We start from the raw sequence: 72,089 nt of genomic DNA, 5'->3' as shown, positions 1-72,089 counted from the left end.
AGCAGCTTGCTTGAAATCAATAGTCCTAAAGACAAGCGATAATTTGAGGCGTAGCTGCAGGAAGGAGTTATAAGAGTTAAGGAGTCCATGAAAACAAGCTCATCGCAGATAACGAGTACATACCAAAACTTTCCTTTTCGGATCGTAAAGAAATGCTCGCGAAAAGTAATTGAGAGGTTATGATGTAAACTTCAGGTCCTGCGAACTTCTCCTGTGATAGGAGCGTCAGTGTTATTGTAGCCGTAGTATTTTTTTCTTTCAGTTAATGATGGAAACACTAAAAGTACATACTTTCGTCCATTTTAAGCAATTGTGCCAATCGTTACGAGCCAGCTTAAATTAATTGTGCGAATTCGTGTTGTCTCCTCAGTAACCACACTTTACGCCATACTTTACGTTTCTTCCTCGTTTATTTTGTATTGCTGTCAAATTTCAAGAATAATGAAATGTCTCGATGCTAGACGGTCTAAATTCATTCGGAAGTGTGCAGCGCGTTTAGTTCAGTAAGCCGCTTATCTACCAGAGGTTGCACTAATTGCACACCACAGTCTTGTTCTCAAGTGATGCAGAGGCTCTGATGCAACTGATAAGGATTATCTGAATTATAACGTCGATTGTTCTGCTAGTTCGTGTACCAAGATAAACACAGCGAAGTTAACCGATAAATGAAGCAGTGATTTTCTCGAGCTTCTTCCCAAGGCCGCCCCTAACAAGTGTAGTTCAGCAGGATGCCGATACACCACCTACCGAAGTCGGAGCTACAGACCGGAATGTACGCGCGATCGGGGCCTGGCTCCCCGGTGTTGGTTCCCGCGCAAAACCAGACAAGGTGACTAAGTCGAACGTGAAGCACTCTGCATTTTCTGGATGATTATTTTACTACTCTGGATCAAGTAAAACTACTTTTTATTTTTCTTCCAATACTAAGCAGTTTTGTCTGTAAAGCCGCTTTCAAACATATGCATCAGTACAACCAGTCAGAATTGTTACATACTTCTAGCATGCTTGATGATATGAGGCAGTAACTCTTACTGATTAAGATGCAAAAACACAACCAGAGTTGCGAATAAAATTGACGTTTAGTTAATAGGTGATCGGTTTCGTATTAATAACCGTTTTCGAATCGACCAAGGCTTCCGAAGTTAAATATACCTCCGAAATAAAATTGAATAATGTCGGTACATACATGTACAGTCCCAAATGAACATTACTGAAGTTAGTTAACGATCATTAACTCTGCAAGCCTTGGTGTCTTCGAAAATGAGTATTAACACGAAACAGGTCTCATACTGGTTAAACGTGTTTTATCCGCAACTCTGGTTGTCTTTTAGCATAAGAATTTTTATACTTGGCTCACAGTCCAAGAACTCATCCATTCACGCCCACTGTTTTCGTAGTAGATGCGCCAAAACCCGGGGAGATAGTCGTTCTGTTATTTTATACATTAAATGTATTCGTGTATTCGCAATCGCAATTGAGAATACGGACAATCATGAGTTGTAAAATGGAATGTCTACAAGGAAAACTGTGCCCAACTGGAATTTGAACCCGGATTTCCCGCTTATCACGAGCGGTCGCCTTACCACTGAGTTATCCATGCACATCTCACGGCCAGATCCAAACTTCTACACGTCGTCAACCCTGTGCCTGGAACCAGTACTCGTGCATCCAGTATGTACGAGGGTGAGTCAAATGAAAACCTTAAATATTTTTTTAAATATTATTTATTGTGCAGAAGTGGTACAAAGCTGTATCACTTTTCAACATAATCTCCCCCACGCTCAATGCAAGTCTTCCAGCGCTTACAAAGTGCATAAATTCCTTTAGCAAAAACTCTTTTGGTAGTCCGCACAACCACTCATGCACCGTATGGTGGATGAGGAAGACACTCAAAATGCAGGCCTGTGATTGTTGCAACTGTTGTATGGGCAGTGTGGTGCCTTGCGTTGCAAAAGGACATCTGCTGACAGCAATCCACGTCGCTTTGATTTGATTGCAGGCCGCGGATGATTCTTTAGGAGATCTGTGTATGATGCACTGGTGACAGTGGTCCCTCTAGGCATGTAATGCTCCAAAATGACGCCTTTTTCGTCCCAAAAGAGAGTCAGCATAACCTTCCCTTCTAATGGTTCTGTTCGAAACTTCTTTGGTTTTGGTGATGAGGAATGGCGCCATTCCCTGCTCGCTCTCCTCGTTTGCGGTTGGAGGAAGTGAACCTAGGTTTCGTCCCCAGTAACGATTCTTGCAAGGAAGCCATCACCTTCTCGTTCAAAGCGTCGAAGAAGTTCTTCACAAGCGTCAACACGTCGTTCTCTCATTTCAGGAGTCAGCTGCCGTGGCACCCATCTCGCAGACACTTTGTGAAACTGGAGCACATCATGTACAATGTGGTCTGCTGACCCATGACTAATCTGTAAACATGCTGTAAAGTCATTCAGTGTCACTCAGCGGGTTTCCTTCACTATGGCTTCAACTGCTGCAATGTTCTGTGCAGTCACATCTCGTTGTGCCTGACCTGGACGAGGAGCATCTTCCAGTGAAGTCACACCATTTGCGAACTTCCTACTCGATTCGTAGACTTGCTGCTGTGACAAGCATGTGTAAACCTACTGAACCTACATTCGTCGATGAATTTCAATAGGTTTCACACATTCACTACGCCAAACCCGGATAACAGAACGCTGTTCTTCCCTAGTGCAAGTCGCAAGTGGGGCGGCCATCTTTATACTGATACTGCGACGGTATGTGTGCATCTGCATTCTGCTGCCACCTACAGGCAATTCTGCACACTGTTTGTAGCACGCTTACCAACTTACAGAATAACGGCGCGAAATTTTGATTTGTTATTACAAATTTAGGGTTTTCATTTGACTCACCCTCGTATATTCCCATCCAGGTGAGACATTTTACGTGCAAGTCGCGTGCCCGACTTCGGTGGATCAATACGATATTGCACTGCAATATCGCATTCTATTATTTTCATTGCAACAAGGGCTAAAGTCACCACGAAATATATGAATGATTAGTTTTTATCACAAAGGATGTCAGTGCGGCAACATCTGGGAATTTCTAGTTGGTGTGATGCATAGCAGCCTGCTCTAAACTTTAAGTTAATGCTGATGAATGGGAAGAGGAATTCTGTAACATCTGAATTCAGCATTAGTAGTGTGCAGTCCGACACAGTCACATCTGTTAAATACCTAGGAGTAACGTTGCAAACCTGTATGAAATGGTGCGAGCACGTCAGGTAGGTACTGGTGGTAGGGAAAGCGAGTTGTCGACTTCCTTTTGTTAGCGAATTTCGGAAAAGCGTAGTACATCTGTAAAGGAGACGGCGTGTGGAATACTAGTGCGACCCATTCTTGGGTACTGCACGAATGCTTGGGATCCCCGCCGACTAAATGAACACATCGAAGCAATTCAGAGGCGCGCTGCTAGATTTGTTACCAGGAGGTTCGGTCAGTACGTGAGTATTACAGAGATGTTTCTTGAACTCAAATGGGAATCCCTGGTGGGAATACGGCGTTCTTTTCACGAGGCACTATTGAGGAAATTTAGAGAAAAGGCGTTTGAGCCTGACTGCAGAACGATTTTATTGCCGCTAACGTGCAATTCGCGTAAGGACCACGAACATAATGTGAGAGATATTACGGCTCGTACGGAGGTTTTGGAGAGTCGTTTTTCCTTCGCTCCATATGCTAGTGCAACAGGAAAGGCGATGACCAGTACTGGTACCTGGTACCCTTCGCCATATACTTGGCTTGTGGAGTATGTATGTAGTTGTAGATCTTGTCGTTCTGACAATCTGTGGTGACTGTTAATCCATTTTAATTGACAAACCCACCTCGAAGATACAGGATCACCTAAAACTGGCAAAGGATGCTCGCAAACCACTGGAAAAAGCAGGAATTTATAGGACTCCGTATACTTGTGGGGTGGTGTATGTGGGTACCACAAAAAGGGCCAAAAATCGACTTGAAGAGCACAAGGGCAAATGTAGAAGGGAAGAGACTGACAGATCAGCTGTTGTGGAACATGATTTGCAACCACATTCATTTTTACAAGACTCGGGTATTGGTAGCCACAAGTGGATACCACGAAATGCTATACAGAGAGGCCATAGAGAGAACATCCGAGGAATTTCGATAGGAAGTAGGAGAGCACTGGACCCCAGTGATGAAGAAGACGTGTACTAGTGTACCAGTCTTCCATCACTGGATGATAGCAACAGCGGACGACAACAGCCGACAACGTCAATTGCACCCAGAGATTCAAGGCATGTGACGTCACGCCATTGCTGCGAACACACATAAACGAAATTTCTCTGCAGTTAGTAGGGAATCAGGGCGTGACACTCAAAGAATCTAGGATCCCCCTTGAAAATGTCCTCCGCAGATGTTGACGAAACATTGTGTTTTAATGTGAAATTCATCCGACCACGGCATAATAGCCCGGAATATTTTATTAATTGTGACACTTCGGGTCATGAAAGTTTCCTTTTTACTATCCGAATTTTGTTGTCTTATACAGATTTTGCACGTTTCTTATCATATGCATCCGAATTTTCTCCGTTTACATACAAGCAACATTAGTATACTTAACCGACTGACAAACAGATTTTTCGGAGATTTTCTTGATCTCTTGTGTTCAAGGCCTAGCTGTCTCTACAGAACAAAGTTTTTGAGGCTTTTGTGTCCATTCGTTGAAGCGTTTTCTGTTGGCTTTTGTGACGGGGTCTACAGCCGATGTTTGTTTAACGATTTTTCTGACATTTCATCAGCACAAGTAACAAGCATTGTCACAGGTTAGTCCTCCATTGCTGTGACAGACTGGAGTCTAGACGACGGCCAGACATTGTGCTGTTATAAAAAGTGTCACATCCCTACAGGAGGTACTGTTGGTCAAAACTGTACGAAAAATTCCTATAATGACATGTCCAAAAAGATTACTTGTTGAAAATGGGCCATTGAAGATCCAGAGTTCAGAACTTGCATTTTATACACAAATGGGGTAGTACTTACAAGAGATAGCAAAAGTAAATTATCAAAATAAGCACTTTTGGGCAGATGCAAAGCCTCGAGAAAGCCTGGAGCATCGCACTGATATCAGTGTACGGGCAGGACTTGTCGGCAACAGGCTCATAGCGCACCAAAGAGGTTAACAGGTAGTGTGTACCGTCGGTTACAGCACGATGAACTACCAGCGCTACTGGTGAACGTTACTCTTGCAGAAACAACGACTGGCACATGTACTAAAGCCACCAACCGATTTTCTACGGATCGTGCACCATACCATACCGTAACGTTTCAAGAGCGATGGACAGGTCGAGAGGGTTCGCTAACGTGAACTCTCCGTTCACTGGATCTGAATCCGGTGGATTTCTGGTTATGGGGACGTTTGAAGGTACTGGTGTTTGCTCAGCCCATCGACAATGGAGAGCGTGTGCCCAGTGCTTGCGACGCAGTCTGAATGGAACCAAGTGTGTCTGAAACAGTGCGTGATTCACTTCGAAGAAGAGCCGAAGGATTTGTCAGAATGCGAGGTAGGCATGTGCAGCACTGTCTGTTGTGTGTACTTTTACGCAAGTGACAGATGGGAATGAGTGGACAAATTGGCACATATATCAATAGGTATTGTTTTCGGACTTATCGTTATAGGCACTTTTCTTCTAGTTTTGGCCAATATTAGCCCCTACAGGATTATGTGACTCTTTGTTTTGTAAACATCCTGTATATACCAGTCGCGACACGCCTGAGGGCATTTTACTGGTCATCATAGCCGTGGTTCTGCCCTTCTTGATCTGGAATGCTCGTTTTATGTTACACCGGAATCCTGGATCCGTTTACGTTCAGATTATCTTTTTTTCTTTTTGTGAATTCCTATGACTTCTCTGAACAATCAGGCGTGTTGGAGAATTTTATTATGGGATCGGTCTCATATAGTGCGTGCTCCGCCTGTTTGTTTGCGGTAAAGGAGGAAAGGAAGTTCTGTTCATCTCGAATTCGATTGGGGAAGATTGTGGGGTTAAATTATTCTTGGCCTTCTTTAAAGAACCCCTTCCCATTTCCTGAAAGCATAAGGTTTTCCCATATCTGTTTACAATTTACCTGTCATATATCTATTGATTTCTCGCATGATTAGGTCATTTCTCAACAATTCCTACCCCTTGAGATATCTGTGTGCATAAAAATCAGTAGCATGACGCAGGATATATTTTTGCTATTTACTACTTTTCTGACTCCCCCGACACTAACTGTTTCACAATTCCATAATTTTTAATTGCTTTTCGTAGTTTCCCAGAGAACTCAATTCAGATCCATCTGAATGCTGTCAGACACAGCAGTGGTGTTCCTACGCCTACATTTACACCCATGATCTGTGAACCACTCTGTTTCTACGTCTCGATTACATCTACATCTGGGCTCTGCAAACCACTATGAAATATTGACAGATGGTACTTTGCACTGTACCACATACTACGATTTCTTTCTGATCCATTCGTGTGTGCAGCGCGGCAAGAATGAGTGTTCGATTGCATCTACGCATGCTCTAAATAGTCCAATCTTTTTTTTGCTGCTCCTGTGCACTGAAGTGATAAAAGTCGTAGGGTAGATCGGTGTGCATACACAGATGGCGGTGGTATCGCGTACACAAGGTATAAATGGGGGCTCCACTGGCAGAGCAGTCATTTGTAGTCAGGTGATTCATGTGAAAAGGTATTCGATGTAATTATAGCCGCACGACGGGAATTAACAAGCTTTGAACACGGAACGGTAGTTGGAGCCAGACGAATGGGATATTTCATTTTCGGAAATCGTTAGGGGATTCAATATTCCGAGATTCACAGTTCCAAGAGAGTGCCGACAATACCAAAATTCAGACATTATCTCTTACGTTGGGCAACGCAGTGATAAACGGCCTTTACTTAACGTCCGAGAGCGTTTCCTTAGAGTAGTCACTGCTAACAGACGATCAACAATGTGTGGAAGAAGCGCAGAAATCAATGTAGGACGTACGACGATCGTATCTATTAGGACAGTGCCACGAAATTTTGCGTTAATTGGCTATGGCAGCAGACTAACGACACGAATGCCTTTGCTAACAGCAAGATATCGCCAGCAGCGCCTATCCTGGGCTCGTGACCATATCGGCTGGAGCCTAGACGACTGGAAGACCTTGGCCTGGTCACATGTGCCCCGATTTCAGTTGGTAAGAGCCGATGGTGGGGTTCGAGTGTGGTGCAGACCCCAAGAAGCCATGGACCCAGCTTGTCAACATTGCACTTCGAAAGCTGGTGGTGGCTCCATAATGACGTGGTCTGTGTTACCATGGAATGGACTGGGACAGTGACTGTAAATGGTAATGTTCGGTCTACTTGGAGAGCATTATCAGTCACTCATGGACTTCATGTTCCCAAACAGCGGTGGAACGCTTATGAATGAAACGCTTATGGACGACAATGGCCGGCCGGTGTAGCCGAGCAGTTCTAGGCGCTTCAGTCTGGAACCGCTTGACTACTACGGTCGCAGGTTCGAATCCTGCCTCGGGCATGGATGTGTGTGATGTTCTTAGGTTAGTTAGGTTTAATTAGTTCTAAGTTCTAGGGGACTGATGAACTCAGATGTTAAGTCCCATAGTGCTCAGAGCCATTTGAACCTTTTTTGATGACAATGCCATGTCACTGGGCCAAAATTTTTCGCTATTCAAATGGTTCAAATGGCTCTGAGCACTATGGGACTCAACTTCTGAGGTCATCAGTCCCGTAGAACTTAGAACTACTTAAACCTAACTAACCTAAGGACACCACACACGTCCATGCCCGAGGCAGGATTCGAACCTGCGACCGTAGCGGTCTCGCGGTTCCTGACTGTAGCGACCAGAACCGCACGGCCACTCCGGCCGGCCTTTCGCTATTCATTCGCAGAACATTTTGGGCAATTCGAGCGAATGAATTGGTCACCCACATAATAAACATATGTGGGTTCATACACAAAATCCTGCACCACCAAAACTTTCACAATTATCCATGACTATATGGGCAGCAAGGCTCAGTATTTCTGCAGAAGACTTGCAACAACTTGTTAAGTCCATGCCACATGGAACTGCTGTACTTCTCCAGGCAAAAGGAGGTCTGACAAGGCATGTATCCCATGGCTTTTTCATTTCAGTGTATGAGCGATAGATAGGGATACCCCTATATTCCTAAAGTGAAGCTTGTAGTAAAAACTTTGTAAACGGATATTCACGGGATACTTGACGTATTCCTTCTTATGCTTTTCAGTATTTCCAATATATTGTCCTGCGGACCAAACAAATTTTTGGCCATTCCTGTTGTCCTTCTTTGTATAATTTAAACATCACCCGTTAGTTCTGTCTGGTTTGGTTTCCCACACACCTGGACAGTATTCAAGGATTGGTTTCACGAGTGTTTAGCAAGAATTCGCTTCATGGACTGCAGTATCCTACACATGATCCTAAGTTGGCCACCAGCTGTACCAACGACTGAGCCTATTGGTCATTTCAGTGTTTTTTTGAGTTTGTCGTCTCCAGTTGCGACTTGTTTGTTTCATGTATCGTTTACCCTTGGTGCTACGTTTACTTCCAGTTACGTATGTAATGTCTCGCCGAGTGCAGGCTAAACCTTAACATCCAGTTGCTTCCAGATGTGTGCGGCGATGATGCTGCTGGCGGTGGCCGCCATGTGCGAGAGGGCACAGGCTGGAGGGTACGCCCACTCCTACGCCCACCAGACTGGGCCCGTGGTGGGTCCCGCCCACGCCGTCACCGTCGGAGGGTACGGCGGACACAGCAGCTACGGCGGTCACGGCCACGGGCACAGCGTGGACTATGTCGTAAGTCTCTAAGACAAGCACACAGAGATGGTGCAGTATCTCATCAGCGGTTCTGTTCATGTCTGGAAAATAAAAAACAGGGCATTATGCTCCAGATTCAGCGCACAGGGACCGACTCTGAATCTGACATCGTGACAAATAAAAACACCTACAGCCGTCCTTATGATTTTATTTTATTTTGTCGCTCCCAGTTTCAACGCTTCAGTGCGTCATCTTCAGCCTGTTTTTGATGCGTTACAGGTTGATATGATCCCCATGCATAACACACCAGTTGCCAGCATTACTGGATACGCAGATAATGTGTTAGCACTCCAACCATCAACTGCCAACTGACTCGAGAACCATTCAAATACGATATCCAAAGATATGTCTCAGCGAATACTGAATATGAAAGGTGGTATAAGGCGACGGGTGCCACATGGTACTGCGATTAGCCTACTGACTTTCTTGAAATATATAGGGTGTGGAGATATTTTTATTGGGAACTGAGGACAGTGTACTGAATAACATTATATTATTGTTTACTTCATTTGCAGACCAGTTCTTCTGGCTATTGGGAGCAGTATGTGTTTAGGTTGGCTAGTACTTCCAGGTACACGTGTCAATGCTTGTTTTCCCCTAGGCAGCAGGTCAGATGTTGAAGTATGGATGCGGGGACCAAAAGGGTTAGTCTATTCTGACAGGTTTAATCCACTTAGTGGGGCAGTTACGACGGTTCAGAGAACATCAAGTAGTAACTTGTATGACGTGTTTGCAGGAAGGCTGTTAGAGGCAGACAAAATTCAACTAACACAGTGAAATCGGTCCATATTATTTACCCCTATGGCCATTCTTTCGCAGGGATTATTGAAAGTCAGATTGCGTTGTGCTAAAAATATTGTGTGTCAGTTTAAGCACAGTCTTGTATAATTGTTCAAAGGGGACGTTTCACACTCAATTTTCTCGTGTTTTCATTTATGGTCAAATTTTAGTTATTATGTAACACGCCTTTCAGCGCTTCTGTTTACTGCATTTGTTCTGTTGAATTAAGTGCTAATGCATCTAATTTTATGTTCCTGATCCTTGAGCGTGATAACTTTAACACAAGCGTCTCGAATTTTCCAGTATAACTGCACGAGAACGTGTAATCCAACTTTTTATCGATTTTCCGTGTCACTACAGGCGTACCCGAAGTACGAGTTCGAGTACGGGGTGTCTGACGGGCACACAGGGGACCACCACTCCCAGAAGGAGCACCGCGACGGAGACGTCGTGACTGGCGAGTACTCGCTCAAGGAGGCGGACGGCAGCGTGCGCACCGTCAAGTACCACGCCGACAAGTCCGGCTTCCACCCCGTCGTGCACCACTCGCACCACGGTGAGTGCTCCTCGTGTTGTGACTATGAAGTTGAAGTGTTTGAAGAAGTGTCCCAAAAATAATGATCTAACGGCCATAGTGCCGTGCACGTCTTCTCAAGCAACCACACGGACAACAGCAACAGAGCAGCAGGAATTTTGTTATGTAAAATGCGAAGTGATGTTTCTTGTCCTTGGAAATGCTGGAATGGAACGTCTACGTTTGGTGCTCCTCCAGAAAATTTTGAAATTAAGAGCATCACATCTCGTATACACAAACACACACAGTCACGTATACGCTGCCCCACACCCCACTACACAAACACGCACGCACGCACGCACGCACGCACGCACGCAATACTGTTCCTGGCTTCGATGATGTGGTATATAGTTATTGTTTGGACACTGTGGCTTTGAGACTTAAAAAAAGAGTGTGTTTCAATAGGTTTCATTCCGTTTCACAAGGTTATATCTTCCACATGAACGAAGATAGTAACTTGCGGTAAATTTTAAATTACGCAAAGGACTACAAAGTTCCTGTTTTTTTAAAGACCCCTTCGATTTTATAAGGGAATATGTTATAGATGGAAGCCATACAACCTTTGGGTAGTTTTTAACGGTCCCTTCAACTAGCCGACTGGTGCATTGGAATGGTAATAATAAATGGACAAGATAACAAATGTCAGTGTACTATAACAGACAGAAAGCAACAGAATTAAAAACAGCATTTAGACCGTTAAACACAAATGAAATCTGACCACTTAAAGCACTGGAGATGCCTACTTGATTGAAACTTTAAAACATTTAAAATTACAGCACAAAAGAAACAAGATAATTACAGCCGAGTCCGGTTAATTGTATTCTGCTTTGACACTCCCGAAATCAATCTTAACAACAACGAACAACAGTTATTTCGAAATCACTCCTCAGCTGAGGTAATAATGATCAAAATTCGGAAACACAATATTCAACTGTTATCATGCGACTCAGAGAAGTATTAGTACGTGCAATCACTTAGAACAAATGACACGGAAAAACACAAACACAAGATGTCTGCAATGGTTCAAATGGCTCTGAGCGCTATGGGACTTAACATCTGAGGTCATCAGTCCCCTAGCACTTAGAACTACTTAAACCTAACTATCGTAAGGACATCACACACATACGTGCCCATGACAGGATTCGAACCTGCGACCGTAGCGGTCGCGCGGTTCCAAACTGAAGCGCCTAGAACCGCTCGGCCACACCGGCCGGCTATCTGCAATGGCTGACAGTAGTAAGTTAAAGTCCAATGCCAATCTCTGGTATGGTCCGAAGCGATGATGTTTAATATAAGGTTCTCACGTGACCGTCCCGGAATAAAGGTTTCATAGCCGCCGGTGTCGTGTGCCAGTGTTGGTGCACGATGGCTCACTTCTTTCTTAGGGCACTTCTCCAATTAACTGCCTGGCCTGGGCTGTAAGAAACGCACCAGGAACAAAGGCTGCAAGTAGAAGCCTCCAGCTCGGCCACAATAGGGAGGTATGAGAGACCAAGTATCATATCTAACTCTTGAGCGGAGACACTGTCCCCCACACTTGCCGCCTCGTTGAGCACGACTGCATCGCTGAAGTCGGCATACCCCTCCTCCCTCCTGCCCCCATACGACTCCCCCTGTCCAAGGAAGGTAAATACATACTGACTAGCCTAGCAAAAGTACAGTCACACACACATTATCGATCCCGTGCATTTGCAGTGGTCACTCTTACTTCTGCCTCTGTAACTGAGCGGTCAGCTTGTATGACTGTCATACGGAGAAACCGAGTTTAATCCCGATTACTACCAGGAGCTTTTCCTGGGTCTGGCAAGCCAACCACCGCTAGGAGAGCGGTATGCTAGTCCATGCCCTTCCATCTGACACCTGAATGACGCAATATCGCTTAGGATGACACGGCGATCGGGTGACATCTAGTGGTTCACATGGCCTGATCGCGGAGTTATTTGTTTGCCTGCCTGAAAATGAGAATCGAGATATGTGTAGTGTTCATTATGGATTTACATTTAATTATTACTATTTGAGGGGACCTTTCAGCGATGTGGAAACGTGTCAAGTGAAGCGATAAACTGTTTATCAGTTCTTAGATAATACTTATTGCATTGCACAACTGAATGGAACGAGGTCTTTCACGGAAAGTGTGCTGCTGTTTTCTCTCCTGGAGGTGCATCTGAATTAGAATTTTGTTAGTAGACTGAAGTGGAAGAGTGATACCCTGCTTGCTCTAATTGGTAGTATCGTTAGCTAGTGAACTGGAGGTGTCAGGTCTGTTCTCTGTGACCACATCGAACTTGTCCGAGAAGAGAAGGTACGGAATGGTGTCTACTCATCCACACTTTTATTGAGCGAATGAGTAACTCCCGAAAGGTCGTCGAGCAGGAAGACATATTACAGGTCGTAAGCCTCACATTTATTTGTTTACTTTAACTCCAGAGTGATAAAAATTGTTGTAACTGAACACTTCTTCTCGCCCTTTTTTAGTATCTAACAAACGTCATGGGATAGTAGATACGAATATGAATTCATTAGCTATTCAACATGTTTGTTTGCTCTAAATAATATGCAACTGGAGTCTTTTGGTCCATTTGACCCAGTTTCCTCTCGATTAAGGGGATACGGAATCACCTATCCCCGCAATGTTAATATATGCCTACTATAGGGAACATTTTCTCACAAACTACTGGAGACAGAGAGGTAAAAATTTTACTGTATGTGCATTCATATGTTACAACAATACTGAAACAACAGTTTATTGTCAAAGTATTTTCTTACAGAGATATTGTACATTTATTTTTAAGTAAATTTTTTCCATCGCTTTTTACTAGACTATCACCCCTAAGTCTTTTGTAAATCAAGTATTTAAAAAATCGTTGTTTCAGTATGTAATAGGGACCTATGTCACTACGTCATAAAAATTTCAGACTTCTAGGTTGACCAGTACCTGAGATAATGTTCCTAGATGAAGTAAAAAGTAAACTTACGGGAAACGGAGAAAGAAGATTAAAACATTCCTGATCCGTAGCTAATACCCCCTTCACAGTCTTCATAATCATCTTCAAGTCTTCTTTTGGCACCCCTCTGCACCTGTCTTGCTTTTTTTCACTAATGTCTTGATTATATTATCAGCATGCCTTAGTCTGTGCTGATCTAAAAAGAACATAGCACGTACCGTACGGGAACCAACACACATACCCAACTTTTGAAGGACCTGGCATTTAGTTATATTTCCAAGATTGAAGGTTGCCACAGCATCATACACACCAAAATGTAGTGTATTAATTCCGACAAACACTGTTTTTGGGAGACGATGCCATATCACACTATTCAAGCACTCGTTGGGGTTCTGCGTTTTTCCGTGAAGACATTTCATCAGAAGACTTCTGTCAGCCAGATCTCTGAAAATGGGCTTTATTTCTGCCATGATGGCTGATGGTAGACTGTGGTGGTGAATGTATTTCTCTCCTGTTGTTAGTCCCCTATTGTATTTACACCAGCTGTTTTCACCTTTGGGGCACAAACCATGTTGTGGATGCTCATCCGTGGATGCGGTGTGGAAATATAAAGCCCATATAGCTCTCCTCATTTATTCAAGATTGCCTGTATTTTGCCTGATTGCAAGGCCATAGCGGTTCTGAATGTGGTCTATTATGGAATCAGTCAATCTTCCTCTGCCATCCAAGGTTTTCCCATCATCTAGTTTTTTCCCTTTCATAACTGATTTTAACCTTCTCAGCCTGGCACCCATTCTCTTCTACACATGTCCTATACATTCAAGTTTGCTTATATTTACACTGTTCCCATATGGTTTGCTTTCCAAAACTTCTTTGAATGCTTTAGAGTCACCATCTCCCAGATATTTGACATAGCGAACATTATACCACTGTGAAGAGCGATGAAAAATTTTCTTCACCCCAGCAACCTCCATGCCACCACTACTACCATAATAATTAGCAATACAGTCATCACTGTGTTCATTTTTCAGCCTGCCTGTGCACCTACAGTATTTAGACATTATTGCAACATCAATAACCTTGCCAGTATCAACACTAGTTGCTGTTACAACACCATTGTTGGAGGTGTGGCCCCTTTTCTGCCACGTGCCATCAAACGCCACTGTGAGGTCACGACTGCCGTCATTTTCTTCCACTGCTTCTTCCACAGCAACCTGCATTGACTTCTGTGCTACATCTTCAACTGCAGATCCTAGTACATAATTGTAAGCTTCAAACTTTGAAGGTGCACTTGGAAGATTTAGAACACCACATAGCATATCACCAGCTGCTTTGCCCTTACCAATTGCTCGCAATCCATAAACTAACCTAATATTTACACTATAAAGTTCAGTTTTCTTGTATCCATTATTTACAGTTACTGAAACCGAACTTGGAAACTTACAGCTGTATTTACAAACACTGCATATTAAATTAAACTGGGCAGCCAGGCCAACATGGGATTCTACTTTCAGAGAAACGTTTCCATGACATTTTTTGCAGCACAAACTGTTTTCAAGAGCTTCACACAATATATTCGTATCAATGAGTTCAAAAACTTCATTCCCTCTATCAAGTAAATTATATTTCTCTTCCAAATCTCTTAGTTTTTTATGAGAAGCACTGTTTTCATTTGGTGTAAGTTCGTTCGGCAAATCAGTAATAAGTGGATTCACATTTTCCAACAGTGATGATGATGAACAGCTTTGCTTTCCTAATGAATCATTATTTCTTTTCTTTTGCCAGTTCACACGCTTTTTAAATACTTTTGCTTTAGCTCTAGGCATTTTCACTGCGAAAAATGAAGCACTAAATACGAAATAACTCAACAACAACTACTTTCTTATATCACACTGTTTACAAAACAGTCCCGCCACAAAGTCAAAGAGTAACTTGAGGAAACCAGAGAGAAACATTTTCGGGCAACTAGTGTATAAATAGTCGCTGGAAACCGGGATATTTGAATTCATGTCACTTTAAAGGTACTGCCAAAAAGTTCATGGTCAGCCACGAGAGACGTGTATAACTAAAGCGCAATACCCGATCTCACAAATATATAAAAATAAAATAGTTATAATTGTAGTAGAGCTATGTATGATACGTCATTTTAAAGAGGAAACATGGCAGAATATAATACGCCAATAAAAAAAAAATTCGATTTTTTAACCCAAAATCCGATTGCGTATCCCCTTAAGAGCAGAAATTTGTGTGTAGATTCTTAAAATAGATACAGTGTTCATTCATATATGCAGTTGCAGCAAGCCTAAAGCGTTCCAAACACTAAGACTAAAATCAAGTTAAAAAATATAATTTTGTTTTTTCGTGCGTTCACAGCCTCCAAAAATTTTGTTGAGGGGAAACATGGCCTGTAGTAGGCTGTTATATTCTGTATTAATTGTACGATTGGCCGATTTCGACGTTTATGTTATTTTCAAGCACATGTGGATAACCGTAATGTGATTTACAATATTTGACGTGGCTTACAACGTATCTAAAACAGAATATCTGAAAGTGCAAGAAAATGCTGTTAACGACTTACAACTCGGTGCTGATACTTTTGAAGGGTGTCATAATTTTAAGCACCTGGGAGTGACACTGTCGTCCAATGGTAGAAGTTTTGATGATATAAACAATAAAATTGGCCAGGGCAAGGAAGCCATACAACAACTAAATTGGATTTTTTCGAACAAAAACATAACGCGCAGCAGAGTTGTGGGAACTAACCCAGAGGCTGAAAATCGCCTGCTGGCTGTCGAGATGGATTTCTGGAGATGGAGTTGAGAATTTTCCAGGTTTGATAATATTAGAAATGATAGGATCAGAGAGGTTATGAATGTCGAAAGCACAATCCTAGACTACATAGAAAGGAAGCGCCTAATCTGGTATGGTCACTGGCAGCGTATGCCAGACTCAAGATGGCCAATACGTGTATGGCAATGGACTCCACATCAAAGAAGAAAGCGCGGTAGGCCTGCGAGATGCTGGAAAGACGACGTCAACGAAGCAATGGCGGCGAGAGGTCTTTATGAAGGAGACTGGAATGACCGTGAACGATGGAGAAATGACATAAATGTCGAAATCGGCCAACGGCACAATTAATAAAGAATATTACAGCCTAGAGGGCCATGTATTGCTTTAGAAAATAAGTTAATAGTGTAAATAAACTGTTTAAAATATCGTGTAGTTATTGACTATTATCATAGATCCGTACTACAGTTAAGGGTCACACGTCCAGATAGCTACTTATGCAAATGTTAACTATGCTATATCACACAGTTTTAAATGGTAACTTAGAACATTTATGTGTGTCTTCAGGATATGGTGGCGGAGCTGGCGCTGGGGACGGAGGCTATGGTCATGGTCATGATCATGGTCACGGTTGGTATTACTGAAAACTCATGACCTGATCCAGGCACAAACGTCAATCTGGCCAATAGAAAACCTGCGCTTTTTCCGGCTGACTTATTCTTGCCCGTTATGTATTCATATGGATGTTGGATAAGCTGCTGCCTTCGTTAGTTTACTTGGGCACTTCCACATATCTACTCGCGCAAGTCTGTGTCCAATGCTGGCCGCACAATGCATATTCTGAAACTTTTCTCTCTTTCGTTTCCAGCCAGAATATTGCTCTTCAGAGATTTCAGTTTCACGGTTAAGTACAAATGCATTAGCTACTCTAAATACACATGATATTATTCTTATCAAAACAGTGCGACATCTGTTTTGTATCTACTGCCTGGTACAGCAAAATATGAAGTGTGTGGTCTCTTACATTTTGTGATTGTATATATACTAAGTTATTAATTTTGTAATATTTATATTGTTTTATATTGTATTTAAGATACACAAAGGCATAATTAATAAAAAGCTGTCACAGAAGAGAAGACAACTGTTTACAAAAAGATTTTACACACAATCACATATCCCATACAAAACACAGTGTGTATAACGATCCATAAAAGTACTGATTATGAAAGAAATTAGTATAACCAGAATTTGAACAACAAGGGATGGAGTTCAACAAGGATGATATCAAGGTCTAAATTACAGAAGGGCACTTTCTGCCGCTGTTGTTAGTCTATCTATTCAGCTCATAAGCCACCCCGATGCTGTTCACGGTCATTTGGCATCACGCTCGCCGTCACCATTTATTTAGTTGTCTTCAACAAAAAGACAGCACTGCACAATCACCCATCATCCACCCATCATCTTTATCACTGTCATCAATAGCACAAAAATGTAGTTATTCTTAAAGGATTAAAAGACTTCATGGTTCCACTGAGACTTTCTTATTAAATAATGTGGATTAATTAATTTCATGATACATGGATCATTTGCACGATAAATCGTAATGAGTCATTTTATCCACATCACAAATTTTTTGTTTATATGGCTACGTGTTTTTTTAATGTATAGATATGAGTTAATATACCTTTTTCCATGGAATAGAAGGAGTTGCAAAAGAGAAATTTTTTCGGTTTGGTTTCAAATTTTACTTTGCTGTCTGTGAGAAATTTTATACCACTGGATAAAACCAAACTAAACTCCGTCCGAACAGCTCTTGGAAGACTCTAACGGTACTCGAAAACACACGTTGTTGCTCACGGGAATGTCTCAACAGTCGACAACGGAATCCAAACGACACAATATGAACAGTTTTGACTTGCTAGTAGATTAAGTCAAAACTCATCTTTCGTGCCCGGATCGGTGAACAACAGACTCATAGCAGTGGGAACAGCAGCACACACTCCGACGGCGCGTGGACGCCGCCAGCGGCCTCGGCCAAACTACGCGCCGGGTAGATTTCCTTGCTGCTCCACGCCAACCGACTAACTGCTCGCACACAGCACAGCTGGAAACTATAAGCGCCAGGCCAAGAACAGTACAAGGTGCGAATGTCGATACACACCGCTGCTGACACTCGCGGAGAGAAAGAATAACAGCATAATCGCGGTAACCACGGGAGACTAGACACAGAATAGCAATCGAGGTTTCATCCAACGCCTAACATGAGCCAGCCATGGCTCAGTCATCGCTTTTAACGCAAGAACATTCTGTCTCGAAAATAAAGAGCACGTGGGCACGTGTTTTGGCTTTTTACTAGACACTCCTTAGTTTTTGAAAAAAAATCTACTCAAAGTTGAGAGAAGATCATTTAAAAACAAATGAATAATTTTAATTTTAATTTTAGAATGAATTAATGAATTATTATTCACAAAATATGGGGTCCAAAGTTAATACTGTTAGAGTTATTAACGTTTTTGTTTTTTCCTGCTTTGGCCAGGGTATCCATCATTCTGTGTGTTCAGCGGACGGGGGTCGGTGGTCGAACGGATGCCGGCTCGGTAGCTCAGCGTCTTCGGTCAGAGGGTTTACTGCCCTCTGTAATAAAAAAATCTGAGTGAATGGATCAAGGACGAACTGAAACGGGTGTCTTGCGACGTCCGCCATGAGCACACACAACGAACTAAAACAAACAAAATGAGATTACACACACACAAAAAAACACGGTCGAGGCTCTATCAGACTGCTGGTCCGTGTTCAATTCTTGGTTATGATTGAGTGAAAATTTTTTCACTGTATCTGATTATATTCTGATAATGGGAATACATTTCTTTGCCTTTTTTAAAGTAAAACATAGGGAGGTGTGACTAATAATGAAATAAGTACATATAACGTATGTACAATTATTTTTATCGTGAGTGGCCGAGGGGTTCTAGGCGCTACAGTCTGGAACCGCGAAGGTTCGAATCCTGCCTCGGGCATGGATGTGTGTGATGTCCTTAGGTTAGTTAGGTTTAAATAGTTCTAAGTTCTAGGGGACAGATGACCACAGCAGTTAAGTTCCATAGTGCTCAGAGCCATTTTTTTTGCACCATGAAAGTGATACCATCGAAATGTACCTCTATTTATCAAACGTGTGACGTTTACTTTTTCCGATAGGTGCAGAATTTCATCGAATGCCTTTAAAATCGTGCGACATCATAACAGAGAATTACGAGGTAGGGCGGATGCTATCAAACCTCATGCGTTGGTCCGTAACCAGTAGTTTGCGCCTGGTATCTGATAGACCTGGTTCTAGCAATGTGAGTCAGATATGTTATCTACTAAGAATGTACCGGAAGACATGTTAATGCGGTGAGATTTCGGTCGTGTGTTGCGCATGGTGCGAGAAATATTTATATTTGATCCGCTCGAACAGTCCACGGGTATACTGCCGGTTCATAGTGTCCAATTTGATCCGTTTCTATAGTAACTTTCAACCCACTGTTTGCAAGAACGCTCACGAGTAGACGATCAGTTAGATTTACACAATAATATATTTTAGGTCAATTTTTGAAAAAGAATGAAAATGGTTTCTGTATGGGTTAGGTCTATTTTCGTGCTACGTATCTCGATGAAAATAACTATCAAGACATTATATATACTTATTTCAAATTAATTACACATCTCGATGTGTGTTGCAAAGAAAAGTATTCGGATTATTAGAATATTGTCTGATACACTGAAAAAAATTTCGAGTGAATAAAAGGTACTACCAAAAATCGAACACAGACCTGCAGTTTGGTAGTCTAATTCCTTGACTGCTCGACCGGCGATCTTGATCTGCTATACGCCTAGAATGAGGGTAACCTAGCTACAGCATGAAAACACAAAAACATTAATAACTCCCACTTTATTAACTTTGGACCCCATATTATGTTAATAAAATGTTTGTTTGTAGACGATCTTTCGATGCGGAGCACTGAAAATACGATTTTCCGTCGTTAACTTTGACCTCGATTTTTTCAAAAACTAGGGAGTGTCTAGTAAAAATCCGAAACAGTGTCTCTTTACTTTCAGTGTAGATTGTTCTTGCAAAACTTGATCAAAATGGGCAACCCACATGTGAGACCCTCCCTTTGGACGACCCTCATATCAGACCCTCTCTTTGTGAGCGTGAACTCAGACGCATTGGCGTCAAGTCAACATGGTATAGAGCCCGTGCCCCTGGTGGAGCACTAAGGAGGTGATTGCTTAGCTACATAGGCACAGACATTACCTCACACTTTCAATATTATATCGGAGCACCATACGCATCAAGTCTACTCCACTAAAAGACAAATCCTCGAGGGGCAGGGAGGTTAATCGGCCAAAACGCATCCCCCGTCCACTTTTTATTAAGCTTTGCTGGCCTTACAATCTATAAAAGGAACACTAGTCTTCACCTAAGATGAACCCCATGGAGTTTATTGGTTGCTAACTTTTGAACTAGGAATCTATCCAAGATGGATATCTTAAGAAGCAATGTCCAACAAAATGCGTCAATAGCTTGGCAAAAAATTCGACTGCTCCCTTGTTCTGGGCCCAAAAATTCTTTAAAAAAATATGATCCTCCATCCAGTTAGGCTGCCTTTGCTTGCCTCACCCTGTGTGCAAAAAGAATGTTATTAACCGTTTTATTGCAATTGCTTTTAATGGAGTCAGAATCAGTTTCCTCAGTGGCCACTGTTGGGCGAAATGCTGGATATTGGAGAAATAATTTGGCATTCAAGCATTAATTCTGCAGGTGTGGTCTCATGTGCCGCATGCACAGTAGAATTGAAAGCAAAATTAAGCCAGTTGATGCATTTGTTCCAGTTATTCAGAGAATGGTCATGACAGATAATCAGTGCTGATTTAAGGTTTGCATTAACAAGTTCAGTGAACGACGGCTGAGGTTTTCCTAAATTCTCTAGATATGTAGGTAGACAATTTATTACTGGGATGTGAAAGTGTTTTATCAAGATGCTGAATTTCAAACCAATAATCATCTATTTGGGGAAAGTCATACGAACTAGGTGAAAGCATCCACAACAATGCAAATAATATCTGGTGTTGGGCTTGGTAGCGTGACAATTCTGAAATTCCTGTACTAACTTCCTGACGTCTGAATTAAGGGACGACCAAGTACGGTATTCGTTCATCTTCATTATGGTCTTAAAAGTACCAACTGCCCCAAATCAGGAATATAGAGGTATTTAAGTACAGCCAAGATTAGCTCTTTGGGGAGACAAATCCTTAACTTCTCGTCTTAGCGGGTGCAATAACAGGCGAGCTCTGTTTGGATGATACCCAGTTACTTACTTTCCAATAAGGAACTGATCCTTAATACTCTTGAGCACAAGAACTTGATCCTACTGTTACTTTAAATTCTCGGTTACTACAGCTACCCTACTTGAAGTTCATTATCCGATCCCGTGATTTCAGTGAGCGTCTGACCCTCACTAAACATGCGACTCAGCATATCAGTGAGCTATTTCACAGAACCTTTTATGTGCTTTACGACAAACTGAAAGCTGAAATTTCGAACAGTCAGGTATGCTACCCTGTCTGCTTTACAGGAGTAGCCAGTATCCAGCTTAGCACTCGAAAGTCTGTTTCTAATAAGAAAAATCTATGCTCCAAATAGAACTTAAATATCTGCAGTCAAAATAAAACTGCCTCAGATTTCAACAGAGAACCCTTGAAGCATAAGTAACCATCTAACGATCTCTATCAGATTCTCATAACAGGACGGCTTGTGACACCCTTAGTCGAGTTATTAATCTGGAGAATAAATAGACGTTGATAATCTGAAAAGGCTGAGGCGATACAAAGAACCTGCTTCAGTGTATAAAAAGCTGACTGCTGGGTATCTGACCACTGAAATAGCTCTCCCTTACGGCGAATTTGGTTTAAGGGGACAGCTAGTTGGGTGACGTTCAGGATGAACTTCCTGAAGTAGTTAATCGTTCTGATAAAGTTTGCAACTATCTTTTTATTCTGAGAGTCCGGAAACTTGTAAATGGCCTTGGTGCGCTCGTTGTGAATTCTAACCCCATTAGCTGAAACTAAATGACACAGAAAAGAAATCTTAGTATGAGCTACATTAACCTTAGTGCATTTGACTGTTAACCCCACTTTCTTAAAAGATGACAACCTCTGCCTAAGATGTTGGAGGTGCTTCCCAAAGGTCTGGCTGTAAACAACCTCATGATCGAGGTAATTATTAATATAACAGGAATGCTGCACCAGTTGACGACCCAAATGAACCATGTTGAATTCAGACAAGTTCGAATCCGAGTATAAATCTGAAATGGTAGGGAGGTAGGATCTGGCAGTGATAAGTTGGTGTACTTACAGGAAATAATCGTTTTATGGTATTTATTTGCCACATATGCCAAATTTAACAAAAAAATGAGCACTACTTATTTTACACTGGGGCCAAGTTTAACATAAACAATTAAGAACTATCAAGCTCACAAGGAAACCCCAAATAAAAACAAATTAAGTTACCGTTTCTACGACAGTACAGAGAATCTCCGTTTCGTAAGTAGAACCAAAAAAGTCCTCTGAACTATATAAACATTAGGAAATCTGCCCAAAGTCACTTAGTGGCTCTGGAAGTTGTTTTAAACACTTGTAAATCAGTACTACTAATACCACAGTATACACATACTTTGTTGTTCTTGTCTTCAGTCCTGAGACTGGAGTGATGCAGCTGTCCATGCTACTCTATCGTGTACAAGCTTCTTCATCTCCCAGTACTTACTGCAACCTACACCCTTCTGAATCTGCTTAGTGTATTCATCTCTTGGTCTCCCTCTACGATTTTTACCCTCCACGCTGCCCTCCAATACTAAATTGGTGATCCCTTGATGCCTCGGAACATGTCCTACCAACCGATCCCTTCTTCTAGTCAAGTTGTGCCACAAATTTCTCTTCTCCCCAATCCTATTCAATACCTCCTTATTAGTTATATGATCTACCCATCTAATCTTCAGCATTCTTCTGTAGCACCACATTTCAAAAGCTTCTGTTCTCTTCTTGTCAAAACTATTTATCATCCACGTTTCACTTCCACACAAGGCTACACTCCATACAAATACTTTTAGAAATGACTTCCTGACTCTTAAATCTATACTCGATGTTAACAAATTTCTCTTCTTCAGAAACGCATTCCTTGCTATTGCCAGTGTACATTTTATATCCTCTCTACTTTGACCATCATAAGTTATTTTGCTCCCCAAATAGCAAATCTCCTTTACTACTTTAAGCGTCTCTTTTCCTAATCTAATTCCCACAGCATCACCCGACTTAATTCGACTACATTCCATTATCCTCGTTTTGCTTTTGTTGATGTTAATCTTATATCCTCCTTTCAAGACACTGTCTGTTCCGTTCAACTGCTCTTCCAAGTCCTTTGCTGTCTCTGACAGAATTACAATGTCATCGGCGAACCTCAACATTTTTATTTCTTCTCCATGGAATTTAATACCTAAACCGAATTTTTCATTTGTTTCCTTTACTGCTTGCTCAATATACAGATTAAATAACATCGGGGACAGGCTACAACCTTGTCTCACTCCCTTCCCAACCGCAGCTTCCCTTTCATGCCCCTCGACTCTTATAACTGCCATCTGGTTTCTGTAAAAATTTGTAAATAGCCTTTGGCTCCCCGTATTTTACCCCTGCCACCTTTAGAATTTGAAAGAGAGTATTCCAGTCAACATTGTCAAAAGCTCTCTCTAAGTCTACAAATGCTAGAAATGTAGGTGCGCCTTTCCTTAATCTTTCTTCTAAGATAAGTCGTAGGGTCAGTATTGACTCACGTGTTACAAGATTTCTGCGGAATCGAAACTGATTTCCGCCGAGGTCGGCTTCTACCAGTTTTTCCATTCGTCTGTAAAGAATTCGCGTTAGTAATTTGCAACCGTGACTTATTAAACTGATAGCTCGGTAATTTTCACATCTGTCAACACCTCCTTTCTTTGGGATTGGAATTATTATATTCTTCTTGAAGTCTGAGGGTATTTCGCCTGTGTCATACATCTTGCTCACCAGATGGTAGAGTTTTGTCAGGACTGGCTCTCCCAAGTAGTTCTAATGGAATGTTGTCTAATCCCGGGGCCTTGTTTCGACTCAGGTCTTTCAGTGCTCTGTCAAACTCTTCACGCAGTATCGTATCTCCCATTTGATCTTCATCTACAGCCTCTTTCCATAATATTGTCCTCAACTACATCGCCCTTGTATAGACCCTCTATATACTCCTTCCACCTTTCTGCTTTCCCTTCTTTGCTTAGAAGTGGGTCTCCATCTGAGCTCTTGATATTCATGCAAGTGGTTCTCTTTTCTCCAAAGGTCTCTTTAATTTTCCTGTAGGCAGTATCTATCTTACCCCTAGTGAGATAAGTCTCTACATCCTTACATTTGTCCTCTAGCCATCCCTGCTTAGCCATTTTGCACTTCCTGTCGATCTCATTTTTGAGACATTTGTATTCCTTCTTCCCTGCTGCGTTTGCTGCGTTTTTATATTTTCTCCTTTCATCAATTAAATTCAATATTTCTTCTGTTACCCAAGGATTTCTACTAGCATTCGTCTTTTTACCTACTTTATCCTCTGCTGCCTGCACTACTTCATCCCTCAGAGCTACCCATTCTTCTTCTACTGTATTTCTTTCCCCCATTCCTGTCAATTGTTCCCTTATGCTCTCCCTGAAATCTCTACAACCTCTGGTTTAGTCAGTTTATCCAGGTCCAATCTCCTTAAATTCCCACCTTTTTGCAGTTTCTTCAGTTTTAATCTACAGTTCATAAGCAATAGATTGTGGTCGGAGTCCACATCTGCCCCTGGAAATGTCTTACAATTTAAACCCTGGTTCCTAAATCTCTGTCTTACCATTATATAATCTATCTGATACCTTCTAGTATCTCCAGGATTCTTCCATGTATACAACCTTCTTTTATGATTCTTGAACCAAGTGTTAGCTATGATTAAGTTATGCTCTGTGTAAAATTCTACCAGACGGCTTCCTCTTTCATTTCTCTCCCCCAATCCATATTCACCCACTATGTTTCCTTCTCTCCCTTTTCCTACTCTCGAATTCCAGTCACCCATGACTATTAAATTTTGGTCTCCCTTCAGTACATGAATAATTTCTTTTATCTCGTCATACATTTCATCAATTTCTTCATCATCTGCAGAGCTAGTTGGCATATAAACTTGTACTACTGTAGTAGGCATGGGCTTCGTGTCTATCTTGGCCACAACAATGCGTTCACTATGTTGTTGGTGGTAGCTTACCCGCACTTCTATTTTTTTATTCATTATTAAACCTACTCCTGCATTACCCCTATTTGATTTTGTATTTATAACTCTGTATTCACCTGACCAAAAGTTTTGTTCCTCCTGCCACCGAACTTCACTAATTCCCGCTATATCTAACTTCAACCTATCCATTTCCGTTTTTAAATTTTCTAACCTACCTGCCCGATTAAGGGATCTGACATTCCACGCTCCAATTCGTAGAACTCCAGTTTTCTTTCTCCTGATAACGACGTCCTCCTGAGCAGTCCCCGCCCGGAGATCGGAATGAGGGACTATTTTACCTCCGGAATATTTTACCCAAGAGGTCGCCATCATCATTTAACCATACAGTAAAGCTGCATGCCCTCGGGAAAAATTACGGCTGTAGTTTCCCCTTGCTTTCAGCCGTACACATACTTTAATCATTAAAAAACTTCCAATAACTTCTACACGGGCTCTACAAGCATTAGAAAATCGTCCCAGAGCCACTTAGAGGGTCTAACAATAGTTTTAAATACTTGGAAATCAGTGTTACAAATACCACAACATGTATTCACTTTAATCAACTTCTACACAGGATTTAAATAAGAACGTGAGCATTAGCAAGTCAACAAGGATAAGCTGTTATTCACCTGAGCAACCAAGGACAAATCCGAACCAAATAAAGGGGCTAAATCGTATGGATTAACCAATGTACAGTATCCAGCTTCAGCTTAGGCTACACCCCAAACAGTTGATCGAGTCAGTACAGATTGTTAAACACATACAAAGAAAAAACATAAAATTTATAAAATACGTAAATGGCAAAAAAGCACACAGACCTCACACCATAGTGGGTACGGCCTTCATTGATGGAATAACCCAGCACTTGCTGACTGTCTCTAAGCCGTTGTTTGACGTCCCTTAATTGAGCATCCTTATCTTGTTTCTCTTTGAAGTTATTTAACTGCATAGGAATCTCTCCCAGAAAAGCAGAGAAACGTATGGATTCCTTGCTGATTTGTGGGGTGTCAAGAACTTCCGAATCACATTGGAATGCGCGACTGAGAGCATCAGCCACTTAGTTCTGTGAACTTCGGATTTCCTTCACTTAATAACGGAAGGCAGAGACTGTAACCACCTAGTGCGCAGTTCTTCATGTTTTATAGAGCCTAACCAATACTCAGGTTAAACCCTGGTGTTCCATTTCCAGCTGGAATTATTTATGAAGAATGTAGAGCTCACATTTCTCGATCCGAACGATACAATCAAGGCTTCCCGCTCCATACAAACTTCAGCAGAGAACAGGCACCTCGACGCATGGGCGACCGGCTTCCGCTCCCCCTCACAGTCTCGGAGTAACGCAACTGCTAACCCAGAATTTGAGCAATGAGCTTGCAACATGAATCAGAAACAGCTAAGACAGGCATGGTAGCCAAGGCCATTTACAAAGCATCGAACGTGTATTGCTGGGTGTCGGTCCACTGAAATTTTTCGTCTTTCTGGCACAACTGATTCAGGAGTGGGGCGAATTGGGCAAAATTATAGATAAATTTTCGAAGAAAACATCAGCATTCCTATAAATCTAGTCACGCCCTTCTTGTCTATCCGGAGGGAACTGGTAGACAGCCTTGGTAAGATATCGATCCACACTGATTCCATTAGCCCACACAGTGCGTCTCAAAGTGGAAATCTCCCAGGAGCCTTGGAAGGTTTCACACTCAGCCCGCCTTCGTACAAATGGCACAAGACCTGGCGTAAATGATCAAAATGTTCAACGAAGATCTTACTACACAACGAAACCTTCATCGCCTAAATAACTGTAAACACATTCAGATTTGAGCTCCCCTAACACTGTGTCCAGAAAATGCGATAACACTGCCGTCACGATGGCTAACTTAAAAGAGACAATTACAAGGGCGTGTTGAAATGTAATGCCTCCGAATTTTCTGTGTGAAAAATCTTTAGTTTTTTAAATGAAAAGTCGCCATTAATCTTGTACAGCCTTATTCTTCATGTCTACGTATTTATTTCTCAAGATAGCATGTTTGACTTTGTTTACATATCCACAACATCAGTTCTGCTTGCAATGCTTCTTCTTTATTAAAATGAAGTCCTCGAGGATGTTCTTTAAGTGTGGATGGTTGCAGATGTCGCAGCTCTTGTGTGTGGCCTGGTATTGGAGTTCTGACAAGTGGAGTGTGTGGACGAACTCTTCGAGTTCGAAACTCGATTTCAGCACGCTGTTTCTCACACGCTGACATAGTTACGTTACACACACCATGTTACACACTACAACTCGGAGCCCTCTAGCAGCAGGGGGTTGCAAATATATAGACACGAAGAACAAAGACGCAGAATTTTAGCAACATTTGTTTTACTTAAAAAGCTTTAAGACTTTCCACATAAAAAATTTGGAGTCCTTACTTTTTAGCACGCCCTCGCATATTCAGACAGACGCCAGTCGGTGTAACATGCAGCGTGGGGTTATAACTCTTTGACCAATGGCTCCTGATGATTGGTCTGATTAAAACCAGGTAAAACAGTTGTAGAGGTCCAGTAATGGCACAAATTCTAATACTACGTTTTGATTAAGGGACCGGAAATTAACCATTGACTGGTGATGCACACCTCTGAGCTTAGGAATCAGAAAAATAGGTTACGTCTACGGAAACATTGACGACTTAATCACACCATCCGCCAAAGTCTGATCGATAATTTTACGTATTTCTTTTATTTTAAGAGACAATCGGTAAAGGGGTTGGCTTACAGGTATTTGATCGGTGAGTTGAATTTCGTACTCATTCTTATCACTGACCCCTAATTTATCAGTCAGCACATCGAGAAACTGCCTAGGTGTTTCTAGAAATTGTTGAGCTTCAATTTCGGGCAGATAAGCAACACTAAAAGCGGCAATTTCTCTTAGATATTGAACAGCCCTTGAATATAATTATGGTTACCAAGCAAACACCGTTTATTAGGCTGAAACTGAAAAAGGATCTGTACTTGCGTGTACTAGAATACGTCATGTCTTCTTTAAAAAATCAGAACCAAGTAATACATCAGTTCATGGGCCCTTGTCAACAATAAATTTTATCGGCCATGCCAGTCAGCGATTCCCTAAATTAACACCGTTTTCGCCAAACACTGTATAATTCGCCAGTGATCGTGTGACAGTGGTTGATTATCTTTTATCAAGGAAGAAGTTTATAAATATGAAGTTGCTTGCTATACTACAGATACATCTACATCTACATCATCTACATAAATACTCCGCAATCCACCATACGTGGCGGAGGGTACCTCGTACCACAACTAGCGTCTTCTCTCCCAGTTCCACGAGGGAAAAATGACTGCCTATATGCTTCTGTACGAGCCCTAATCTCTCTCATCTTATCTTTGTGGTCTTTCCGCGAAATATAAGTTGGAGGCAGTAAAATTGTACTGCAGTCAGCCTCAAATGCTGATCGAGCAAAGAGATGTTACTACCAGAATCAAGTTGAGTGCATACTGGATTTTGACTTAAAGTGGTGCAGGCAAATGGTAAAATTGAGCTGCGAACCGCCTTCGCCCTAATAAAGACCCTCAGTGGCTCCTGGCACTTCTTACCATGAGGTACCACCCAATGGTGTGAGCTCTGTCTCCAGGCACTGAACAGTCCCCCACTAAATTACCTGACTGGCTGTACTGAAAACATGTTCTGCTCTCAGATGACACCTATTTCTATTTGTTATCGGGGAGTATGCTGTTACCTGTAAAGGGTTGCAAACTGCATTTACGGATGCCGCGTCCTTCTTCGCCAAAATGGGTGTTCATATACTCGCCAATAATTTATCTAACTCGGTAAAAGTCTCAGTTTTATTACTGAAAAGCATACGGGACCTATCTTCTTGACGCTTGGCACCTAGAATATCGTTTATTGCTACCAGTTCCGTAACACTAAGGCAAAGAGCCGATATGCGGCTATCCTAACATACTCAATGTACCGGACAAGTCGCTCACTATGATTTTGCAATGACAGAGTGTTTTCTGGTCAATTCATTTTTAATTATACTTGACAAATTTTCCTGTAGCAAGTTTCTACAGAAGCCGACCAATGACTCGCCCATATCAAGGACCTCAAATAAAATTCTACTCAGTACACCATGGGTATACGGGTATATAATTTGAAGCATGACTGACTGGACAATTTGTAGAACTCTAGCCCGATTTTGCAAATGAACGATTAACCGTTGCAGTCCTACCAGTCCTATCTATTGATAACTTATCAATGCTTTGTACTATTGGCTAAAGCTGAGTAGCTAATTTATCAAACAGTTTCCACCTTACGTCACGGTTCCTACCTGAAGTTCCAAATCCCTCACCACGAGAAGTTGGGTCGGGAAGAGAACCATTTCGTTTATCCCACCCAGAACTGTCTTTCCAATTCAGCAAACTGTCATCAAGCTGTACTGAATAATTTTACCGCTCTTCAGTAATCGGGTTTATTTCAGATCGCTATTTATCATACTTAACTCTTGAACTTTATTACACAAATGGTTCAAATGAGGCTGAATCCTGAAGACCTGTGAATATATGGCACTCTCTCTTCCATTAACTCTATTCATCTGCACCTGCACACCAGACAGCAAACTGCATCACACAGCTCAGAAGTCCCCCCCTGCCATGAAGTTGACATGGCAATCCGGTGCACCACCCAGGTGTTGACTAACTCCGGTACGCTGCCTTCTGCAGGTAAACTACGTATACCAGATTCATATTGGAGCTGGTACTTAGTCTGGTAAGATATCCCCAACACCGTTCTCGGGCCCATGGCCGATTCCACCCCTACAGTCACCTGAAATCAACAAAACAAGCAGTAGACCTTTGAAGTTTCTTCCCTATCAGTGCACATGATTAGAACCATGCCACTCTGCTACCGTTAAAATGGTACTATAGTTGATCCGGGGCTTGCTTCGCTGGGTACATTGTCAGGAGGCTGGACAGCCAAGGGGTGAGACAATATGGCAGCCCAATGAAGCCCAGGAAGAAGCGGCTCTCAGAATTAACACTTATTTGCAACTTATACTGTAGTTGTTGTGCGTGGTGGATAGTCGTTCACACACGAGGGGGCCAGTAGTATGTCAGTTGGCAGCTACTGTCAGTCCAGCTGGCTGCAACATGTGCTGGCGTCCTGCATTGCTCATGGCTGTTCTTGTCACTGGATCTGCGGCAATGTGGCATGAGCATGAGCACCGTCAGGGGTGCGGACTGAAATCTTACATAGCCTATCTCAATAAGTGTTACCAACTGCGATGTCAGAAGGTGGCTGCTGTGCCCAGGGTGCCATCCACTACCTCCTTGCAGGTGTCTGGCGGCTACTGGCGTGAAGAAATAGTCCCACTGCTCTGTCGTACCAACTCTGGTGTGTGAAATTAGCACAGCACACAGGTAGCCTGGTGAGGACTTGATACTGTGGCTGTGGCTGGTAGCTCTATGTCTCCTCATCTGGCATGGCCCCTGCATCCTGGTGATACTGCTGGAGTGCAAGTAAGCGACACATCAGTACAACGAGTGCACTGCTATCTGGTATAAATAACCGTTGATTCTGTAGCAGTACAGAATCAACGGTTATTTATACCAGATAGCAGTGCACTCGTTGTACTAATGTGTGACTCCTGGCCCTGTAGTCGGCAACATCACCGAAACTCCAATGGTAGAGACATCGCCTAGGCTGTGTCGTGCATTACTGGGGGTGTGCGGGAAAGACACTGAGCGAGGCTCGCCCGTCTTGCAATAATTTTACATGCTTGTTGTCTTAACCCAAAAGTCAACACATCGCACCCACTGGTCACTGATAGCTAATGCAAGGTTCCACCGCATAAATTTTACTCTTCACCTCATAGCAGCGCTACATTATGCCCTCCATAAAGAAGACCCAGCTACTTGGGCTTTTCCTAGGACTGGTTCACCACCATGTGTCATATATATGAGTTTCTTTTACAAAACATCTGGCAGTACAATTTTCAAAGTTCAACATTTACATGCCAAATTCCACCTTATGCTATTCATCTGCCTACGTCTACCCCACTCTTGCAGAACTTCCATCACTATGTGCTCCTACGTTTCTCACATTCTGTTAAAACAATTCCTTCAATAATTTGCAGACATTGCCTGCTTACTTCATGGCCTTATATTCTTTCAAATTCTAACAGATAATTTTTTTTGTTTTACAACATCACGTTTCCTTTCACAATCTAGGGATCAAATCTGCTGGGATTTGTATCATCAGTGGACTGGTCTGACGTACAGCCCTCCACCTCAAATAGATGAAGGCCGTGTAGAGAAGAGTTAAAGCCACTACAGTGCTAGGTTTCACGACACTTGAGGTCATGGTTACTCATTGTTGATCTTCCCAGTGCTGTTTGACATGCTGCGTTAACCGCTCTGTAGAGGTTCACAGCTCTTGTGTGGCTTTTAATTGGTTCAGGGAACTAATCAGTTCTGATTTCCATCTACAGTTCAGGAAAGTTAGGTTCTGCTTTGGAAGTATCTCCAGTAGCTCGTCCAAAAAGCGCAGGGGTGGCTGTTTTATGTTCAAGTGAGTAAATCTGGCAATGTGGCTGGAAGACTGAAAGTTAGCACTGTTATGTCACATGCCATCCAATTAACAAACAACCCACTATCTTTCAGAGCCAATTTTCTCACTCTTGCGAGCCATCCTTGCTAGTAGCAACTCACTCCTGTTACCACACTGTCATATTTGGAATAAATCCAAAGCAGGTCTGGTTGCTGGATATACGGTCTAGGATCCACAATACCCATTGGACAATGCTGATCCCCTGCTCTACCCATGGATAACTCCACTGTACATGTGTTCTTGCTCATCTGAATCAGACATACACCATGGCTGCCCCTCACATGCAGTGACACATCAGTCTTCTCGCACCCCGTTGCTAATCTCACCACTGAATGGAGACCTGTAGGCGACTCTGTGCACACTCTCCTCGACATACCCGATGGTAAATCCTCTAGGCGAGCTTTGATCACCCTTTACCCGGCCACCTACAGCAAAATTTTATTTCCTTGATCAGTCTGATTTGGTTCATTCTGTTAGATGGCAGCTTTTCCCCCAAACTGTCGTGCAACATATTTCATGATATTACGTACCTATTCCCTTGGTCAATGTAGTCGGTCTCTTACGCTGCATCGTAACTGCAGACAGTACTCACTACTACCAGTGATGCCCAGCTAGTTGCTTCTTCTCATCTACTGTTTTGCTATAGTGAGGGCTTTGTCATTTTTCTGCTGACCTGAAAGCTTCCAAGCTGGTTGGAGAGACACAGTAGTAGGTGCCAGGAGAGGCCATAAAGTCTTCAGTGCTGAGGGCTGGCTTTCAGCACTGGTAGTCGAAAGCGGAATTTGCTTTACCCACCCCCACACCCTGCGCAGTCCAGCTGTCTGCCAAAAGACTGTATCGTTCGCGACGATGAGAAGAATCCTTAGGAATGATAAAAATCAAAGCCAGGTGCTACCCTTCAGAGATAGTGTGGCGTGAGAACTGTCGTTTGCCTCAGAAACCTCGCCATGAAAGAACGTTTCTTTATAAAGCCTTGCAACAGGCTTTATGATTGGTTCATAATGTTTATTTCTATAGAGCTTGGATTTTCTTGTGTGTGTCTGTGCGCAAGCCGTTCAGTTCGTCGACTACAGAATCGTGGGAGAGGTTTGCTGGCTTCCTCCTCAGACGTCGGCATCTATGGTTAATAATAACAAAATTCGGGTGAATTTGTTTAATTTATTTACAAAGTTACTACTGAAGTAATAAGTAAAGTAAATAAGTAAGTTAATAAGTAAACTAGGAGAAAATGCTGTTAACGACTTACAACTCGGTGCTGATACTGTTAAAGGGTGTCATAATTTTAAGTATCTGGGAGTGACACTGTCGTCCAATGGTAGAAGTATGGATGATATAAACAGTAAACTTGGCCAAAGCAAGCGAGCCATGAAACAACTAAATGGTATTCTCTGGAACAAAAACATAACGCACAGAACAGAACATACCATTTACCACGCAATTATTGAAAGTATCACAACGTATGGTGCAGAGTTGTGGGAACTAGCTTAGAGGCAGAAAGATCGCCTGCTGGCTGTCTACATGGATTTCTGGAGACGGAGTTGTGGATATTCCTAGCTTGATTATAATATAAATGATAGGATCAGAGACGTTATGAATGTCGAAAGCACAAAAGTGTATGGTAATAGACTCCACATCAAAGAAGAAAGCGCAGTAGACCTGCGATATGCCGAAAAGAAGACGTCAACTAAGCAATGGCGACGAGAGGTCGTAATGAAGGAGACTGGAATGACCCTGAACGATGGAGATTGGGATATATATAACTCGCTATATCTGCTGCTGTTGGACACTCTCTCAGAAACAGGTAAGTTTCAGAGTGTTAAGATCAAGATCACTTTACACAGAGCGACTGAAAAGTGAACACCCCTGCAGTCTGGTGATCAAAGATCAAGGACTCAGTCCCAGACGAGACTTGCTGTCATATAGATGGAAGTTTCCACTTTAGTCACTCTCTGGATGAGAGCCTTGTTTTAATTACCGATTGAGTAGCGGCGCTACGTTAGTTCACTTCCATTAGGGGCTAATCGCACAGTTTTAGCTTTTTCAGGCAGCTAGTTGGTACCATAAAGCAGTTGACCATGTTAATGATGTTTGTACTTGTCTTTGTGGGTCCTTTCTTTAATACATTAACCATTATTGCAGTCATTGGCCGCATCCGTGATTTATTACCATAATTATTCTTTTATCATGCTCACCAGCCTGTGCCAAGGTTAGATTTCACTATTGTAGTCCCTTCTCCAGTTATTAAATGTTCATTTAGTTTGTTTGAATGTACAAACGTATATATATCTAATTTTTAGAATAACCGCGGAAGATGCTTTATAAATAAAAGCGAAACGCGCTTGGTGCAATTCTCTTTACGTAAACTGCAGACGGATAACCAATAGTAACTGATAAATCTGACTGTTACAGTGACCACATGTTTCAGTTACAGATAGTTGACCCTTCCTCTTATTAAAATATCCATGTGTGGTGTGGCATGCATATTTTCATGCTTAACTGGGCCACCGTATTAACTATCATTCAATAAGATGTTTCCATCTGTGTGACACTGTCATTTTCCTTGAAATTTGCATGATCTTATGCGGAGCTTCCCCTCTCTGTAGATCATCAGGAATCAGACTACAGCATCTTCAAGAGACTCTAAGCGGCTCCGCCGTCACCTCACAATACATTCATACATTCGCTTTTTTTATTTGTTTGGCAACAACTTCCACAGTTTCCCTAAAATCTTTGTAATGGCGCTCAACTCCTTCCACAAGGATCTCACGCTGTTCTCGACGCTTCTCAGATCCTCCATGGCCGACGTCATATCCTCAGACGACCTTCGAAAAATGGGACTGGCAGCTGGATCTACTCCTTGTGGGCATATACTCTGATGACACTTCTGACAATACTTTATACCCGACCCGAGCGAGGAGGAGCGGGGTGGCGTGAGGCGGTTACATTGTCAGGAGGACAGGTGATAGGTGGCGTGTGGGAGTGGATGGTAGGCCAATGAGGCCGAAAAAGAAGCAGCTGCCAAAATTAGCATTTTATTTCCAAATTACACATTGGTTCTGCGGCGTGGTAGGGAGGCACTCACGTCGCTCCTCCACAGGAGCGCACCGGTAGTTGGTCAGCTGGCGACTAGCGTCCATCCAGCTGGCTGCAAGGCTCCAACACATGCAGACACCCTGTTTTGTTGATATTTTCCCTCAGTGCTGGGCCTGTGGCTATTTTGCAAGAGACACAGCGCGGACATTAGCAGTGAGTACCGGATTTTAGCGGAGGTAGCCTGTCTCAGGCGGGCAAAGCGAGTGGCAAGAGAAGCGCACACTTCAACGTCGGTACGAACTGCTGCATCCAGGCAGGAGTCTGGTTGCTACTGGAGGGTGCGACAGGTCCGCTGTGGTGTGGCACCAAGTCTGGTAGATGAACTTAATGCAGGAAGCATATACCCCGGTGGCGTCATTGAACCCTTAGCTCAATGTCGTTTCTACGTCTGGCATAGCCCCTGTGTCCTCGTTGTACTGCCGAGTCTGTTTCAGAATCGACGACTGTTTATACAAGATAGCTGCGCACTTGTTGTGTAATGGCCATTCCTGGTCATGTTTTCGGTAACACCACCAGAACCCCGATGATAGAGACATTGTCTTGCCTTCGCTGTACATTCCTGCTGTGCTGGCAAGTTATGGCGAGTGAGGGTAGTCCGTTTTGCAATAATTTCAAATTCTTATTGTCTTAAAACAAATGTCGACATGTCCCGCCCACTGGCCACCTTCGGCTAATGCATTATTCCACCACACTTTCTCAAAAATTTTACTAACCTGGTAGTGGTGCTACAAAAGGGAGCTGGGGTTGGGAGTGGTAAGGCGCTGAGAATAAAGAAAATAATCCATATAAGATACTTATTTATCACACAGGCTGAACTTAACACTAGCAAAGATGAGCGATACTTATTTGCCACAGAGGCAAAGTTTAACATAAAAAATTACGAATCATTAAACTCACAGGAACACCCCACATAAAAAATAAATCACAGTTTCTATACTAGAACAGTGAATTCCCTTTTTTGTAAATAAAACCAAACAAACCCTTTGCACTCTATAAACATTAGAAAACTGCCCCAGAGTCACTTATTGGGTCTAACAATAGTTTTGCCTACTTGGAAATCAATATTACAAAGACAACAACATGCATACACTTCACTCATTAAAAAAAGCTTCCGTAATAACAGAATATGCAACTTCTACACCTATTTTAAATACGAAATTGAGCATTAGCAAATCAGGAAGCATTAGCAGTTCTTCGCAAGACCAACCAACGACAAATCCAAAGTAAATAATGAGGCTGAATGTATGGATTAACCAACGCATGGTAACCAGCCTAAGCTTATCCCACACAGCAAACAGCTGCTCGATTCAGTACATATTCTAAAACATACAACTAGAAAATAGATTAAGTTTTGTTAATATATTAAGGGCCAGTAACACATGGACGTCTAACCATGACAGAGAATAAGAAAGGAAGAAAACTGAGTCCGTCTGATCTGCAAGTAGGTAGGATTAAAAAAGTAGAATTTACATAAGCAAATAAATTACAACATGCACACAGATCTTTTAATATTAACTGACAATGAAAAATATTATATATGTCTAAACCTGAAAAACACACGCACCAGAAGTATGAGTAAAAGTAAGTGCTTCTAGAGCAGGTATTGACAAATAGAAAAAAGTAAAATGGAAGCCCTCTTACAGGCGAATGAATGTTAACTCGGTCACGTCCTTATTACTGAGATGCTGATCCACTTCAAGGGCTTTGGCTGAAACAATGGGCGGCAGTTAAGCTACATCACTCTTCGGTGAGATCATCAAACGAAATTCTGTAGCAAAGGCACAGAGTTTTTCACAGACCGCAGCGGACACTTTACCGTACACAAGAAATGGTGTTTTTATGGATATATCCAACAATCACGGAAGCAAGAAACAGGCCTTGTCAATGTCCAGAGCACAGACAGAGGGAAGCGGCGACTCTCCAGTAGGCGTGGGAAAGCTCTTCAAATTAAACATTCGGCATATAACTGCGGAGAGCGGATCCCCACAGCTAGCAACCTCTTCCTAGATTCCTGACCCCCAGCAGACAGATCCCCAGTGTGAGGTGAGTGTGTTCTTAAATCCTGCTCGAGGCACTGCAAGGGCACCACTAACCGGGACACCAAACTATAACTTTGTAACGAAACCAAAAGACGTTCTACAAATAAAAGTATTGATGTGATTGCTCGCACGACTCAAGAGCAGTCAAGACTTTGATTCTTCTGGTAGGCTTAAATCACATCAAAAACCGCTAGACAGCGCTCTCCAGCCAAGCCAAGAAACACGTGTGAAGTTCAGGCAAGGACAACGACTCAAAACCTATCTTCTGGCGAAGTGCTCGGTAGTCTACAACGGGCCTATTATCTTCACCTTTGTCTTGGGGAACCATAAATACTTGTGGGGCACACGGCGAGTAAGAAGGCCTAATGACCTACTATGGGAGTTGTTTATCCATAATATTCCTTAACTCATGAATACTGGGCCTCAAAAATCAGTAAGGAGAGTAATACACCAAACATGGGGGTTTAGCTGGATCTCATAGTTAAATTAGTTGGTTACACCCAACTGGTCAGTCAAAGTATCTGGAAATTCATTCGGACGCAGGGTCGAATCTTGCCTCGGGCATGGATGTGTGTGATGTGTAATGTTGAACTTCACACTCGAATTACACTGCATTGCAATTTAAGATAACATAAGATATTTTAGATGTAAACCTGAAATAAAGGTTATTAAATTTTCAGTTAGGCTGAACTTATTCATTGTCCTATGGACTTAACGGAGATGCACTTAGACGAAGATCTTACCACTTCGGACGCTCGCTGCAGACTGACTGCCATGGGCCCCTACCGAGGGTGCTTCACAGATACAAACGGAAGTGACCAGAGAGGTAGCTTCCTATACCAACATGACAAGGGACGGACAGGACCATACTAAGAATAGAAACCTCGTTGAAACTTCCTGGCAGATTAAAACTGTGTGCCCGACCGAGACTTGAACTCGGGACCTTTGCCTTTCGCGGGCAAGTGCTCTACCAACTGAGCTACCGAAGCACGACTCACGTCCGGTACTCACAGCTTTACTTCTGCCAGTACCTCGTCTCATATCAGCGCACACTCCGCTGCAGAGTGAATATCTCATTCTGGAAACATCCCCCAGGCTGTGGCTAAGCCATGTCTCCGCAATATCCTGTCTTTCAGGAGTGCTAGTTCTGCTGGGTTCGCAGGAGAGCTTCTGTAAAGTTTGGAAGGTAGGAGACGAGGTACTGGCAGAAGTAAAGCTGTGAGTACCGGACGTGAGTCGTGCTTCGGTAGCTCAGTTGGTAGAGCACTTGCCCGCGAAAGGCAAAGGTCCCGAGTTCGAGTCTCGGTCGGGCACACAGTTTTAATCTGCCAGGAAGTTTCATATCAGCGCACACTCCGCTGCAGAGTGAATATCTCATTCTAGAAACCTTGTTGCTTTTAGAATGCGTAGCTACCTGTTCCGACGTTGGTCCTGCAGTTCTCTAGCAGACCAGTTTGTCTGTTACCATGGATCATGCAACTAGAAATACATTTGCTCATTCATCCTTTCACACAGAAGTGTAGGGGGATGAGAGTATCTTACCATATACAGTATATAAAAGAAAGCGGATGTAGGTTCCGTATGAGATTGTGTGACATGAATTACATATAAACTGTGTTTTAAAGTGTAGTAGTGTGACAGATCGTTCTTGATTATGTGTAAAAGTAACACGTTCCACTGCTCAGTCTCCTCCCAGATAGAGTCAAAAACACCACAGTAAATTTAGAAGTGGAATGTATGCCGTAAATGACAAGAGATTTAAGAAATTAACATGAAAGGAATCCAATGGAGACCTTTCCTAACCCCAATGCTCCGGGAAAAGACTGTGCAGGGAATTTTCTGGCCATGCTAGGATATTCCCAAGCAGGCATCTCACACCCAACTTAAACCAAACAATGTAAAGAAAAACAAAAGGTCACCAGCTATTTGCTAAAACACAATAATTTCAACACATCTTTAGAATCTGCCAATTTCAAAGAGAAAGAAAAAAACAATCTTAACACATCTTTAGAATCTACCAATTTCAAAGAGAAAAAAAATCTGTGACACCTATTTAAAAGATAGTGTAGACCTAATTCGGTCAGCAAGTAAAAACAATGGTCCCTGTGTCATTAATATGAAAACAATTTCTGGTTGTTACCCTTATGGAGTTCACCAGTATTTGCTCATTGCAAGAGCCAACTGATCACAGGAAAATTTATGACTATTTCTTAACAAGTAAAATTTATGAAAATATCAAAGGTGCCACAGCAAAAAAAAAAAAAAAAACAAAACATGAAAATAACATTAGTATTATAAAGCAGAACATTACAATGCACAATCCGCAAATATATATATATATATATATATATATATATATATATATATATATATATATATATATATATCACTCTACTATGTTCCAGTTAGTTAGCAAACAATGAACACTGTGTCGTTATACTAAAACTACAATGAATTATGTGATTGTTACCCTTATGGGGTTCCTCACTATAAATATCCCCCATGCAAAGGCTAATCGATCACAGTCCAATGAGAATGAATAGCTCTCTGACTGATAAACGAAGCAATGCCACAGGAATGAATTTACGAAACAAAATATCACAAATCTAATACATCACACAAAATCAAACATTGATAAATGAAATAACTCTGAAAGTACAGTAGTCCACGTCTAAAAAGAACACCAATAAATAAAACACGTGCAAAATACAAGAGTAAAAAAAAAATAGAACACCTACAAAATACAAGAGTCAGTTTAATAAAAAAACACCATTAAATCGAACCTCTGCAAAATACACAAGTCAAAGTTTCTCTGAAAGAAACACACATATATGCATTGGACTAAGATCCATATAATCACTGTGCACCGGCACACAAAAGATCCGAATCCTCCTGTAGTTTAAATGACAAATGTTTTGCTTTATACTTATTACATTAAACCAAGCTTTCCTTCGGTCCCATAATCAAAATTATTTAATCTTCCTCTACCTTCAAGAGGGAAATTTCTTGAGTTCAACTCATATAGGCTGCAGTGCATCCCGCACCAGCGAAAACAGTAAGCTGTAATGTTCACAGCATCAGCAAAACACATAAACCTCACTTTTCTAGGACAATTATTAACGCAGAATAATTTTTCAGGCTCTGGCTCAACATCAATCAAGACTACAAAAAGGATCCATATTTCTGTTACATTCTCCATTTGCTGGAAAACTGCTCGTCATTTGACTACCACAATAATATTTAGGGCCCACGTAAATTACACAAACCACAATTCTTCTTTCACCTTGATGGGAATCAATCTACTTACGAAATCCACAAACAGCACTTTACGTACTCAGCTATAAAGAACAAAAAAGACATATATCATCAATATTAACATATCATCACATATTGGGAAGCCATTGGTTAAACAATCGTATTATTGCATCCTGTTTTCAAGATTCTAAACTTACTCATTCCTTTATCAGAGTTCTCCTATCTTAAAATATTCATACAGCACGCATACTATTTTTGTGGCGGCGTTCGTAGCGACAAGCAATTCGCTGTAGAAACGGCTTACGAAGTCACCGCCACACTTTTAATAGCGGGCCGACCGGTCCGCTGGAACAGTGAACAGAAAGATGAAAACCCAAACACTCTGATTAAATAAAAGTCGGTACTTATCTTTATTAACGAAGATACAGAAACACAGTAGTGAACTCCGTGTCTACAGAGATCTGTCTAGTTCGGGTCGGAGCGGCTAGGTCAGCGTCGGCTGACGACAAACAACAACTCTGCTGCGATGAACACACAACTGACTAGCAAGTACACAATTCGGTGGCGAGTATACAACTGAGCGGCGAATACAGAACTGTCCTAGCGCTCGCGACTCCAGCGCTTAAGAAACCAGCGGTGGCGAGCGCAGACTTGCGGCGATTTCCTGTCTCGCTGGCGCTGCTTATGCGGACGGCGTCCGGACTTTGATGCTGCCAACCTTTTGGCAGCGGGCTCGGGTGGCATTACTGGCTAGGATATAACACTCCTCCCCCTCAAATCGCCGCACCGTCGTTGAATAATGACGTGGCGAGCGTCGACGGCGGGGGAGGGGTCTGGCCGCAGGCGTAGCGGACAAGACCGGGGCGGAGACTGTTGTCGGTGGCAGTCCCCGGTCCGCACCCCAGCATTGGCTGCGCGGGGCCTCGGGAAACACCGACTGAAAACCGAGGTCAGGGTGCACGCCTGTGACCACGGGCGCAGCTTCTGGTACTGGACGCGACGGGGCGACGGGACCCACGAAGAGAGGCAGCGTCTCTTGACGCTGCGTCGACGGCTGCTGAGTGGGCGCCGGACAAGGCGCTGCGGTGTCAGACTCCTTGGGGGTGCCCAAGGAAAGCGGCTGCAGGACAGGCTGCACAGCCACCGCTTGGGAAGGCGGCCCGGCTGAGGGGTCGACGTCCATCAGCTCCGAAGGCGGTGGTGACTGAAGAGGGACCGCAGGCGCCGGAGCGACCACCTGGGGCGCTCCCGGATGAAGCTGCGCGGGAGGCATCAACGGGACGGGCTGTCGGCGTGGTAGCGGCGACGGCTGCTGCTGCTGCCCTGGGGGCGGCAGCGAAGTCGGAAGGCGCGGCTGGAATCCGCCGCGGACCAAATCTGTGGACAAAGAACGAGCGGCAGAATCCGGGCGGCCAGCGCAGCGCAACTGGTTCTGATGCCTCCTGTGCACCCCAGTAGCACCTTGAACAGTATAAAAACCGCGACCCTGGACACTTATCACGGTACCACGTTCCCAACGACGGCGACCGTGATAAACTCTGAAAAAAACGGCGTCGTTGCGCTGAAAACGCGTGCGATGCTCAGAAGCGGCGGGTCGATCCGGGGGGTGCAACAACCGTAGCAGGGTGCGATGACGACGGCCGTGGAGAAGCTCCGCAGGCGAAGGGCCGTCGCGTGGCGTGGTCCGGTACGACGACAGGAACGTGATGAGGGCCTGCTGACGAGAGTGCGTAGCACGAAGGCGGTCCATATGATCCTTGAATGTGCGTACAAAACGTTCCGCCGCACCATTCGATTGAGGGTGGAACGGCGGAGTAAGAACATGGCGAATGCCATTGGCAGAACAAAAACTTTCAAATTCAGCAGACGTAAATTGTGGACCATTGTCAGACACTAAAACTTCTGGAAGACCCTCAACACAAAAAATTGAAGTCAACGCCTGTATAGTTTGTGCAGACGTAGTAGACTGCATGGGCACAACAAACGGAAAATTACTAAATGCATCTATCACGATGAGCCAACGAGAATTCCAATATGGACCAGCGAAATCAATATGTACTCGCTGCCAGGGACCGGCAGGGCGTGCCCACTCAAAAGAGCGTTGAGGCGGAGCAGCTTGGTGTTCGGCACACGTCGAACAATCTGTAGACATCTGCGTAATCTGCTTATCAATGCCGATCCATGTACAATGACGGCGGGCAAGCTGCTTGGTGCGGACCACTCTCCAATGACCTTGATGCAACAAGTCGAGGACCTTGGATTGGAGCACTTGGGGAACCACTACACGAAGCTGGTCATTCTCGGTGCGTAACAGCAAAACTCCGTGCGAAACAGACAACAGATGACGTTGCGGATAATAGCGACGAACCACAGGATCCGATATGTCCTTTGCCTTGGACGGCCAACCACGTTGAACAAAACGTAATAGTAAACTCAGATGAGGATCCGTAGCTGTCTCACGTGCCACCTGACGATAATCAATCGGAAAATCCCGGAGGGATTGATGCTCATCGGCGTCAATCTGATGGCAAGAGTCGTCAGAGGAATCGAAGACATCATCCGCAGCAATCGGCAATCTAGAAAGCGCGTCAGCGTTTGCATGCTGAGCTGTAGGGCGATACAGTATCTCATACTGGTATTGTGATAACAAAAGAGCCCAACGTTGTAGTCTCTGAGCTGTCCGCTGAGGAACTGGTTTAGACGGATGAAACAGTGACGTCAGGGGCTTGTGATCTGTTACTAAATAGAATGGTCTACCATAGAGGTAGTGATGGAATTTTTTGACACCGAACACAATAGCCAACGCTTCCTTGTCCAATTGGCTATAATTACACTGAGCTTTGTTTAGCAATTTAGATGAGAACGCAATAGGACGTTCGGTGTTACCGACTCGGTGAGACAACACAGCACCGAGGCCGAAAGAAGAGGCATCACAAGCTAACACCAGAGGCTTGTTAGGGTCGTAATGGACCAGACAACGATCATTCAATAAAGCATCTTTAAGCTGCTGAAAGGTTGATTGGCAATCAGCTGACCACACAAACGGAACATTCTTACGGCGGAGACGATGCAACGGTGCAGCAATCTGTGATGCATTAGGTATAAACCTAATATAATATGTCAATTTGCCAAGAACTGCTTGCAATTCCTGCAGATTGCGAGGGGCAGGCAAATCACGAATAGCTGCTAAATGTGACTGGGAGGGATGAATGCCTTGAGCATTAATAACATATTCCAGATACTCCATCTCCGTAAGGAAAAATGAACATTTATCGATGTTGCAACGTAGGCCTGCCTGAGACAACACTGTAAACAAACACTCCAAATTACGGAAATGTTCAGCAGGCGTCCGACCGGACACAACAATATCGTCTAAATAGTTGCAACACGATGGCACATTAGCCAGAAGTTGTGACAAAAAACGCTGAAAAACAGCTGGAGCTGACGCACAACCAAAAGGCAAACGCAGAAAACGGAACAACCCCAACGACGTGTTTATGACAAAATACTGTTGTGATTGCTCGTCGAGGGGCAATTGCAAATATGCTTCACGGAGATCAATTTTGGAAAAGAAACGAGCTTCCCCCAACTTATCCATCAGCTCGTCCGGTCTAGGCAAAGGAAAAGAATCAATGACAGTCTGAGGATTAACTGTCGACTTAAAATCAGCACACAAACGTAACTTGCCAGACGGTTTCTTTATAATAACTAAGGGAGAAGCCCACTGGCTCGCTGAAATGGGTTGAATAACACCGTTGTTTTGCCAACGACGAAGTTCATCTGCTACAGGTGCCCGGAGGGCGTGAGGCACTGGACGAGCACGAAAAAATCGAGGCTGAGCATTATCTTTTAACGTAATATGAGCGGCAAAGTTCGCAGCACAACCTAGTTCGTCTTTAAATATGTCACTGTATCGTTTACACAAATCGGTTATGCTGTCTTGAGGAACAACAACAGAATTAATTTGCAACACATTGTCTTGGATAGACAGGCCAAACAAGCCAAAACAGTCTAATCCGAAAATGTTTACACTGTCTGTAGCGCGGAGCACTGTGAATGAAACTGTTTTTGTATTGCCACGGAATGTGGCCGGCACGCTACATACACCTAACACAGGAATTTGTTCTCCACTATAAGTAGCCAAAGAATGTTTTGCCGCTGAAAGTTTACGGCGGCCGATAGCCGCATACGTAGCACTATTTATGAGAGTCACAGACGCACCAGTGTCTAATTGAAAATTGAAGGTCTTATCCTGGATGCGTAGCTTCACAAATAGTTTATTACACTGTCTCTGGATCGGTGCAGTGGAGGCGGAAGAGACAAAATCAGCGCGTTTAGCGCGTGTTCGCTGCTTACGACAACTCGTGGGTTGGGCGGGTGGAACAACAACTCCCGCTTCACTTGCAGTCTGTACATTACGTTTTACAGCGTTTGAATTACGCTTGGGTCGCATAGCAGAGGGCTGGGTGGGTGGCTTATTGCGAACAAGTTTATTACCCACACGAACCGTGGAAGAGTCTTTAAACGCGACCTTCTGGGCGGGCTGGCTTTGAAGAACATGAATATCCATGGGCTGGGCAGCATTAGAATTGTTCTTGCGTTTACGCAAACAAACAGTCTGGATGTGTCCGTTCCTTTGACAAAAGTGACAAACCGCGTTTCGTAACGGGCAACGTTCACGAGGATGAGCAAGAACACACTTAGGGCAAGACTTAACTCTATCATTTTGCACACGCGGCTGACGAATGTGTTTAACATGACGCGGCCAGCTAGTGTTTACAGTCTGACTCTGCCGGTGGGGCCGCGGGCGTGACATAACTTGCTTAGCACAGCCATTTTTAGAAATACATGGCTGATCTAACTCACACTCAGCATAGTCAAAAGTATCTTGGGCTTCAATGATGTTCATCACAGTCTCTAATGACGGGTCAGGCAACTTTAAGATAGCAGCACGAATACGAGAATCGGCAATGTTTTGAGTAATAGCGTCTCGTAACATGACATCACTGTAGGAAGCTCCACACACACAATTAAATCGGCACTGACGGGTGAGGCCCCGTAAATCTGTTAACCACTGTTTATTAGATTGATGTGGCAGTTTCTTTAATCTGAAGAACTTGAATCTGGCTGCTGCCACATGAACTCGCGACTCGAAATACTCAGCAAGCTTGTTAACAACAACGTCATAGTCTAAAGCTTCTGGCTTGGATTCCGGGAACAACTTACAAAGTAGTCGATAGACTTCCACGCCTGCAGTGGAAATTAAATAAAGCTGCCGCTCAGTACCCGTGATTTTGTAGACTGTCATGTGCGCCTGCAACTGCGCGAAATATTCTCGCCATTCTTCCCTTGATGCATCAAAAGCACGGAAAGGTGGTGCTGCCTGTGCATGTTCCTTTTGTGTTGGAGGATTAGCCGCTTGTTTGGCGATTGCTTCCACCAGACTTTGTATTTGCTGACTCTGTAACAAGATCAACTGATGTAATTCGGCAGACATAGTGAACACAAATTAAACCAGCCCCCAAAATTTTATCGCTATAATTAGTATAACCAGAAACAAGTTGAACCAGCCCTGCACACGAGTTCGGAAGCCCTCGTCGCCAGTTTTGTGGCGGCGTTCGTAGCGACAAGCAATTCGCTGTAGAAACGGCTTACGAAGTCACCGCCACACTTTTAATAGCGGGCCGACCGGTCCGCTGGAACAGTGAACAGAAAGATGAAAACCCAAACACTCTGATTAAATAAAAGTCGGTACTTATCTTTATTAACGAAGATACAGAAACACAGTAGTGAACTCCGTGTCTACAGAGATCTGTCTAGTTCGAGTCGGAGCGGCTAGGTCAGCGTCGGCTGACGACAAACAACAACTCTGCTGCGATGAACACACAACTGACTAGCAAGTACACAATTCGGTGGCGAGTATACAACTGAGCGGCGAATACAGAACTGTCCTAGCGCTCGCGACTCCAGCGCTTAAGAAACCAGCGGTGGCGCGCGCAGACTTGCGGCGATTTCCTGTCTCGCTGGCGCTGCTTATGCGGACGGCGTCCGGACTTTGATGCTGCCAACCTTTTGGCAGCGGGCTCGGGTGGCATTACTGGCTAGGATATAACAACTATAACAAGAGATCCTCATTTATACTGACAGATATAGAATAGTAATAGATAGATAGTAGCACTGAAAGCAGAAACTGGGAAACAAGGCTACTAACAGCTGGGGACCTGGATTTGCCAGACCCATAATACCCACAGATCGGATATTCCCCCGAGTTTTGCATTAATTCAACACAGATCTTGCTTCCCTCAGGAGCGACTCTTTTCAATTTACACAAAAAAACCATGAACAGAATTTCACTCGTTCACAAAGAAACCTTTTATCTTCACATTTGAACCAGCCTAAATCCTAATTGCACAAGGAAAGAAAAAAACCACAAACATCACTTCAATCAGTTACATAGAAACATCTTTATCATCATTTTTACCAACCTGTTATTCAAAATGCATATTTCACAAATGTAAACTAATCAATTCTTTCTCCTCACCGTCCTCTCTACTCCTCACTGTCCTCTCTAATATCTTCCTTCTCTATATACCCTATGTACTCATTTGCCATGTCACTCATTTGTTCCGATTGGGCGCCTTCTGCTCTGATCATTTGTCATTGCCGATTTTGTTCATTTCCGTTTTCTGGATTATGTCTAAGGTTAGCCGGCCGAATTTCAACATCATGTGGTGCTCCGCCTACATTCCTATTCCCACCGTGTTCACCGTAGTATCGATTCTGGTTGCCGTAACTGTTGCGTTCACGATCTTGACCACGTCCTCGATCATTTCCGTTGTTCCACCTGTGTTCGCGACTGTTACCCAAGTTCCTATATGGCCGGTCCCGATTATTGTTCCATTCGCGTCGCGACGACCAGTCACGCCGTTGATTAGTACTATGGCCACGACTACGGTCGCGCTGCTGTGCCCCGTTATAACTTTGTGCCTGATTAGGCGGGCATTCTCCTGTATTATACTCCAACTCTTGGAGAAGTGTCTTAAACGTTTCCACGTCCTCTTTGCATTGTCCCGCAAGAATGACATGGCGCAAGTACATCGGCAATTTGGTGATGCATATCCTAATTGGTTCCGCGGGCCCGTATGGGACGTATAGAAATTGTTTCTCCTGGAGCATGTGGTCGAATAGGCGTGCTGGGCTGCCGAAACCAGACTGATTCAGATTTGGCAGCATAATTATGCCATGCTTGACCCTATCTTGTGCCGCTTCCGACCAATAGGTGGACAGAAAGGCTTGTCGAAACTCCCGAGTGGAGTTGCGGTGTCGCACTGCCGACCTCATGCGAATCGCCGGTTCATCTTCCAAATAGCCACACATATATTGGATCTTATGTGAACGTGCTCAGTAGGGGGGGAAGAATTCAAATTGCTCGAGCCATGCTCGTGGATGTATTCCTTTTTGCGAATTTCGAAATATCTCAAACTTTCTCACCGTGAGGAAATGTTTGAAATCAAACCCTGCATTTCCTCCTGGCGAGGCCCTTGAATGTTTCTATTTTTCTCATGTCTGCCCCTCAAAATAATTCTTCCCTGTCGTCAAAATCTCCCTCGTGGCAGGAGTCCCTCTCTGCACTGTTCGTACGGCTCTTTTTAGTGCTATTGGCGAGTTCAGAATCACACCCCATGCGGCTTTCCATATGCGCCACGCGTTCTTGTAATTCGTCTGCTACAGTTTTGTGCCGCATGTTCACTTTGAACTGTCCCTCCAGAAATCTAAGAAACGAACGCACTTCTTTGGTCTCTGCGACCGCTACCGGTGTAACATTGTTATTGCTCTCTGTCACCTTCATTGTGCCTACGATGTCCGCTAATGCCGCAATCTTATCATGTATTTGTCTGTTGTCCTCTGCCCCAGTCTGCTTCAGTTGTTCTACTTGCTGTTCGAGTGTGTGAATCTCTTGACTGTTGTCCGCTACTGTGTTGCTAACGGACGCGGGACAATGCGTTTCTGCCTCCTGGGCCCTGGAGGGTACCTGCTCGTGTTCCCTTTGGCATTCTTCTCTCAGCGCTTGGAAATTCCTAAGTAGCTGTTCCTCACTCTCTTTCGATTCCACACCGCGATTCCGCTTGCCCTGTTCTAAGGTTTGCAGACGATCATCGATTTGTTCAAATGTACGGCCTAATTCTTTCATAATACCACTTTTTATTTCACTAGCCAGATTGTTTATTCTTTGTGACACACTCTGCATCGACTTGTCGACTTTATTTGTCTGCTGGATTAGTTTTTCGTCTATTTGTTCGCCTAGCTCGCGGATTGATTTTTCAGATTTTGTTCACCTAGTTCGTGGATCGATTTTTCAGATGATTCTTTTGGCTCTCGGAACGATTGTTCTGATATCTGTGCATTTTTTTTATTTTGATGCAATAAGGCTTTCATGAGTTCTGCCAAATCAATTTGGTTAGTTGGAGGCAAATAAATTTTTGGCTCTACTGTGAGCCCGTTTGTCCTGTTTTGCATTTCCTCTGAAGTATTCCCCATTGCATTTTCGGAACCGTCCGACGCGTTAATATTCGAAATCAGATTATCCCCTTGGTCCATGTTGCTTAAGTTGTTGGACCGCCTACTTTTAGCTTGGTTACGTGTCAGCATTAGTTCAATTTATATCCGGTACGCATCACACTAATCACAATAAATGTATCCCCCAAAAATTACGACAGTTACACGAAAGGTACCCAACCTAGTACACACTTTTTCGCACGGAAAACAAATTTATATCTTTGATCGAAGTCAGTGCAATTTACAAGCGAGAAAAAAAAACCACACACACATATAAGACACAAATATAGAAAACAAAACAACAAGAGAAACAACACAACGCCGTTCAACAACGCCGTGAATCTTTTGAAAGTCTGCTCAGAAACAACGCAGAAGTTGTTTGATCGCTGCAGGGGAAAAAAATTAAGATCATACAATGCTCGCAATCCAACGTTTCAGAGATTCCAGAGTCTAGCGGAATTGCAGAACAGTGTCGCCATGTGTAATGTTGATGCATTAAGTTGTTCTGAAAGCGGTGCTGATATTCAAGATAGTAAAAGCGGGTTAAAAGCCGTGAGCTATCTGGGGAAGTTATCCTTGCATTACTGAACAATTGTTTCACCAGGTACCCAGTCTAGTTTACCAAATTGCCAACCAGACTAACATTAATTATAATCTTTTAATAGTCATCTTACGACAACTGGTGGTATATAAAGAATTTAAATAAAAAGAAATAAGTCAGTTTATATTTAGACATTTACTTTAACATTGATCATTGTACCGTTAAAATTTCAGCATATTAAACTTGATTCAAAACTAAACTGGTGCCTTATTTGCAATTATGAAAATGTGAGTTTGTAATCTTATGGAACACATCAAATATGGAGCGAAGATTGGGAGACTGCATACAGCGCTGCATTCATAAAATAACACACAAAGAACGTTGAAACATATGCAAGAGGAAATTAACCACAACCAACTGATTCAATTTTCACCCAAAGAAGTTACGTTCGTATAGCAATCCTGTCCATCATGAAATTACCACACATTGGTATACTAAATTCATACTAACTCTCTATGAAATCTTCCCAGAAAGAATAGCTGAGGGGTACTTTGATGATTGCACCACATGCTTCATTTGGTCAACTTGGTTTACACAAAGAGTGTAACTCCACCAGTCTCATTTGGTGTAATTGAAAATGTATCCACTGTCTTGTACACTGGAAGTGTGCTCCTCCTCCTGTATCTTCTACGATGGTACGGCATGGCTGTGTGCTTCGTGCGGCTGCCTCGAGTCGAACGAACATGCTGCTGCCTCTCGACACAGTTATCAAGCACCATGACGTCAGAACTTCCGGCCCCCACTTCGGACGCTTGCCACGGACAGACTGCCATGGGCCCCTACCGAGGGTGCTTCACAGATACAAACGGAAGTGACCAGAGGGGTAGCTTCCTATACCAACATGACAAGGGACGGACAGGACCATACTAAGAATAGAAACCTCTTTGCTTTTAGAAAGCGTAGCTACCTGTTCCAACGTTGGTCCTACAGTTCTCTAGCAGACCAGTTTGTCGGCTACCATGGATCATGCAACTAGAAATACATTTGCTCATTCATCCTTTCACACAGAAGGGAAGGGGGATGAGAGTATCTTATCATATACAGTATATAAAAGAAATGGGATGTAGGTTCTGTATGAGACTGTGTGACATGAATTACATATAAACTGTGTTTTAAAGTGTAGTAGTGTGACAGATCGTTCTTGATTATGTGTAAAAGTAACACGTTCCACTGCTCAGTCTCCTCCCAGATAGAGTCAGAAACACCACAGTAAATTTAGAAGTGGAATGTATGCCGTAAATGACAAGAGATTTAAGAAATTAACATGAAAGGAATCCAACAGAGACCTTGCAGATGTCCTTAGGTTAGTTAGGTTTAAGTAGTTCTAAGTCTAGGGGACTGATGACCTCAGATGTTAAGTCCCATAGTGCTTAGAGCCATTTCAACCATTTTTTTTAAATTCATTTAATAGTAACTGTTGTTCTTTCTCCTGTCCAAAATGTTGGACATCAAATTGGAAATTAATTGAATCAATACTATTAATAGAACGAAACTGGCCAAGGCTACATAACCGACAGTCCTTACTCGGATGAGATTTAGAGGCCAACTCCTTTTGGCAGTAATCTAACACATAACCCACTTGGCCAAAGAAATCGCACTCGTATAGTAAGTCAGGAGACGGATGTGCTATTTGAGACTTTCCCGACGTAAAAACTGGTTCAGTGGTTCATGGGTACCGCATCGGCTAAAGTTGTGATAGCTGTTCAGTTTCCACGAGACAGTTGCTCATCATATTGAAGAGATTACTAATGTGTTGCCGCAGTGTGTGGCCCATATGTGCGCTGGTTCACAAGAAAATCGCAGGCGACAAAACGTGGGGCGATAACGTTATCGTAGACGAATCAGAGAGGTCGTCGACACCCACAGCCGCCTGCTGGAGAAATGGGTCGCGGTCATCACATGCGAGACCTGTAAAAAACGCAACCGCAAACGATTGTGGCGCAACTAGTGCGCGGGGAGTGTGTTGGCTCCCAGTTTAAGTGTCCGGAGTTCGATTCCCCGTCGGTGATGGCTCGATGCCTTGTGGGCGATGATGCCATAGCACTGTCAATGCTGGTTCCCACTCTTCTCTGATTCATAAACCTTTGTTTCTATTAACCAAGTCAATATTTATTTGTTTCTCTACTGCTTCTTTAATGATGTATTCCCAGCACTTGGAAGTAGAATCTTTATCTTTCTGTAGTGCATGCTGTGTCCCATGTCAAGATAGTCTTCAGCAATGACAGACTCTTGTTGCTGACCTTATCTGCTGTGATGTCTATATTCTGTACCTGTACCTTTGACAGTGCGACACGTCTGATCAATGTATGATTTCCCACACTGTAACGGGATTTTATACTGGGTGATCAAAAAGTCCGTATAAATTTGAAAACTGAATAAATCACGGAATAATGTAGATAGAGAGGTACAAATTGACACACACGCTTGGAATGACATACCGAGCTAGGTGGCGCAGTGGTTAGACACTGGACTCGTATTGTCCGCCGCTCGTGGTCTCGCGGTAGCGTTCTCGCTTCCCGAGCCCGGGGTCCCGGGTTCGATTCCCGGCGGGGTCAGGGATTTTCACCTGCCTCGAGATGACTGGGTGTTTGTGTTGTCCTCATCATTTCATCATCATCCAGGAAAGTGGCGAAATTGGACTGAGCAAAGATTGGATAATTGTACGGGCGCTGATAACCACGCAGTTGAGCGCCCCACAAACCAACCATCATCATCATCATCATGGACTCGTATTCGGGAGGACGACGGTTCAATCCTGCGTCCCGCCATCCTGATTTAGGTTTTCTGTTATTTTCCTAAATCGCTCCAGGCAAATGCCGGGATGGTTCCTTTGAAAGCGCACGGCCGACTTCCTTCCCCGTCCTTCCCTAATCCGATGAGACCGATGACCTCGCTGTCTGGTCTCCTTCCCCAAACAACCCAACCCAACCCCTTCGAATGACATGGGGTTTTATTAGAACCAAAAAAGTACAAAAGTTCAAAAAATGTCCGGCAGATGGCGCTTCATCTGATCAGAATAGCAATAATCAGCATAACAAATTAAGACAAAGCAAAGATGATGTTCTGTACAGGAAATGCTCAAAATGTCCACCATCGTTCCTCAACAATAGCTGTAGTCGAGGAATAATGTTGTGAACAGCACTGTAAAGCATGTCCGGTGTTATGGTGAGGCATTGGCGCCGGATGTTGTCTTTCAGCACCCCGAGAGATGTCGGTCGATCACGATACACTTGCGACTTTAGGTAACCCCAAAGCCAATAATCGCACGGACTGAGGTCTGGGGACCTGGGAGGCCAAGCATGACGAAAGAGGCGGCTGAGCACACGATCATCACCAAACGACGCGCGCAAGAGATCTTTCACGCTTCTAGCAATATGGGGTGGAGCGCCATCCAGCATCGTACGTTTCAGCAGGTGTTTATCAGCGAGGCTGGGGATGATGCGATTCTGCAAAATATCGGCGTACCTCTCACCCGTCACGGTAGCAGTTACAAAACCAGAATCACGCATTTCCTCGAAGAAAAAAGTCCCGATAACGGTAGGCGTGGTAAATCCAACCCATACCGTGACTTTCTCGTCGTGCAATGGAGTTTCCGCGACAGTTCTAGGATTTTCGGCAGCCCAAATTCTGCAATTGTGGGCGTCGACAGACCCTCGGAGCGTGAAATGAGCTTCGTCGGTCCACAACACGTTACTCAACCAATCGTCATCTTCTGCCATCTTTTGAAACGCCCACACCGCAAAAGCCCTCCGCTTCACTAAATCGCCAGGTAACAGTTCATGATGCCGATGGATTTTGCACGGATAGTATCGGAGGGTGCGCCTAAGTGCCAACCAAACAGTAGTGTATGGAATGCCGGTGCGACGTGCGACTGCACCAACGCTGACTACCCCATGCATAGACGAACCCGCTACAGTCTTCATTTCTTCCTGAACTATCTCAGCAGCATTACGCCTTGTGCTCGGTCGGCCACTACGGGGTCTATCATCTAATCAACCCGTGGCTTCGAACTTCGAAATCATTCTCGCCACAGCTGCATTTGTCAACGGACCTTTACCCGTTCGAATCCCCTTCCTATGGCGATAGGATCGTAACGCTGAACTAGCACATTGCCCATTCTGATAATACAGCTTCACTAAAAGCGCCTTTTCAGGTACGTCAACATGCTGCGATTGCTGGCGCATCTGATTCTCTCATTACAGCTCCTTTTATACACGATTGTCATGCGCAGTCACTGACGTTTTGCTGTCCAGCGCCATCTGTCGGACATTTTGCGATTTTCTTTATTCTAATAAAACCCCATGTCATTCCAAGCATGTGTGTCAATTTTTACCTCTCTATCTACATTATTCCGTGGTTTATTAAGTTTTCAAATTTATACTGAGCTTTTGATCACGCGGTATATTATTAGTCTCCTCACGCCTAGGTTGTCATTAACAGAACCTATCATCGTTTGTTGGAGCGCAGAAGACACATTTTATTTGATGTTTCTTGAACATACTGCCGATCTTAAAAGACATGCCACTAACATAAGTTAGAAAATCATTCTCATAGAGTTCCCCGTTTCTTCTGTCTGTTCTTGAGGTGTTGTGCGTGTTCGTTGAAGTGTATTTCGAATCTGGTTATCGGATAACCCGTTCTGGGCCAGAACGAGGATGGCTAACCTTTGCTGAAAATCTCTCTGGATATGAAGTAACTCTACCCCTATGAACGAAAGTACCTGATACTCCAGTGTGTTGGTATGTGTGATGGAAGCCCGTAGATCGTAGATATAGTTCAGTGTAAGTTGGTTTATGGAACATACTGAGACCAAGACATATAAAAAAGGGAGGTTTCATGTTCCTCTGCTTTCATGGTGAAGTAAATTTTCGGATGGAGGGAGTTAAGGTGTTCCAGAAAATAAGGAATCTTTGCTGACCCATGTGGCCATATCTTAAGAAACATTTGGATTTCTAAACTACCGACTATAGTGTTTTGTGTTCGAAGTCTTCCATAAAAAGTTTTGCTAGTGGGGGAGACAAAGAGCTGCTTCCTATTAACAATGTCTGTTCGCTCAAAGTATTGTTCATTAAATAAAAAGTAAATCGAGGTAAGCACATTTTTCAAAGAATGTGAGCTGTCCTCCTTCTTAGCTCCTATGAGTTGGAGTGAATCTACCAGGGGTTGTCGTATGAATAAGGAACTCACTAATGCGTCAATAAGTTGGAGACGCAAATTATTCAGTCACTGTATAAAATAATCTGAGTTTCGTATTTGGTGTTCACATTTCCTTACGAAAGAGCTCAAAAGTTAAGCCAGATGTTTTGCTAGGTAGTATGCAGCGGCTGCTATATTGCTCATAATGGGCTGAAGTGGAACGTCTTAGGAGGGCTATAAAGTCGTGATGGAACTGGCGCTTTCACTGCTAAGCTCTTTATCAGATATACATGAAATTGGCTGGATTTGAGGAGGGTGGATGGCTTCTGTTGTACTGCATCCATTGGTTCCTTCCGGAGATAACGATACACTGGGTCCTGCAGTACATCCACCATCTCGCAAAGAAAAATATTGCAGGCAGAAGAACGGTAGCATTTCCCGCATCATCAGATATAATTGCTGATACTGTGCGTTCTGTTAAGGAACTGAGTGCTTTTCTTTTTTCAGTGCTGATGTTCCGCTTGGGTGCAGGCAGCCTAGTTACGGCCCTGCATGTCTCTCGCCTTATTTCTTCAGCAGTCTAACTTGGAACAGTCAAGATACCTTGCTCAACGGCACTGATAAAATCTTTGATGGGCAAAGTTTGTGGAGTAGGCGCAAAATGTAGTTACTCTTCCAACACTGATCTCGCAGCGTTACTCAGTGGTTTGTTCGTGAAATTGAACACAGCGCGGCTGCATGGTTTACCTTATTGCGATGATTAGCGCGTAAGATAATGGGTCTTGAAAGTTTAACGCGTCACCATCTGTTGCCGTATCCAGTCCGAAAGCGACCACGTAGCACTGTCCACCCACTCACAGGAATCCACCGACAAACGTGAAGAGGTAGTCAGATGAAGTGAGAGCAAGGTTCTAAAAACTTTACCTATTTTTCCCCTTACGTAACGATTCTTTCTCTCCCAAAGTGTATATAATGTGTAAACATGTTTGTTGTTTCTCATGCGCGATGCGGGAAAAGCGCAGCCTCAGGTAGGGGCTAGAGCACGGGCGTGCAGGGTGTTGGCGCCCACTTTAAGTGTTCGAACTTCGATTACCAGTCTGTGTTGACTCCATGGATTCGTTCGTCTGTGGCCGACGATCGCTTAGAATTTCCAGTGCTGTTCCTGATGACTTGCTAAATGGTAACCCTGTGTCTCTGTTAACCAGGTCGTTAATTAGTGTTTGTTGACTGCTTCTGTAATTACAGAGCCCCGTACATGGAGGCGGACGAAAGGACCTTTCTTTCTCCATAGTGCATGGTATGCCCAGTGCAAGGCGGTGTTGGGCAACAACAGACCTTCTGGCTAACCAAACGTGGTGTGACGTCTATGTTGTCGTATCTATCTTTAACAGCCTTTATATCTCACCGACGTATGATTTACTGCACTGTCACAGGATTTGATATATTGCTGGCTGCTTAGACCTAGATCGCCTTTAATAGAATACAGCATTGTTTGCACTCGCGCTGGAGGGCGGAAGACATACGTTATTTGATGTTTCTTGAGCAGTCTGCTGATATTTAACGACACGCCTTCAACATAAGGTAGGAAAAACATCGTCGTAGAGTTCTCCATTGCTCCTGCCTTTTCATGAGGTTTAGAGCGTGTTGGTTGTAATGTACTTCGAATTCGATTACAAGCGTATCTGTTCTGAGCAAACACAGAGCGAAGACGCCGAAGCTCTACTGATAAGATCTGTGGATCTGAGATGATTTTAGCCCTACGAAGGGGAAGTCTTGAGGTATTTCGAGCTGTATCCTATATTTACTGTATTTACATATATTATACATACATTACATATATTTACATGTATACGATGGGACAGGGACATTCCTAACTCTCCTGCGCATGAGGGTGTTAGAAAGGTAGGGAATGTGGTAACATATACGTGCAGCTTCGTAAAGCATGGTGAGCTTTAAACCAGACATAATACAAATACCATTACGGCCTATTGGCTTGGAAAAATTACTCCTACCACAGCTGGAAGTGAGGGTAGATGCGAGTAGGATGAGCAACCGAAATTACAAGGGGAAGTCAAATGAAAAAAGTAGCTAAACTGTTCATTATGTCAAAAGTAATCGCCATAACTGTTAATACTTTTATCCCACACTGAAACTAGACGGTGAGTGCTTTCATGGAAAAATGATTGCTGTTCGTATGGAGCTATGACTGTACCCAGGCGCACACCTCTTCATCCGAAGAAAACTACGGCCGCGAATGTCTTCCTTCAGGTCTCCAAAAATATAGAAATCGCATGGAAAGAGATCGGGATGTACGGAGAATGTGTAAGGGCTTTCCAGCGAAACTTCCGCAGCATAGCCAAAACAATCTTACCAATATGTGAGCTCGCTCATTACGCTGATATCCGACCATGGCTTCTGGATGCTCCATTTCTTTGTCGGGCACTGCATGTTGAGGCGTAAACTAGGATTATGGTTAAGCATTCACTGTGTATCATTTCCATTCGATGCTAAGTGTGCCTTCGTTTGAAATACAGTTGGGAAAAATATGTACTGACCGTGGTGGCCCCATGCGATGGACTGCTCGCAGACCTGTCAAAGTTCACAGGCTTTCGCCGCTGGTGTTATTTTGGTGGGGCACTTGGTGCGTAATACGCCATCACTTCTAAACGAATCAATCAAATTAATGGCACTGTGGAACAAACTACTTGACCAGTTGCACTTGTCCCGTGATTGAAAATGCTGACGTGATACTACGTATCTAATGAACAATTTTATATGACTGACATAATACTGCCTTTGAAAATGACAGAAAGTCGAAACGTGTAAGGTTTTTTGGAACAATACAAGACATAAGAAAAGTTATTGAAAGTATTTGGGTTCGTCATAGAGAAGGTGAAATATGACGCTTTTTCAGTCAGGTCTCAAGTTGCGATAAACTGTTAGCCGCAAGATAGAGCTTTATCCACAGATACGTTTTTCTTAAAACATGTTTTGACACACACAGTACGAAAAGCAGCCGTGGTAATCTCTTGTCATAATGTAGAAAATGATGAAATGAGCATAGATGCAACTAAAGACCTTACCGATACTATTATTCCAGTTCTTACAGACCTCTACAATCTCTCTCTTTTTAGTGGAATATCTACCACTGAGTGGAAGTACTTCATTCGACCAGGACACAAGAATTATAACCAAATATCACCAGGCATCTATAGGCCTGCTGTATCTAAACCGTTGGAGTACATTGTTCGTGAACTGACAGATAATCTTAAAACTTATAACATCCACGATAAGTGCCATTCAGGCTTCCTGGAACATAGCACAGCAAGTGCATTCATCAAGGTGGCTGACGGCATCAAGCGTGAAGCGAGCACATAAAGCGGATTGATTTCAACAAGAATTCTGATCCTTTTGATTTTGATGTATTACTTATGAACAGTGGCGGCTGGAGCAAAATGTCGTGGCCTATAGCCTTTTTACTTGCAAGGGTAGCTATCGTAACACATTTAAATGTTACGTATATAAATTAACCTGTTCAGATATATTTAAATTTTATGTACATTAGTTGTTTAACATTGCGAGGAATAAAATAAAATGAAAGAAGAAAACGCTGAAACCAGCAGGAATAGAAACTTGGCCTCCGAAGTACTAAACTTGTGGTCCCATCACCTACCTGCTTTTTTCCCTCTTTTTTGAGAATTCAGTAAACTGAATCGTGACATGTTGGGCATGAGGGCATAACGTGCAGGGATCGCAACCTGTGGACTGACTGCAACGTTCCCTCTCCCACACTACGATAGGCCGTTCCTAGGAGCGGGAGGGGCAGCCATTCGGGGCGAGTACAGCGACGTCGCAGCGCGAAACACAAGAACTAAAATTTAAACTTGAAAAAAGAAATAAGCAGTCGTCCGCGCTATTCCCAATGTACACATTCAATTCGTTCGCCTGGACGTTGTCATTCCGCAACATTCCGGAAATAACTGTACACGTGTCAAGATCGTAGCAAGGTTTGGTACTGCCCAACCACAGGGGATGCCAACCCGACTACCCCACAGTTCCGACAGCCATTGCTCGAAACTTCGTCATACTCTATGTTTCAATCCGTAAGAGAGTATTTTAACCTTTTCCAATGGTCCACTCAGGCGAAATATTCTAGGAACTTGAAAGGGGCATCTACCTGCTTCTATTCACATAATTTGAGCTGAGTCGGTGGGCCACGTCCTACTTCTTGCTTTTGTTACACCTACATTCGGAAATTTGCTTGCTGATTAATCAATGCTGAGCTGATGCGCTGCTGGCGCCAGTTTCCATCGATTGTCATCCCGATCGTTGTGAGTCGACTTTCGATGCCTGCTTGTCATCTTAGCATCTTTGGCGGTTGGCTATTTAACTGCGGCGTGCGCGTTCTGCTGGGGCTTGAGTTCGGGTATCTGCTGTGTGAGAGTCAGTGACGTGTGGCGAGTCGGTACGATGGAGGGGCGTGGGCAGCTGCTGCGGCGTGCTTAGCCGTTGGAATGCAGATCCGCTGCCGACGGTAATTGGGATTTCCTTGAGATTTGTAGAACAGATTCCCTCGTGTCTGTTACATGTTACTCAAAGTGAATGAACTGGAGTCATCGAATTGTTACTTGGTGGGTTCTGTTCACGTTAACTGAATGCCCGAGTGCACTGAAAACTATCTTGATTGTTTCAGTTACATGTCACTGTATTTGGTCTGGCCACCTGATGTGTTGACGGCATTTAAGGGAGTGCTAGCTACGCACGACAAATAGACATGAAGCCGTGCTTAATGCATAGCTAGAGGTCATACCAAGTAGTGCGCGAGTCTTTGCCTGGCGTTCGAGAGCGGGTCGAAATAATTTTTCCTATTTCCTTTTCTATGTTATCATTTTATTTGTTTGTTCTAGAGAATTGGCTAATCAAATTTTAAGAGCCGTTACTGGGCAAGTGATCACGTAGGTTAATTCTGCTTGGGTTCATTTGTGCCGTGTATAAATAAAGGTTTATTTATAACCAGTTGGGCAGATATGTTTTGTGTGTCTGATGCGCCAGAGTGTTGTCTGCCGCTGATGTGTTTATGTTTCAGATAACTGGCGTTGGTCGATGCGACCACTCCGAACGGGATATCACGGTGGAAGAGGGAAATTTAAGGACCTGGATGGGTGTCTATGGTTACCTTGTTTCCTGCAATTCCACCTTTCCGGTGGAGCGTTGTGGCTTTCCGAAAGATTAATTGTAGCTCAAAGTTAAGTATAGTTCTACTTCACCTTCTGGTCCGTGAATCGCCTGTATCTGTTAGAACCTTTCGGTCTGCTCGCGTCCATCACTAACTTTCAACATAAAACTGAAACGGCCCCATTTGAAGACTATTTAATATGCTATTATTATATTCTGGAGATGAAATGTGAATCTCGTACCTGTAAGTAATACTAAAGAGAAGTCTGGTTGAGCGTATTAATCTGATAATACCTTTAATTTGATAGAATTGCTTAAATTCAGACCATGGAAGATGTCTTAGTTGTTGGAAGTAGTTTTAGAATTTGATATGAGTTATGTGAAAGCCAGTTCCTGTGTAAGTCATGAAGCATGTTTAAAAGGTTTGTGTGATTCTGTTATGTCAGTTAAATTGGATTAATGGTGGTTTTATGAACATTATTTTAATTAGTGAAAATTGGTTGAGTAAAATTTGAAAGATCTGTGTCTATCGGACATAAGTGCATTAATGTTTTAATCTGTGTCCTGCTGGTGGTTCCGTAGGGCAGGTGCCTTTTATTATAATCGTTGTTACTGTTAATTTCATTAGGAGCATGTGTTTGTAATACAGAAGTGTATGGCAACTACAAACTGGTTATGTGTTTAATTTCGATGTGTCGAAAGGAATAACACATCAAATGCGTATTTCTGAGTTCATTTTTCGCCGAACTTTCGTCTGCAACAGTCAAATCAGTCAGATGTAAATGCCCAGTTTCATCGAATATAGATGCATTATTGACTAAATTGGATGATACTTAACAGTTCTGCAAAATGAAAGCCTGAAACTGAACATTCTAGTGGAGAGAAAGGTACAGCAGGCTGTCAAACCAATACGAAAGCATTTGCGAATCAAAACCAATAGAAAACGTAATGACGCTGACATTTCAATATGTAATGCATAATCTCCTATTGCAGAACAGTACATCTGTAAATGTCAAGCTGTCATACAAACAAAACAGCATTTGTGAATGAGAAAGGAATAAGGAATAGAAAACACACAGTTAAAAACGCTGACGATTCAATATTTATGCCAAACTGTTCTGCTGCAGGACCACAAAATCCTTTGATAATGGCGTAGAAGGCTGAAATTAGCCATTAACAAATAAAATTAATGCAGCAAAAGACGAAAATTCCATCTTGCTTTAACAAATTCGTTACAGAAAAAAACTTTCGTATTTAATGAGCTCGTGTATATGCTTTTTTTTACCGCCATCTACAGCCTTTTGATTTAAACAAGGGTAATCATGAATGAGATTTTCACTCTGTAGTGGAGTGTGCGCTGATACGAAACTTCCCTGCAGATTAATACTGTGTGCCGGACCGACACTCGATCTCGTCACCTTTGCCTTTCGCGGGCAAGTGCTCTACCATCCTTTCCTCCAGAAGTGCTAGTTCTGCAAGATTTGCAGAAAAGCTTTTGTGATGTTTGGAAGGAGTCGAGGTACTGGCAGTATTTAAACTGTGAAGACGGGTCCTGAGTCGTGCTGGGGTAGCTCAGGAGGTAGAGCATTTACCTGCGAAAAGAAATGGTCCCGAGTTCGAGATCCAGTCCGGCACACAATTTTAATCTGCCAGGAAGTTTCAAGGGTAATCATAACTAAACCATATATATTAATTTTACATATAGAAACTGAACTGTTTAAATATATTTAAATTTTACAATTAATTGTTTAACACTGTGACGTATAAAATAAAATGGAAAAAATTATAGCAGCAGGGATCGAACCCAGTCCAACGAATTGTTAAGAAAGACATTGACCTAGAGCTGTGAGCAACGTAGCGCTCGCAATGCCGAAATGGTTAGTGTCACATCAGAGCATGCAAACCCGAAAAAAGACAGCTGCGTTCTTTCTTTGTGTTGATCATAATACGGCTGATAATCATTTCAGCAATTAACACTGGTTTCTATTTTTCGTGGAGAGAGCACTACGACACACGTTTTCGTCCTTTTTATTTGCATAATAGCACTGGCACTATTACCCGTGGTCTAGGAGTAGCGGCTTTGATTATTAGTTAGAACGCTCTCGCTCCTGGGTTTTAAACCCGTCACCGCTTAAAATTTGATTAATAGTCAGCTTTGGCGGCCGAAGACTTCCGGCATAAGAAGTTACTCTCATTCTGCCAACGGCCTTATCAAAGAGGGCGGAGGAGCGGATAGAGGTTCAGGGCACTCTCTTGTCCTTGGGGTTGGGAAACTGCCTCTAAGAGGCGGAAGAGTCAGCAATGATCAACGGCATGAGGATGCTGAAGGCAATGGAAACCACTGCATTAAAGACAAATAACCTGTATCCATAGGACATGTGCCTTGTAATTGAGAAAGTGTCATGATGATTCCTCCATTGAGAAAAGTCCTCCATGCGGATCTCTGCGAGATGACTGCCAAGGGAGAAGTGACTATGAGAAAAAGATTAAGTAACCAACGAAAGGATAATGTTATACGAGTCCGTGCGTGGAATGTCAGAAACTTGAACATTGTAGGGAGGCTAGAAAACCTGAAAAAGGAAATGCAAAGGCTAAATCTAGATATAGCAGGTGTTAATAAAGGGAAGTGGAAAGAAGACAAGCATTTCTGGTCAGATAAATGTAGGGTGATATCAACAGCAGCAGAGTCAGATAAGTATAGGGTGATATCATCAGCAGCAGAAAATGTTATAACAGCAGTAAGATTTGTTACGAATAGGGAGATAATGCTGAGAGTGTGTTACTGTGAACAGTTCATTCAGAGGGTTGTTCTTATCAGAATCGACAGCAAACCAATATAGACAATGATAGTTCAGGTATACATGCCGATGTAGCAAGCTGAAGATGAAGAGGCAAAGAAGGTATATGAGGATATTGCGAGAGTAATATAGCACGTAAAGGGATATTCATGGGGAACTGGAATGCAGTTGTATAGGAAGGAGGAAAGGCAAAGTTTACAGGAGAATATGGGCATGGGACAAGGAATGATAGGGGAGAAAGAGTTCTATAATAGATTTCAGCTAGTAATAGCCTGTTCAAGAATCACAAGAGGAGGAGATATACTTGGAAGAGGCAGGGTGATTCGGGAGGATTTCAGTTAGATTACATCATGCTCAGACAAAGATTCCGAAATCATATTGTAAGGCGTACCCAGGAGCACACAGTGCAGTAGTGATGACGAATGGGCTGAAATTTAAGAGATTAGACAGAAAGAATCAGTATGAAAAGAAGGGGGATTCGGAAGTACTAAGGAATGACGAGATATGCTCGAAGTTCTATGAGGCTATAGATACAGCAATAAGGAATAGCTCAGTAAGCAGTACAATTGAAAAGGAGTGGGAATCTCTAAAAATGACACACACAGAAGCTGAAGAAAAAAAACCTTAGGTACGAAGAAGGTAACTGCGAAGAAATCGTGGGTGATGGAAGAAATACTTCATTTGATAGCTGAAAGGAATAAGTACAAAATTTTTCTGGGAAACTCAAGAATACAGAAATACAAGTCGCTGAGGAATGAGATAAATAGGAAATGCAGGGAAGTTAAGAGTCTAAGACGAAATGACTGCATGAAAAATGTGAAGAAATAAAAAAAAGAAGTAATTGCCGGAAGGACAGATGCAGCATACAGGAATGTTAAAACAACCTTTGGTGACATTAAAAGCAAGGTTGGTAACATTAAGAGTGCAACAGGAATTCCACTGCTAAATGCAGAGGAGAGAGAGAGAGGATAGGTGGAAAGATTACACTGAAAGCCTCTATGAGGGGGAAGATTTGTATGATGTGCTAAAAGAGGAAATATTAGCCGATTTAGAAGAGATAGTGGATCCAGTATTAGAATCAGTATTGTAAAGAGCATTAGAGGACTTAACACCAAATGAGGCAAAAGGGGTAGATCAGAATTTCTAAAATCATTGGTTAAGTGGCAACAAAACAGCTAGTCGCTTTGGTTTGTAGAGTGTAAGAGTCTGGATTAACAGCTCATGAATCCAAGTTGCTGACAAGTATAATGTACAGAACAATGGAAAGGAAAATTGAGGATGTGTTAGATGACGATCAGTTTGGCTTTAGGGAAGCTGAAGGCACCAGAGGGGCAATTCTGAAGTTGCGGTTGATAATGGAAGCAAGGCTAAAGAAATGTCAGGACACGTTCATAGGTTTTGTCCACCTGGAAAAGCGTCCGGCAATGTAAAGTGGTACAAGATGTTCAAAATTCTGAGAAAAATAGGGATAAGCTATAGGGAGAGACGGGTAAATTACAATATGTACAAGAGCCAAGAGGAAATAATAAGAGTGGACGACCAAGAACGAAGTGCTCCGATAAAAAGATGTAAGACAGGGATGTAGTCTTTCGCCCCTCCTGTTCAATCTGTACATGGAAGAAACTAGAAGGAAATAAAAGAAAGGTTCAGGAGTGGAATTAAAATTCAAAGTGAAAGGATATCAATGATACGGTTTGCTGATGACCTTGCTATCTTGAGTGAAAATAAAGAAGAATTACATGATCCGCTGAATGGAATCGACAGGCTAATTAGTACAGAATATGGATTGAGAGTAAATTGAAGAATGACGAAAGTAATGAGAAGTAGCAGAATTGAGAACAGCGAGAAACTTAACATCAGGATTGATGGTCACGAAGTAGATGAAGTTAAGGAATTCTACTGCCTAGGCAGCAAAATAACCAACGACGTACGGAGCAACGAGGACACCAAAAGCAGACTAGCACTGGTAAAAACGGCATTCCTGGCCAAGAGAAGTCGACGACTGTCAAACATAGGCCATAATTTGAAGAAGAAATTTCTGAGGGTATACCCCTGGAGCACAGCATTGGACTGTGAGTAAACCGGAACAGAAGAGAATTTAAGCATTTGAAGTGTGGTGCTAGAGGTGAATGTTGAAAATTAGGTGGATTAATAGGGCAAGGAATGAGGTCTTCGCAGAATCGAAGAGGAAAGGAATATGTGAAAAACTGTGACAAGGAGAAGGGAGGGGATGGTATTGTAAGTAGGCTGTTTAGGTTTTTATGTTGGTATCGCCACGTAGCGCTCTGTATGAAAATCACTGACTGTGCTGTGTGCAGTCTGTGGCTGGTTGGCATTGTTGGAATATTCGCTTGGGTAGTGTTGGACAGTTGGATGTGAACAGCGCGTAGCGTTGTGCAGTTGGAGGTGAGCCGCCAGCAATGGTGGATGTGGGGAGAGAGATGCCAGACTTTTGAGAGCAGACGATCTGGACGTGTGTCCGTCAGAAAAAGGAAATTTGTTTAATTGGATGTCACAAAATTATATATATATATTACGACTTTTGAACGCTATTAAGGTAATTACATTGTTTGTTCTCTATCAAAATCTTTCATTTGCTAACTATGCCGATCAGTAGTTAGTGCCCTCAGTAGTTAGAATCTTTTATTTAGCTGGCATTATTGGCGCTTGCTGTATTGCAGTAGATCGAGTAACGAAGATTTTTGTGAGGTAAGCGATTCATGAAAGGCATAGGTTGCTGTTAGTCAGTGACATTTGTGTGCCAGGTTAGTGATGATCAGAGTAAGTAAAGGGAGAACTGTCTGAATACGTTCAGTTTTACTCAGCTGTCTTTGTACCAAATAATGTAGAAGTTTACCAGCACAGTAATTTATAGTTTTTCTAAGTGGACGTTTTGGGCATCTGTTAAGACATCGGGGAATGAGTTCCATGATAGTAGAGGGAGCTATAGAGGGCAAAAACTGTAGAGGAAGACAGAGGTTGGAAGACACCCAGCAAATAATTGAGGATGTTGGCTGCAAGTGCTACTCTGAGATGAAGAGATTGGTACAGGAGAGGAATTCGTGGCGGGCCGCATCAAACCACTCAGAAAAAAAGGAGGGAGAGAGAGAGAGAGAGAGAGAGAGAGAGAGAAATGGCGTAATTTTAGTGCGGTTTCCGGCTCGCATTGGAAGAGAAATGGCATGTTTTTAGCGCATTGTTAACAGTGTGTTCTAGAACATTAGACATGATAACTGGGCACCACTGTTGACGTAAATAAAGCAGCTGAACTTCCCAGACAGCGCATCGCTGTGCTTCGGCAGTTATCTCAAAAAACGGATCTCAGTACGTGGAATGTTGGAGAACTCATCGTGGAAATATCTGATTTTTCGACCTGCCCCCTGCTGGGTTCCTTTTCTCGCAGTACGTCAATGATATTTTATCTGTGCCTCATTTTTGCAGCTACCACTTACATGTTGACTATATCCGATGGCATTTAAGCACCAGACTTAAGAAGATTGTTGCTGCCATACTAAGTATGAATTATGAACTTTGTTCAGTATTATGATGGGCACAAATCATAATCTAAGAAGTCACATGCCATCCTCATATCACATCGAAAGTTGATCAGCGGATGTTTTCGTGAAACAGTTACTCTAATACTTCTTAGTAGTATCCAGTTACCTTACCATTATCGTATCAAAAACAATAAATCATCTCTGCTCAGTCACAGACAAGCATCTAAACTGGGAAGAACAAACTGCTGCAGCATGCAGTAAATATCTCTCTTCCCTATATGCACTCCAAAACTTTAGAAAAATGTAACAGCAAAAGCTGAAGCAATATTTAGTCTTGTAAAATTTTACTGATGTTATTTAATCGAATAATCTACATCTACATCCACACTCCGTAAGCCACCTGACGGTGTGTGGCGGAGGGTACTTTGAGTACCTCTATCGGTTCTCCCTTCTATTCCAGTCTCGTATTGTTCGTGGAAAGAAAGATTGTCGGTATGCCTCTGTGTGGGCTCTAATCTCTCTGATTTTATCCTCATGGTCTCTTCGCGAGATACACGTAGGAGGGAGCAAAATACTGCTTGACACCACTTTGAAGGTATGTTCTCGAAATTTAAATAAAAGCCCGTACCGAACTACTGAGCGTCTCTCCTGCAGAGCCTTCCACTGGAGTCTATCTATCATCTCCGTAACGCTTTCGCGATTACTAAATGACCCTGTAACGAAGCCCGCTGCTCTCCGTTGGATCTTCTCTATCTCTTCTATCAACCCCATCTGGTACGGATCCCACACTGGTGAGCAATATTCAAGCAATGGGCGAAGAAGCGTACTGTAACCTACTTCTTTTGTTTCCGGATTGCATTTCCTTAGGATTCTTCCAATGAATCTCAGTCTGGCATCTGCTTTACCGACGATCAACTTTATATGATCATTCTATTTAAAATAACTCCTAATGCCTACTCCCAGATAATTTATGGAATTAACTGCTTCCAGTTGCTGACCTGCTATATTGTAGCTAAACGATAAAGGATCCTTCTTTCTATGTATTCGCAGCACATTACACTTGTCTACATTGAGATTCAGTTGCCATTCCCTGCACCATGCGTCAATTCGTTGCAGATCCCCCTGCATTTCAGTACAATTTTCCATTGTTACAACCTCTCGATATACTACAGCATCATCCGCAAAAGCTTCAGTGAACTTCCGATGTTATCCACAAGGTCATTTATGTATATTGTGAATAGCAACGGTCCCACGACACTCCCCTGCGGTACACCTGAAATCACTCTTACTTCGGAAGACTTCTCTCCATTGAGAATGACATGCTGCGTTCTGTTATCTTGGAATTCTTCAATCCAATCAGACGATAGGTCTGATAGTCCATATGCTCTTACTTTGTTCATCAAACGACTCTGGGCAACTGTATCGATCGCCTTGCGGAAGTCAAGAAACACGGCATCTACTGGGAACCCGTGTCTATGGCCCTCTGAGTCTCGTGGACGAATAGCGCGAGCTTGGTTTCACACGATCGTCTTTTTCGAAGCCCATGCTGATTGCTACAGAGTATATTTCTACTCTCCAGAAAAGACATTATACTCGAACATAATACGTGTTCCAAAATTCTACAACTGATCGACGTTAGAGATATATGTCTATAGTTCTGCACATCTGTTCGACGTCCCTTCTTGAAAACGGGGATGACCTGTGCCCTTTTCCAATCCTTTGGAACGCTACGCTCTGCTAGAGACCTACGGTACACCGCTGCAAGAAGGGTGGCAAGTTCCTTCGCGTAGTATGTGTAAAATCGAACTGGTATCCCATCAGGTCCAGCGGCCTTTCCTCTTTTGAGCGATTTTAATTGTTTCTCTATCCCTCTGTCGTCTATTTCGATATCTACCATTTTGTCATCTGTGCGACAATCTAGAGAAGGAACTACAGTACAGTCTTCCTCTGTGAAACAGCTTTGGAAAAGGACATTTAGTATTTCGGCCTTTAGTCTGTCATCCTCTGTTTCAATACCATTTCGGTCACAGAGTGTCTGGACATGTTGTTTTGATCCACCTACCGCTTTGACATAAGACCAAAATTTCTTAGGATTTTCTGCCAACTCAGTACATAGAACTTTACTTTCGAATTCATTAAACGCCTCTCGCATAGCCCTCCTCACACTAAATTTCGCTTCGCGTAATCTTTGTTTTTCTGCAAGGCATTGGCTATGTTTAAGTTTGCTGTGAAGTTCCCTTTGCTTCCGCAGCAGTTTTCTAACTCGGTTGTTGTACCACGGTGGCTCTTTTCCATCTCTTACGATTTTGCTTGGCACATACTCATCTAATGCATATTGTACGATAGTTTTGAACTTTGTCCACTGATCCTCAACACTATCTGTACTTGAGACAAAACTTTTGTATTGAGCCGTCAAGTTCTCTGAAATCTGCTTTTTGTCACTTTTGCTAAACAGAAAAATCTTCCTACCTTTTTTAATATTTCTATTTACGGCTGAAATCATCGATGCAGTAACCGCTTTATGATCGCTGATTCCCTGTTCTACGTTAATTGTTTCAAATAGATCGGGTCTGTTTGTCACCAGAAGGTCTAATATGTTATCGCCACGAGTCGGTTCTCTGTTTAACTGCTCAAGGTAGTTTTCAGATAATGCACTTAAAAAAATTTCACTGAATTCTTTGTCCCTGCCACCCGTTATAAAGTTTGAGTCTGCCAGTCCATATCTGGCAAATTAAAATCTCCACCCAGAACTATGACATGGTCGGGACTTCGACTCGAAATATTTTCCAAATTTTCCTTTAGGTGCTCTCCCACAACAGTTGCTGAGCCAAGGGGCCTATAGAGACATCCAATTACCATGTTTGAGCCTGCTTTTACCGTGACCTTCACCCAAATTATTTCACATTTCGGATCTCCCTTAATTTCCTTCGATACTATTGTACTTTTTATCGCTATAAACACGCTTCCCCCTTCATTGTCCAGCCTGTCTCTGCGGTATACATTCCAATCTGAGTTTCGAATTTCATTACTGTTTATATCTGGTTTCAGCCAACTTTCTGTCCCTAGTACTATGTGGTGATTGTGACCGTTTATTAATGAGAGCAGTTCTGAGACCTTTCTATAGACGCTCCTACAGTTTACCATTACCACATTAATATTGTCATTCCCTGTTGCGTTTTGCCTACTACTATCTTGTCGCGCCTCAGGAGGCGTCTTGTCGGGCCTAGGGAGGGAATTCTCTAACCTAAAAAACCCCTCCCCCTGTGCCTGCTTGGACCACGCTGATGGAGCGGCCACATGTCCACTCACCGGCAAAGCGGGCGATGCCACACGACCAGCATCCACATTGACCCTCCGCCTCGTGCACCACAAACGCCGCTGAACCCGCCACTCCCCTTGGTGAGAGGGTGGCCCAACCGCGCTCGGTACCCGCGAAGATGTCTCGACAGCAGAGACCGTGGGTGAAGCATGTGACACCTGGGGTGTACCATGCGACGCACCAGACTCTCCATGCCGCTAAACTCCGAGGCAGCGGGCTGAAGATGGCTGACCGCGGCCATCAACACGTTCAGCTGTTCGCGAACAGTGGCCAGCTCCTCCTGCGTCCGTACACAGCAGTCACAAATCCTATCCATCCTAAGAAATCAACAATTTACTGTAAAGAGTTAATCAACTTTTAACTAGACTTCTAATTCACAAAGGCGACTGATAGCTGACTAAACTGTGGTTACTAGACACTTCTTGTTGCATACAAAGAAAATAAGCACTAGCAGTCTCTGGACTGTATTCAAAACAAACACTAGCACTACTGGCACTACAGCTGACTAAAGGGACCCTGGCTGTATTCAAAACAAACACGAAATCTATGGAACACTATTAATAGTACTCGAAAATTAAAGCTTCCTAAAAGCAAAAACACACGGAAGAAGAAGTGACAAGTAAGAAAAATACAGTTAACGTAGCTCGCTGCACAGCAGATGGACAGTCGGAGAAAACCCCAGACGACTTGAGGTAGCTATGAAGGCTAGAGTGAGATATCTGTGTGAAATTCGGTTATTTGATCACGATAGTTCTTCCTATCCTCACTTAGGCTGTATGCGACCAGATAGGTAACGTGATTTTCAAACGCTTTGTTTACCTCATCTACACTCCTGGAAATGGAAAAAAGAACACATTGACACCGGTGGGTCAGACCCACCATACTTGCTCCGGACACTGCGAGAGGGCTGTACAAGCAATGATTACACGCACGGCACAGCGGACACACCAGGAACCGCGGTGTTGGCCGTCGAATGGCGCTAGCTGCGCAGCATTTGTGCACCGCCGCCGTCAGTGTCAGCCAGTTTGCCGTGGCATACGGAGCTCCATCGCAGTCTTTAACACTGGTAGCATGCCGCGACAGCGTGGACGTGAACCGTATGTGCAGTTGACGGACTTTGAGCGAGGGCGTATAGTGGGCATGCGGGAGGCCGGGTGGACGTACCACCGAATTGCTCAAACGTGGGGCGTGAGCTCTCCACAGTACATCGATGTTGTCGCCAGTGGTCGGCGGAAGGTGCACGTGCCCGTCGACCTGGGACCGGACCGCAGCGTCGCACGGATGCACGCCAAGACCGTAGGATCCCACGCAGTGCCGTAGGGGACCGCACCGCCACTTCCCAGCAAATTAGGGACACTGTTGCTCCTGGGGTATCGGCGAGGACCATTCGCAACCGTCTCCATGAAGCTGGGCTACGGTCCCGCACACCGTTAGGCCGTCTTCCGCTCACGCCCTAACATCGTGCAGCCCGCCTCCAGTGGTGTCGCGACAGGCGTGAATGGAGGGACGAATGGAGACGTGTCGTCTTCAGCGATGAGAGTCGCTTCTGCCTTGGTGCCAATGATGGTCGTATGCGTGTTTGGCGCCGTGCAGATGAGCGCCACAATCAGGACTGCATACGACCGAGGCACACAGGGCCAACACCCGGCATCATGGTGTGGGGAGCGATCTCCTACACTGGCCGCACACTACTGGTGATCGTCGAGGGGACACTGAATAGTGCACGGTACATCCAAATCGTCATCGAACCCATCGTTCTACCATTCCTAGACCGGCAAGGGAACTTGCTGTTCCAACAGGACAATGCACGTCCGCATGTATCCCGTGCCACCCAACGTGCTCTAGAAGGTGTAAGTCAACTACCCTGGCCAGCAAGATCTCCGGATCTGTCCCCCATTGAGCATGTTTGGGACTGGATGAAGCGTCGTCTCACGCGGTCTGCACGTCCAGCACGAACGCTGGTCCAACTGAGGCGCCAGGTGGAAATGGCATGGCAAGCCGTTCCACAGGACTACATCCAGCATCTCTACGATCGTCTCCATGGGAGAATAGCAGCCTGCATTGCTGCGAAAGGTGGATATACACTGTACTAGTGCCGACATTGTGCATGCTCTGTTGCCTGTGTCTATGTGCCTGTGGTTCTGTCAGTGTGATCATGTGATGTATCTGACCCCAGGAATGTGCCAATAAAGTTTCCCCTTCCTGGGACAATGAATTCACGGTGTTCTTATTTCAATTTCCAGGAGTGTATTTTATAGTCCCTGATGTCTCTTTTAATATCTTTCATCAAATATCAAATACCCATCATCATTCTGCAGCTGCAGGACCGGATTATCTCCAGCATCTTGGCTGTAGATTTTCATTGCAATAATTCTTTCTCGATCGCCTTCTTCATTTCATTCATATGACTGTCAAACAAACTACCTTGGAACATGTGTCTCCTCCAAAACCACACAACATTTAATAGGAGATCAAAGCTTTATTCGTTATCATCGGTGTGGCTAACCTCTCGCCATACTCCAGCTGTTTTCCTTCAAAAAAGTGGTTCAAATGGCTCTGAGCACTATGGGACTTAACTTCTGAGGTCATCAGTCCCCTAGAACTTAGAACTACTTAAACCTAACTAACCTAAGGACTTCAAACACATCCATGCCCTAGACAGGATTCGAATCTTCGACCTTAGTGGTCGTACGGTTGCAGACTGTAGCGTCCAGAACCGCTCG

At 43.3% G+C, this 72,089-nt stretch overlaps 2 protein-coding genes across 2 annotated transcripts; one reads left to right on the top strand and one right to left on the bottom strand.

The window, feature by feature from the left end:
• Window positions 1-8,675: 8,675 nt before the first annotated feature.
• Window positions 8,676-16,945, top strand: LOC124545776 (adult-specific cuticular protein ACP-20-like). The gene is made up of 3 exons (XM_047124723.1): window positions 8,676-8,852; window positions 10,014-10,209; window positions 16,527-16,945. The coding sequence occupies exons 1-3, from the start codon at window positions 8,676-8,678 to the stop codon at window positions 16,601-16,603; spliced, it is 450 nt and encodes a 149-aa protein (XP_046980679.1). The 3' UTR covers window positions 16,604-16,945.
• Window positions 16,946-36,531: 19,586 nt separating this feature from the next.
• On the bottom strand, window positions 36,532-58,308 carry LOC124545775 (vegetative cell wall protein gp1-like). The gene is made up of 3 exons (XM_047124722.1): window positions 58,251-58,308; window positions 41,246-41,661; window positions 36,532-36,537 (listed from the first exon to the last, which is right to left on the bottom strand). The coding sequence occupies exons 1-3, from the start codon at window positions 58,306-58,308 to the stop codon at window positions 36,532-36,534; spliced, it is 480 nt and encodes a 159-aa protein (XP_046980678.1).
• Window positions 58,309-72,089: the final 13,781 nt, after the last annotated feature.

This window comes from Schistocerca americana, chromosome 8 (genome assembly GCF_021461395.2).
Source record: "Schistocerca americana isolate TAMUIC-IGC-003095 chromosome 8, iqSchAmer2.1, whole genome shotgun sequence".
NCBI lineage: Eukaryota > Metazoa > Arthropoda > Insecta > Orthoptera > Acrididae > Schistocerca > Schistocerca americana.
Note: the sequence above shows the minus strand (reverse complement) of the source record. Positions and strands in the feature narration are given on the sequence as shown.

What these genes read in the sequence shown, in the direction of transcription:
- LOC124545776 (XM_047124723.1), top strand. Translation starts at nt 8,676, where the DNA reads ATGATGCTGCTGGCGGTGGCCGCCATGTGCGAGAGGGCACAGGCTGGA. An exon ending in GGCACAGCGTGGACTATGTC is followed by an intron (nt 8,853 to 10,013) that starts GTAAGTCTCTAA and finishes GTGTCACTACAG; the next exon opens with GCGTACCCGAAGTACGAGTT. An exon ending in CGTGCACCACTCGCACCACG is followed by an intron (nt 10,210 to 16,526) that starts GTGAGTGCTCCT and finishes GTGTGTCTTCAG; the next exon opens with GATATGGTGGCGGAGCTGGC.
- LOC124545775 (XM_047124722.1), bottom strand. Translation starts at nt 58,308, where the DNA reads ATGCCCAACATGTCACGATTCAGTTTACTGAATTCTCAAAAAAGAGGG. An exon ending in AAAAAGAGGGAAAAAAGCAG is followed by an intron (nt 41,662 to 58,250) that starts GTAGGTGATGGG and finishes CTTTGTCCACAG; the next exon opens with ATTTGGTCCGCGGCGGATTC.